Genomic DNA, 72,089 nt, shown 5'->3' with positions numbered 1-72,089 from the left:
CTAATCCCAATGCGCCGTTCTCTTCCCATAGTCCTGTATCAATCCCCAAACTAATCCCACTGCCCCGCTCTCTCCCCATAGTCCTGTATCAATGCCAAACTAATCTCACTGACCCCATCTCTCCCCACAGTCCTGTATAAATGCCCAAACTAATCCCACTGCCCCCCTCTTTCCCAATAGTCCTGTATCAATTCCCCAAACTAATCCCACTGCCCCGCTATCTCCCGATAATCCTCTATCTGTCCCAAAATAATCTCACTGCCCCACTCTCTCCCCATCGTCCTGTATCAACTCACAAACTAATCCCACTGCCTCGTTCTCTCCCCATAGTCCTGTATCAATCCCCAAACTAATCCCAACTGCCCCGCTCTCTTTCCACATTCCTGTATCAATTCCCCAAACTAATCCCACTGCCCCGCTATCTCGCGATAATCTTCTATCTGTCCCAAAATAACCTCACTGCCCCACTCTCTCCCCATCGTCCTGTATCAACCCCCAAACTAATCCCACTGCCTCTCTCTCTCAACACAGTCCTGTTTCAAACCCCAAACTAATCCCACTGCCCCGCTCTCTCCCCATAGTCCTGTATCAATCCCCAAACTAATCCGACTGCCCCGCTCTCTCCCCACAGTCCTGTATCAATCCCCAAACTAATCCCGCTGCCCCGCTCTCTCCCCATAGTCCTGTATCAATCCCCAAACTAATCCCACTGTCCCGCTCTCTCCCCATAGTCCTGTATCAATCCCCAAACTAATCCCACTGCCCCGATCTCTCCCCACATTCCTGTATCAATCCCCAAACTAATCCTACTGCCCCGCTCTCTCCCCATAGTCCTGTATCAATACCAAACTAATCTCACTGACGCCATCTCGCCCCATAGTCCTGTATCAATCCCGAACTAATCCCACTGCCCCGCTCTCTCCCCATAGTCCTGTGTCCATCTCCAAACTAATCCCACTGCCCCGCTCTCTCCCCATAATCCTGTATCAATCCCAAACTAATCCCACTGCCTCGCTCTCTCTCCATAGTCCTGTATCAATCCCAAACTAATCCCACTGCCCCGCTATCTCCCCATAAACCTGTATCTGTCCCAAAATATTCCCACTGCCCCACTCTCTCCCCATAGTCCTGTATCATCCCCCAAACTAATCCCACTGCCTCGCTCTCTCCCCATAGTCCTGTATCAATCCCCAAACTAATCCCACTGCCCCGCTCTCTCCCCATAGTCCTGTATCAAACCCCAAACTAATCCCACTGCCCCGCTCTCTCCCCACAGTCCTGTGTTAATCCCCAAACTAATCCCACTGCCCCGCTCTCTCCCCATAGTCCTGTATCAATCCCCAAACTAATCCCACTGCCCGCTCTATCCCCATAGCCCTGTATCAATCCCCAAACTAATCCCACTGCCCCGCTCTCTCCCTATAGTCCTGTATCAATGCCAAACTAATCTCACTGACCCGATCTCTCCCCACATTCCTGTATAAATGCCCAAATTAATCCCACTGCCCCGCTCTCTCCCAATAGTCCTGTATCAATTCCCCAAACTAATCCCACTGCCCCGCTATCTCCCGATAATCCTCTATCTTTCCCAAAATAATCTCACTGCCCCACTCTCTCCACATCGTCCTGTATCAACACCCAAACTAATCCCACTGCCTCGTTCTCTCCCCATAGTTCTGTATCAATCCCCAAACTAATCCCACTGCCCCGTTCTCTCCCCATAGTCCTGTATCAATCCCCAAACGAATCCCTCTTCCCCGATCTCTCTCCATAGTCCTGTATATATTCCCAAACTATTCCCACTTTCCCTCTCTCTCCCCAAAGTCCTGTATCAATCCCCAAACTAATCCTACTGCCCCGCTCTCTCCCCATAGTCCTGTATCAATACCAAACTAATCTCACTGACGCCATCTCGCCCCATAGTCCTGTATCAATCCCGAACTAATCCCACTGCCCCGCTCTCTCCCCATAGTCCTGTGTCCATCTCCAAACTAATCCCACTGCCCCGCTCTCTCCCCATAATCCTCTATCAATCCCAAACTAATCCCACTGCCTCGCTCTCTCTCCATAGTCCTGTATCAATCCCAAACTAATCCCACTGCCCCGCTATCTCCCCATAAACCTGTATCTGTCCCAAAATATTCCCACTGCCCCACTCTCTCCCCATTGTCCTGTATCAACCCCCAAACTAATCCCACTGCCTCGCTCTCTCCCCATAGTCCTGTATCAATCCCCAAACTAATCCCACTGCCCCGCTCTCTCCCCATAGTCCTGTATCAATCCCCAAACTAATCCCACTGCCCCGCTCTCTCTCCACATTCCTGTATCAATCCCCAAACTAATCCCACTGACCCGCTCTCTCCTCATAGCCCTGTATCAATCCCCAAACTAATCCCACTGCGCCGTTCTCTTCCCATAGTCCTGTATCAATCCCCAAACTAATCCCACTGCCCCGCTCTCTCCCCATAGTCCTGTATCAATGCCAAACTAATCTCACTGACCCGATCTCTCCCCACATTCCTGTATAAATGCCCAAATTAATCCCACTGCCCCGCTCTCTCCCAATAGTCCTGTATCAATTCCCCAAACTAATCCCACTGCCCCGCTATCTCCCGATAATCCTCTATCTTTCCCAAAATAATCTCACTGCCCCACTCTCTCCCCATCGTCCTGTCTCAACACCCAAACTAATCCCACTGCCTCGTTCTCTCCCCATAGTCCTGTATCAATCCCCAAACTAATCCCACTGCCCCGTTCTCTCCCCATAGTCCTGTATCAATCCCCAAACGAATCCCTCTTCCCCGATCTCTCTCCATAGTCCTGTATATATTCCCAAACTATTCCCACTTTCCCTCTCTCTCCCCAAAGTCCTGTATCAATCCCCAAACTAATCCCACTGCCCCGTTCTCTCCCCATAGTCCTGTATCAATCCCAAACTAATCCTACTATCCAGCTCTCTTCCCACAGACCGATATAAATCCACAAACTAATCCCACTGCCCCGCTCTCTCCCCATAGTCCTGTATCAATCCCCAAGCTAATCCCACTGCCCCGCTCTCTCCCCATAGTCCTGTATCAATCCCCAAACTAATCCCACTGCCCCGCTCTCTCCCCATAGTCCTGTATCAATCCCCAAACTAATCCCACTGCCCCGCTCTCTCTCCATAGTCCTGTATCAATCCCCAAACTAATCCCACTGCCCCGCTCTCTCCGCATAGCTCTGTACCAATCCCCAAACTAATCCCACTGCCTCGCTGTCTCCCCATAATCCTGTATCAATTCCAGAATCTATACAGGGAGACCGATAGAGACACACACACACACACACACTCTCTCTCTCTGACTCTCTCTCTCTCTCTCTCCAACTCTCTCTGTCTCCCTTTCTCTCTTTTTTTCTCTGTCTATCTGTGTCTCTGTTTTTTCTCTCTCTCTGACTCTCACTCTCAGTCTCTGCATGTAATTCTTTCTCTCTCTCTCTCTCTCTGGCTCTATCTGTCTCTCTCCGTCTGTCTCTTTCTCTATGTCTTTCTCTTTCTCTATCTCTGCGCCTCTCTCGCTCACTATTTCTGTCACTCTCACTCTCTTGTCTCTCTCTCTCTCTCTCTATTACTGTCTTCTCTCTCTCTCTCTGTCTCAATCTCTCTCTCTTTCTCTGTAACAGGTGTCCTGGTGTAAAATGGTCACCACGCATTTCATGTAAAATGGCTTCTCAATCTCACCCAAACTAATCCCACTGCCCCGCTCTCTCCCCATTGCCCTGTATCAATCCCCAAACTAATCCCACTGCCGTGCTCTCTTCCCATAGTCCTGTATCAATCCCCAGACTAATCCCACTGCCCCGCTCTCTCCCCATTGCCCTGTATCAATCCCCAAACCAATGCCACTGCCCTGCTCTCTCCCCATAGTCCTGTATCAATCCCCAAACTAATCCCACTGCCCCGCTCTCTCCCCATAGTCCTGTATCAATCCCAAACTGATCCCACTGCCCCGGTCTCTCCCCATAGTCCTGTATCAATCCCCAAACTAAACCCACTAACCCGCTCTCTCCCCATAGCCCTGTACCAATCCCCAAACTAATGCCACTGCCCTGCTCTCTCCCCATAGTACTGTATCAACCCCCAAACTAATCCCACTGCCCCGCTCTCTCCCCATTGCCCTGTATCAATCCCCAAACTATTCCTACTGCCCCACTCTCTCCACATAGCCCTGTATCAATCCCAAACTAATCCCACTGCCCCGCTCTCTCTCCAAAGTCCTGTATCAATTCCCCAAACTAAACCCACTGACCCGCTCTCTCCCCATAGCCCTGTATCAATCCCCAAACTAATCTCACTGCCCCGCTCTCTCCCCATAGTCCTGTATCAATGCCAAACTAATCTCACTGACCCCCTCTCTCCCCATAGTCCTGTATCAATCCCCAAACTAATCCCACTGCCAAGCTCTCTCCCCATAGTCCTGTATCAATCCCCAGACTAATCCCACTGCCCCGCTCTCACCATAGATCTGTATCAATCCACAAACTGATCCCACTGCCCCGTTCTCTCCCCATAGCCCTGTATCAATCCCCAAACTAATCCTACTGCTCCACTCTCTACCCATAGTCCTGTATCAATGCCAAACTAATCTTACTGACCCCATCTCTCCCCATAGTCCTGTATCAATCCCGAACTAATCGCACTGCCCCTCTCTCTCGCCATAGTCCTTTGTCCATCTCCAAACTAATTTCACTGCCCCGCTCTCTCTCCACATTCCTGTATCAATCCCCAAAATAATCCCACTGACCCGCTCTCTCCCCATAGCCCTGTATCAATCCCCAAACTAATCCCAATGCGCCGTTCTCTTCCCATAGTCCTGTATCAATCCCCAAACTAATCCCACTGCCCCGCTCTCTCCACATAGTCCTGTATCAATGCCAAACTAATCTCACTGACCCCATCTCTCCCCACAGTCCTGTATAAATGCCCAAACTAATCCCACTGCCCCCCTCTCTCCCAATAGTCCTGTATCAATTCCCCAAACTAATCCCACTGCCCCGCTATCTCCCGATAATCCTCTATCTGTCCCAAAATAATCTCACTGCCCCACTCTCTCCCCATCGTCCTGTATCAACTCACAAACTAATCCCACTGCCTCGTTCCTCCCCATAGTCCTGTATCAATCCCCAAACTAATCCCAACTGCCCCGCTCTCTTTCCACATTCCTGTATCAATTCCCCAAACTAATCCCACTGCCCCGCTATCTCGCGATAATCCTCTATCTGTCCCAAAATAACCTCACTGCCCCACTCTCTCCCCATCGTCCTGTATCAACCCCCAAACTAATCCCACTGCCTCTCTCTCTCAACACAGTCCTGTTTCAAACCCCAAACTAATCCCACTGCCCCGCTCTCTCCCCATAGTCCTGTATCAATCCCCAAACTAATCCGACTGCCCCGCTCACTCCCCACAGTCCTGTATCAATCCCCAAACTAATCCCGCTGCCCCGCTCTCTCCCCATAGTCCTGTATCAATCCCCAAACTAATCCCACTGTCCCGCTCTCTCCCCATAGTCCTGTATCAATCCCCAAACTAATCCCACTGCCCCGATCTCTCCCCACATTCCTGTATCAATCCCCAAGCTAATCCTACTGCCCCGCTCTCTCCCCATAGTCCTGTATCAATACCAAACTAATCTCACTGACGCCATCTCGCCCCATAGTCCTGTATCAATCCCGAACTTATCCCACTGCCCCGCTCTCTCCCCATAGTCCTGTGTCCATCTCCAAACTAATCCCACTGCCCCGCTCTCTCCCCATAATCCTGTATCAATCCCAAACTAATCCCACTGCCTCGCTCTCTCTCCATAGTCCTGTATCAATCCCAAACTAATCCCACTGCCCCGCTATCTCCCCATAAACCTGTATCTGTCCCAAAATATTCCCACTGCCCCACTCTCTCCCCATAGTCCTGTATCAACCCCCAAACTAATCCCACTGCCTCGCTCTCTCCCCATAGTCCTGTATCAATCCCCAAACTAATCCCACTGCCCCGCTCTCTCCCCATAGTCCTGTATCAATCCTCAAACTAATCCCACTGCCCCGCTCTCTCCCCACAGTCCTGTGTTAATCCCCAAACTAATCCCACTGCCCCGCTCTCTCCCCATAGTCCTGTATCAATCCCCAAACTAATCCCACTGCCCGCTCTCTCCCCATAGCCCTGTATCAATCCCCAAACTAATCGCACTGCCCCGCTCTCTCCCCATAGTCCTGTATCAATCCCCAAACTAATCCCACCACCACGCTCACTCCCCATAGTCCTGTATCAATCTCCAACCTATTCCCACTGCCCCGCTCTCTCCCCATAGTCCTGTATCAATCCCAAACTAATCCCACTGCCTCGCTCTCTCTCCATAGTCCTGTATAAATCCCAAACTAATCCCACTGCCCCGCTATCTCCCATTAATCCTGTATTTGTCCCAAAATAATCTCACTGCCCCACTCTCTCCCCATCGTCCTGTATCAAACCTCAAACTAATCCCACTGCCTCGCTCTCTCCCCCATAGTCCTGTATCAATCCCCAAACAAATCCCACTGCCCCGCTCTCTCCCCATAGTCCTGTATCAATTCCCCAAACTAATCCCACTGCCCCGCTATCTCCCGATAATCCTGTATCTGTCCCAAAATTATCTCACTGCCCCACTCTCTCCCCATGTCCTGTATCAACCCCCAAACTAATCCCATTGCCTCGCTCTCTCCCCATAGTTCTGTATCAATCCCCAAACGAATCCCTCTTCCCCGATCTCTCTCCATAGTCCTGTATATATTCCAAAGCTATTCCCACTGTCCCTCTCTCTCCCCAAAGTCCTGTATCAATCCCCAAACTAATCCCACTGCCCCGCTCTGTCCCGATAGTCCTGTATCAATCCCAAACTAATCCTACTATCCCGCTCTCTTCCCACAGACCGATATAAATCCACAAACTGATCCCACTGCCCCGCTCTCTCCCCATAGTCCTGTATCAATCCCCAAACTAATCCCACTGCCCCGCTCTCTGCCCATCGCCCTGTATCAATCCCCAAACTAATCCCACTGCCCCGCCATCTCCCAATAGTCCTGTATCAATGCCAAACTAATCTCACTGACCCCATCTCTCCCCATAGTCCTGTATCAATCCCGAACTAATCGCACTGCCCCTCTCTCTCCCCATAGTCCTGTATCCATCTCCAAACTAATCCCACTGCCCCGCTCTTTCCCCATAGTCCTGTATCTATCCCAAACTAATCCCACTGCTTCGCTCTCTCTCCATAGTCCTGTATCAATCCCAAACTCATCCCACTGCCCCGCTATCTCCCCATAATCCTGTATCTGTCCCAAAATAATACCACTGCCCCACTCTCTCCCCATAGTCCTGTATCAACCCCCAAACTAATCCCACTGCGCCGCTCTCTCCCCATAGTCCTGTATCAATCCCCAAACTAATCCCACTGCCCCGCTCTCTCCCCATAGTCCTGTATCAATCCCCAAACGAATCCCTCTTCCCCGATCTCTCTCCATAGTCCTGTATATATTCCCAAACTATTCCCACTTTCCCTCTCTCTCCCCATAGTCCTGTATCAATGCCAAACTAATCTCACTGACCCCATTGTCCCCATAGTCCTGCATCAATCCCGAACTAATCGCACTGCCCCTCTCTCTCCCCATAGTCCTGTGTCCATCTCCAAACTAATCCCACTGCCCCGCTCTCTCCCCATAGTCCTGTATCAATCCCCAAACTAATCCCACTGCTCCGCTCTCTCCCCATAGTCCTGTATCATTCTCCAAACTAATCCCACTGCCCCGCTCTCTCCCATAGTCCTGTATCAATCCCCAAACTAATCCCACTGCCCCGCTCTCTCCCCACAGTCCTGTGTCAATCCCCAAACTAATCCCACTGCCCAGCTCTCTCCCCATAGTCCTGTTTCAATCCCCAAACTAATCCCACTGCCCGTTCTCTCCCCATAGCCCTTTATCAATCCCCAAACTAATCGCCCTGCCCCGCTCTCTCCCCATAGTCCTGTATCAATCCCCAAACTAATCCCACTACTACGCTCTCTACCCATAGTCCTGTTTCAATCCCCAAACTAATCCCACTGCCTTGCTCTCTCCCCACAGTCCTGTATCAATCCCGAACTAATCCCACTTCCCCGCTCTCTCCCCATAGTCCTGTATCAATCTCCAACCTAATCCCACTGCCCCGCTCTCTCCCCATAGTCCTGTATCAATCCCAAATTAATCCCACTGCCCCGCTATCTCCCCATAATCCTGTCTCTGTCCCAAAATCATCTCACTTCCCCACTCTCTCCCCATCGTCCTGTATCAACCCCCAAACTAATCCCACTGCCTCGCTCTCTCCCCATAGTCCTGTATCAGTCCCCAAACTAATCCCACTGCCACGCTCTCTCCCCATAGTCCTGTATCAATCCCCAAACTAATCCCACTGCCCCGCTCTCTCCCCATAGTCCTGTATCAATTCCCCAAACTAATCCCACTGCCCTGCCATCTCCCGATAATCCTGTATCTGTCCCAAAATAATCTCACTGCCCCACTCTCTCCCCATCGTCCTGTATCAATCCCCAAACTAATCCCACTGCCCCGCTCTCTTTCCACATTCCTGTATCAATTCCCCAAACTAATCCCACTGCCCCGCTATCTCCCGATAATCCTCTATCTGTCCCAAACCAATTCCCCAAACTAATCCCCCTGCCCCGCTATCTCGCGATAAACCTCTATCTGTCCCAAAATAACCTCACTGCCCCACTCTCTCCCCATCGTCCTGTATCAACCCCCAAACTAATCCCACTGCCTCTCTCTCTCAACACAGTCCTGTTTCAAACCCCAAACTAATCCCACTGCCCCGCTCTCTCCCCATAGTCCTGTATCAATCCCCAAACTAATCCGACTGCCCCGCTCTCTCCCCACAGTCCTGTATCAATCCCCAAACTAATCCCGCTGCCCCGCTCTCTCCCCATAGTCCTGTATCAATCCCCAAACTAATCCCACTGTCCCGCTCTCTCCCCATAGTCCTGTATCAATCCCCAAACTAATCCCACTGCCCCGATCTCTCCCCACATTCCTGTATCAATCCCCAAACTAATCCTACTGCCCCGCTCTCTCCCCATAGTCCTGTATCAATACGAAACTAATCTCACTGACGCCATCTCTCCCCATAGTCCTGTATCAATCCCGAACTAATCCCACTGCCCCGCTCTCTCCCCATAGTCCTGTGTCCATCTCCAAACTAATCCCACTGCCCCGCTCTCTCCCCATAATCCTGTATCAATCCCAAACTAATCCCACTGCCTCGCTCTCTCTCCATAGTCCTGTATCAATCCCAAACTAATCCCACTGCCCCGCTATCTCCCCATAAACCTGTATCTGTCCCAAAATATTCCCACTGCCCCACTCTCTCCCCATAGTCCTGTATCAACCCCCAAACTAATCCCACTGCCTCGCTCTCTCCCCATAGTCCTGTATCAATCCCCAAACTAATCCCACTGCACCGCTCTCTCCCCATAGTCCTGTATCAATCCCCAAACTAATCCCACTGCCCCGCTCTCTCCCCACAGTCCTGTGTTAATCCCCAAACTAATCCCACTGCCCCGCTCTCTCCCCATAGTCCTGTATCAATCCCCAAACTAATCCCACTGCCCGCTCTCTCCCCATAGCCCTGTATCAATCCCCAAACTAATCGCACTGCCCCGCTCTCTCCCCATAGTCCTGTATCAATCCCCAAACTAATCCCACCACCACGCTCACTCCCCATAGTCCTGTATCAATCTCCAACCTATTCCCACTGCCCCGCTCTCTCCCAATAGTCCTGTATCAATCCCAAACTAATCCCACTGCCTCGCTCTCTCTCCATAGTCCTCTATAAATCCCAAACTAATCCCACTGCCCCGCTATCTCCCATTAATCCTGTATTTGTCCCAAAATAATCTCACTGCCCCACTCTCTCCCCATCGTCCTGTATCAACACTCAAACTAATCCCACTGCCTTGCTCTCTCCCCATAGACCTGTATCAATCCCCAAACAAATCCCACTGCCCCGCTCTCTCCCCATAGTCCTGTATCAATTCCCCAAACTAATCCCACTGCCCCGCTATCTCCCGATAATCCTGTATCTGTCCCAAAATGATCTCACTGCCCCACTCTCTCCCCATGTCCTGTATCAACCCCCAAACTAATCCCATTGCCTCGCTCTCTCCCCATAGTTCGGTATCAATCCCCAAACTAATCCCACTGCCTCGCTCTCTCCACATAGTCCTGTATCAATGGCAAAATAATCTCACTGACCCCCTCTATACCCATAGTCCTGTATCAATCCCGAACTAATCCCACTGCCTCGCTCTCTCTCCATAGTCTTGTATCAATCCCAAACTAATCCCACTGCCCTGCTATCTCCCCATAATCCTGTATCTGTCCCAAAATAATCCCACTGCCCCACTCTCTCCGCATAGTCCTGTGTCATCCCTCAAACTAATCTGACTGCCTCGTTCTCTCCCTATAGTCCTGTATCAATCCCCAAACTAATCCCACTGCCCCGCTCTCTCCCCAGAGTCCTGTATCAATCCCCAAACTAATCCCACTGCCCCGCTCTCTCCGCATAGCTCTGTACCAATCCCCAAACTAATCCCACTGCCTCGCTGTCTCCCCATAATCCTGTATCAATTCCAGAATCTATACAGGGAGACCGATAGAGACACACACACACACACACACTCTCTCTCTCTGACTCTCTCTCTCTCTCTCTCCAACTCTCTCTGTCTCCCTTTCTCTCTTTTTTTCTCTGTCTATCTGTGTCTCTGTTTTTTCTCTCTCTCTGACTCTCACTCTCAGTCTCTGCATGTAATTCTTTCTCTCTCTCTCTCTCTCTGGCTCTATCTGTCTCTCTCCGTCTGTCTCTTTCTCTATGTCTTTCTCTTTCTCCATCTCTGCGCCTCTCTCGCTCACTATTTCTGTCACTCTCACTCTCTTGTCTCTCTCTCTCTCTCTCTATTACTGTCTTCTCTCTCTCTCTCTGTCTCAATCTCTCTCTCTTTCTCTGTAACACGTGTCCTGGTGTAAAATGGTCACCACGCATTTCATGTAAAATGGCTTCTCAATCTCACCCAAACTAATCCCACTGCCCCGCTCTCTCCCCATTGCCCTGTATCAATCCCCAAACTAATCCCACTGCCGTGCTCTCTTCCCATAGTCCTGTATCAATCCCCAGACTAATCCCACTGCCCCGCTCTCTCCCCATTGCCCTGTATCAATCCCCAAACCAATGCCACTGCCCTGCTCTCTCCCCATAGTCCTGTATCAATCCCCAAACTAATCCCACTGCCCCGCTCTCTCCCCATAGTCCTGTATCAATCCCAAACTGATCCCACTGCCCCGGTCTCTCCCCATAGTCCTGTATCAATCCCCAAACTAAACCCACTAACCCGCTCTCTCCCCATAGCCCTGTACCAATCCCCAAACTAATGCCAGTGCCCTGCTCTCTCCCCATAGTACTGTATCAACCCCCAAACTAATCCCACTGCCCCGCTCTCTCCCCATTGCCCTGTATCAATCCCCAAACTATTCCTACTGCCCCACTCTCTCCACATAGCCCTGTATCAATCCCAAACTAATCCCACTGCCCCGCTCTCTCCCCAAAGTCCTGTATCAATTCCCCAAACTAAACCCACTGACCCGCTCTCTCCCCATAGCCCTGTATCAATCCCCAAACTAATCTCACTGCCCCGCTCTCTCCCCATAGTCCTGTATCAATGCCAAACTAATCTCACTGACCCCCTCTCTCCCCATAGTCCTGTATCAATCCCCAAACTAATCCCACTGCCAAGCTCTCTCCCCATAGTCCTGTATCAATCCCCAGACTAATCCCACTGCCCCGCTCTCACCATAGACCTGTATCAATCCACAAACTGATCCCACTGCCCCGTTCTCTCCCCATAGCCCTGTATCAATCCCCAAACTAATCCTACTGCTCCACTCTCTACCCATAGTCCTGTATCAATGCCAAACTAATCTTACTGACCCCATCTCTCCCCATAGTCCTGTATCAATCCCGAACTAATCGCACTGCCCCTCTCTCTCGCCATAGTCCTTTGTCCATCTCCAAACTAATTTCACTGCCCCGCTCTCTCTCCACATTCCTGTATCAATCCCCAAAATAATCCCACTGACCCGCTCTCTCCCCATAGCCCTGTATCAATCCCCAAACTAATCCCAATGCGCCGTTCTCTTCCCATAGTCCTGTATCAATCCCCAAACTAATCCCACTGCCCCGCTCTCTCCCCATAGTCCTGTATCAATGCCAAACTAATCTCACTGACCCCATCTCTCCCCACAGTCCTGTATAAATGCCCAAACTAATCCCACTGCCCCCCTCTCTCCCAATAGTCCTGTATCAATTCCCCAAACTAATCCCACTGCCCCGCTATCTCCCGATAATTCTCTATCTGTCCCAAAATAATCTCACTGCCCCACTCTCTCCCCATCGTCCTGTATCAACTCACAAACTAATCCCACTGCCTCGTTCTCTCCCCATAGTCCTGTATCAATCCCCAAACTAATCCCAACTGCCCCGCTCTCTTTCCACATTCCTGTATCAATTCCCCAAACTAATCCCACTGCCCCGCTATCTCGCGATAATCCTCTATCTGTCCCAAAATAACCTCACTGCCCCACTCTCTCCCCATCGTCCTGTATCAACCCCCAAACTAATCCCACTGCCTCTCTCTCTCAACACAGTCCTGTTTCAAACCCCAAACTAATCCCACTGCCCCGCTCTCTCCCCATAGTCCTGTATCAATCCCCAAACTAATCCGACTGCCCCGCTCTCTCCCCACAGTCCTGTATCAATCCCCAAACTAATCCCGCTGCCCCGCTCTCTCCCCATAGTCCTGTATCAATCCCCAAACTAATCCCACTGCCCCGATCTCTCCCCATATTCCTGTATCAATCCCCAAACTAATCCTACTGCCCCGCTCTCTACCCATAGTCCTGTATCAATACCAAACTAATCTCACTGACGCCATCTCGCCCCATAGTCCTGTATCAATCCCGAACTAATCCCACTGCCCCGCTCTCTCCCCATAGTCCTGTGTCCATCTCCAAACTAATCCCACTGCCCCGCTCTCTCCCCATAATCCTGTATCAATCCCAAACTAATCCCACTGCCTCGCTCTCTCTCCATAGTCCTGTATCAATCCCAAACTAATCCCACTGCCCCGCTATCTCCCCATAAACCTGTATCTGTCCCAAAATATTCCCACTGCCCCACTCTCTCCCCATAGTCCTGTATCAACCCCCAAACTAATCCCACTGCCTCGCTCTCTCCCCATAGTCCTGTATCAATCCCCAAACTAATCCCACTGCCCCGCTCTCTCCCCATAGTCCTGTATCAATCCCCAAACTAATCCCACTGCCCCGCTCTCTCCCCACAGTCCTGTGTTAATCCCCAAACTAATCCCACTGCCCCGCTCTCTCCCCATAGTCCTGTATCAATCCCCAAACTAATCCCACTGCCCGCTCTCTCCCCATAGCCCTGTATCAATCCCCAAACTAATCGCACTGCCCCGCTCTCTCCCCATAGTCCTGTATCAATCCCCAAACTAATCCCACCACCACGCTCACTCCCCATAGTCCTGTATCAATCTCCAACCTATTCCCACTGCCCCGCTCTCTCCCCATAGTCCTGTATCAATCCCAAACTAATCCCACTGCCTCGCTCTCTCTCCATAGTCCTGTATAAATCCCAAACTAATCCCACTGCCCCGCTATCTCCCATTAATCCTGTATTTGTCCCAAAATAATCTCACTGCCCCACTCTCTCCCCATCGTCCTGTATCAAACCTCAAACTAATCCCACTGCCTCGCTCTCTCCCCCATAGTCCTGTATCAATCCCCAAACAAATCCCACTGCCCCGCTCTCTCCCCATAGTCCTGTATCAATTCCCCAAACTAATCCCACTGCCCCGCTATCTCCCGATAATCCTGTATCTGTCCCAAAATTATCTCACTGCCCCACTCTCTCCCCATGTCCTGTATCAACCCCCAAACTAATCCCATTGCCTCGCTCTCTCCCCATAGTTCTGTATCAATCCCCAAACGAATCCCTCTTCCCCGATCTCTCTCCATAGTCCTGTATATATTCCAAAACTATTCCCACTGTCCCTCTCTCTCCCCAAAGTCCTGTATCAATCCCCAAACTAATCCCACTGCCCCGCTCTGTCCCGATAGTCCTGTATCAATCCCAAACTAATCCTACTATCCCGCTCTCTTCCCACAGACCGATATAAATCCACAAACTGATCCCACTGCCCCGCTCTCTCCCCATAGTCCTGTATCAATCCCCAAACTAATCCCACTGCCCCGCTCTCTGCCCATCGCCCTGTATCAATCCCCAAACTAATCCCACTGCCCCGCCATCTCCCCATAGTCCTGTATCAATGCCAAACTAATCTCACTGACCCCATCTCTCCCCATAGTCCTGTATCAATCCCGAACTAATCGCACTGCCCCTCTCTCTCCCCATAGTCCTGTATCCATCTCCAAACTAATCCCACTGCCCCGCTCTTTCCCCATAGTCCTGTATCTATCCCAAACTAATCCCACTGCTTCGCTCTCTCTCCATAGTCTTGTATCAATCCCAAACTCATCCCACTGCCCCGCTATCTCCCCATAATCCTGTATCTGTCCCAAAATAATACCACTGCCCCACTCTCTCCCCATAGTCCTGTATCAACCCCCAAACTAATCCCACTGCGCCGCTCTCTCCCCATAGTCCTGTATCAATCCCCAAACTAATCCCACTGCCCCGCTCTCTCCCCATAGTCCTGTATCAATCCCCAAACGAATCCCTCTTCCCCGATCTTTCTCCATAGTCCTGTATATATTCCCAAACTATTCCCACTTTCCCTCTCTCTCCCCATAGTCCTGTATCAATGCCAAACTAATCTCACTGACCCCATTGTCCCCATAGTCCTGCATCAATCCCGAACTAATCGCACTGCCCCTCTCTCTCCCCATAGTCCTGTGTCCATCTCCAAACTAATCCCACTGCCCCGCTCTCTCCCCATAGTCCTGTATCAATCCCCAAACTAATCCCACTGCTCCGCTCTCTCCCCATAGTCCTGTATCATTCTCCAAACTAATCCCACTGCCCCGCTCTCTCCCATAGTCCTGTATCAATCCCCAAACTAATCCCACTGCCCCGCTCTCTCCCCACAGTCCTGTGTCAATCCCCAAACTAATCCCACTGCCCAGCTCTCTCCCCATAGTCCTGTTTCAATCCCCAAACTAATCCCACTGCCCGCTCTCTCCCCATAGCCCTTTATCAATCCCCAAACTAATCGCCCTGCCCCGCACTCTCCCCATAGTCCTGTATCAATCCCCAAACTAATCCCACTACCACGCTCTCTACCCATAGTCCTGTTTCAATCCCCAAACTAATCCCACTGCCTTGCTCTCTCCCCACAGTCCTGTATCAATCCCGAACTAATCCCACTTCCCCGCTCTCTCCCCATAGTCCTGTATCAATCTCCAACCTAATCCCACTGCCCCGCTCTCTCCCCATAGTCCTGTATCAATCCCAAATTAATCCCACTGCCCCGCTATCTCCCCATAATCCTGTCTCTGTCCCAAAATCATCTCACTTCCCCACTCTCTCCCCATCGTCCTGTATCAACCCCCAAACTAATCCCACTGCCTCGCTCTCTCCCCATAGTCCTGTATCAGTCCCCAAACTAATCCCACTGCCACGCTCTCTCCCCATAGTCCTGTATCAATCCCCAAACTAATCCCACTGCCCCGCTCTCTCCCCATAGTCCTGTATCAATTCCCCAAACTAATCCCACTGCCCTGCCATCTCCCGATAATCCTGTATCTGTCCCAAAATAATCTCACTGCCCCACTCTCTCCCCATCGTCCTGTATCAACCCCCAAACGAATCCCACTGCCTCGCTCTCTCCCCATAGTTCGGTATCAATCCCCAAACTAATCCCACTGCCCCGCTCTCTCCCCAGAGTCCTGTATCAATCCCCAAACTAATCCCACTGCCCCGCTCTCTTTCCACATTCCTGTATCAATTCCCCAAACTAATCCCACTGCCCCGCTATCTCCCGATAATCCTCTATCTGTCCCAAACCAATTCCCCAAACTAATCCCCCTGCCCCGCTATCTCGCGATAATCCTCTATCTGTCCCAAAATAACCTCACTGCCCCACTCTCTCCCCATCGTCCTGTATCAACCCCCAAACTAATCCCACTGCCTCTCTCTCTCAACACAGTCCTGTTTCAAACCCCAAACTAATCCCACTGCCCCGCTCTCTCCCCATAGTCCTGTATCAATCCCCAAACTAATCCGACTGCCCCGCTCTCTCCCCACAGTCCTGTATCAATCCCCAAACTAATCCCGCTGCCCCGCTCTCTCCCCATAGTCCTGTATCAATCCCCAAACTAATCCCACTGTCCCGCTCTCTCCCCATAGTCCTGTATCAATCCCCAAACTAATCCCACTGCCCCGATCTCTCCCCACATTCCTGTATCAATCCCCAAACTAATCCTACTGCCCCGCTCTCTCCCCATAGTCCTGTATCAATACGAAACTAATCTCACTGACGCCATCTCTCCCCATAGTCCTGTATCAATCCCGAACTAATCCCACTGCCCCGCTCTCTCCCCATAGTCCTGTGTCCATCTCCAAACTAATCCCACTGCCCCGCTCTCTCCCCATAATCCTGTATCAATCCCAAACTAATCCCACTGCCTCGCTCTCTCTCCATAGTCCTGTATCAATCCCAAACTAATCCCACTGCCCCGCTATCTCCCCATAAACCTGTATCTGTCCCAAAATATTCCCACTGCCCCACTCTCTCCCCATAGTCCTGTATCAACCCCCAAACTAATCCCACTGCCTCGCTCTCTCCCCATAGTCCTGTATCAATCCCCAAACTAATCCCACTGCACCGCTCTCTCCCCATAGTCCTGTATCAATCCCCAAACTAATCCCACTGCCCCGCTCTCTCCCCACAGTCCTGTGTTAATCCCCAAACTAATCCCACTGCCCCGCTCTCTCCCCATAGTCCTGTATCAATCCCCAAACTAATCCCACTGCCCGCTCTCTCCCCATAGCTCTGTATCAATCCCCAAACTAATCGCACTGCCCCGCTCTCTCCCCATAGTCCTGTATCAATCCCCAAACTAATCCCACCACCACGCTCACTCCCCATAGTCCTGTATCAATCTCCAACCTATTCCCACTGCCCCGCTCTCTCCCAATAGTCCTGTATCAATCCCAAACTAATCCCACTGCCTCGCTCTCTCTCCATAGTCCTCTATAAATCCCAAACTAATCCCACTGCCCCGCTATCTCCCATTAATCCTGTATTTGTCCCAAAATAATCTCACTGCCCCACTCTCTCCCCATCGTCCTGTATCAACACCAAAACTAATCCCACTGCCTCGCTCTCTCCCCATAGACCTGTATCAATCCCCAAACAAATCCCACTGCCCCGCTCTCTCCCCATAGTCCTGTATCAATTCCCCAAACTAATCCCACTGCCCCGCTATCTCCCGATAATCCTGTATCTGTCCCAAAATGATCTCACTGCCCCACTCTCTCCCCATGTCCTGTATCAACCCCCAAACTAATCCCATTGCCTCGCTCTCTCCCCATAGTTCGGTATCAATCCCCAAACTAATCCCACTGCCTCGCTCTCTCCACATAGTCCTGTATCAATGCCAAAATAATCTCACTGACCCCCTCTATACCCATAGTCCTGTATCAATCCCGAACTAATCCCACTGCCTCGCTCTCTCTCCATAGTCTTGTATCAATCCCAAACTAATCCCACTGCCCTGCTATCTCCCCATAATCCTGTATCTGTCCCAAAATAATCCCACTGCCCCACTCTCTCCGCATAGTCCTGTGTCATCCCTCAAACTAATCTGACTGCCTCGTTCTCTCCCTATAGTCCTGTATCAATCCCCAAACTAATCCCACTGCCCCGCTCTCTCCCCATAGTCCTGTATCAATCCCCAAACTAATCCCACTGCCCCGCTCTCTCCCAACATTCCTGTATAAATCCCCAAACTAATCCTACTGCCCCGCTCTCTCCCCATAGTCCTGTATCAATGCCAAACTAATCTCACTTACGCCATCTCTCCCCATAGTCCTGTATCAATCCCGAACTAATCCCACTGCCCCGCTCTCTCCCCATAGTCCTGTTTCAATCTCCAAACTAATCCCACTGCCCCGCTCTCTCCCCATAGTTCTGTATCAATCCCAAACTAATCCCACTGCCTCGGTCTCTCTCCATAGTACTGTATCAATTCCAAACTAATCCCACTGCCCCGCTATCTCCCCATAATCCTGTATCTGTCCCAAAATAATCCCACTGCACCACTCTCTCCCTATAGTCCTGTATCATCCCCCAAACTAATCCCACTGCCTTGCTCTCTCAACACAGTCCTGTTTCAATCCCCAAACTAATCCCACTGCCCCGCTCTCTCCCCATAGTCCTGTATCAATCCCCAAACTAATCCCACTGCCCCGCGCTCTCCCCATAGTCCTGTATCAGTCCCCAAGCTAAACACACTGCCCCGCTCTCTCCCCACATTCCTATATCAATCCCCATACTAATCCTAATGCCCCGCTCTCTCCCCATAGTCCTGTATCACTGCCAAACTAATCTCACTGACGCGATCTCTCCCCATAGTCCTGTATCAATCCCGAACTAATCCCACTGCCCCGCTCTCTACCCATAGTCCTGTGTCCATCCACAAACTAATCCCACTTCCCCGATCTCTCCCCTTTGTCCTGTATCAATGCCAAACTAATCTCACTGACCCCCTCTCTCCACATAGTCCTGTATCAATCCCGAACTAATCCCACTTCCCCGCTCTCTCCCCATAGTCCTGTATCAATCTCCAACCTATTCCCACTGCCCCGCTCTCCCCCATAGTCCTGTATCAATCCCAAACTAATCCCACTGCCTCGCTCTCTCTCCATAGTCCTATATCAATCCCCAAACTAATCCCACTGCCCCGCTCTCTCCGCATAGTCCTCTATTAGTGCCAAACTAATCTCACTGACCCCCTCTATCCCCATAGTCCTGTATCAATCCCGAACTAATCCCACTGCCTCGCTCTCTCTCCATAGTCTTGCATCAATCCCAAACTAATCCCACTGCCCCGCTATCTCCCCATAATCCTGTATCTGTCCCAAAATAATCCCACTGCCCCACTCTCTCCCCATAGTCCTGTATCAACCCCCAAACTAATCTGAATGCCTTGCTCTCTCCCCATAGTCCGGTATCAAACCCAAACTAATCCCACTGCCCCGCTCTCTCCCCATAGTCCTGTATCAATCTCCAAACTAATCCCACTGCCCCGCTCTCTCCCAACATTCCTGTTTAAATCCCCAAACTAATCCTACTGCCCCGCTCTCTCCCCTTAGTCCTGTAGCAATGCCAAACTAATCTCACTGACGCCATCTCTCCCCATAGTCCTGTATCAATCCAGAACTAATCCCACTGCCCCGCTCTCTCCCCATAGTCCTGCATCAATCTCCAAACTAATCCCACTGCCCCGCTCTCTCCCCATAGTTCTGTATCAATTCCAAACTAATCCCACTGCCTCGGTCTCTCTCCATAGTCCTGTATCAATCCCCAAACTAAGCCCACTGCCACGCTCTCTCCCCATAGTCCTGTATCAATCCCCAAACTAATCCCACTGCCCCGCTCTCTCCCCATAGTCCTGTATCAATCCCCAAACTAATCCTATTGCCCCGCTCTCTCCCTATAGTCCTGTATCAATTCCCCAAACTAATCCCACTGACCCGCTCTCTCCCCGTAGCCCTGTATCAATCCCCAAACTAATCCCACTGCCCCGCTCTCTTCCCATAGTCCTGTATCAATCCCGAACTAATCCCACTGCCCCGCTCTCTCCACATAGTCCTGTATCAATCTCCAAACTAATCCCACTGCCCCGCTCTCTCCCCAAAGTCCTGTATCAATCCCAAACTAATCCCACTGCCTCGCTCTCTCTCCATAGTTCTTTACCAATGCCAAACTAATCCCACTGCCCCGCGATCTCCCCATAATCCTGTATCTGTCCCAAAATAATCCCACTGCCCCACTCTCTCCCCATAGTCCTGTATCAACACGCAAACTAATCTGACTGCCTCGATCTCTCCCCATAGTCCGGTATCAATCCCCAAACTAATCCCACTGCCCCGCTCTCTTCCCATAGTCCTGTATCAATCCCAAACTATTCCCACTGCCCCGCTATCTCCCCATAATCCTGTATCTGTCCCAAAATAATCTCACTGCCCCACTCTCTCCAAATCGTCCTGTATCAACCCCCAAACTAATCGCACTGCCCCGCTCGCTCCCCATAGTCCTGTATCAATCCCCAAACTAATCCCACTGCCTTGCTCTCTCCCCATAGTCCTGTATCAATCACCAAACTAATCCCACTGTTCCGATCTCTCCCCAATGTCCTGTATCAATGCCAAACTAATCTCACTGACCCCCTCTCTCCCCATAGTCCTGTATCAATCTCGAACTAATCCCACTGCCCCGCTCTCTCACCATAGTCCTGTATCAATCTCCAACCTAATCCCACTGCCCCGCTCTCTCCCCATAGTCCTGTATCAATCCCAAACTAATCCTACTGCCTCGCTCTCTCTCCATAGTCCTGTATCAATCCCAAATTAATCCCACTGCCCCGCTATCTCCCCATAATCCTGTATCTGTCCCAAAATAATCTCACTGCCCCACTCTCTCCCCATCATCGTGTATCAATCCCCAAACTAATCCCACTGCCACGCTCTCTCCCCATAGTCCTGTATCAATCCCCAAAGTAATTCCACTGCCCCGCTCTCTCCACATAGTCCGGTATCAATCCCCAAACTAATCCCACTGCCCCGCTCTCTCCTTATAGTCCTGCATCAATGCCCCAAACTAATCCCACTGACCCGCTTCTCCCCATAATCCTGTATCTGACCCAAAATAATCTCAATGCCCCAATCTCTCCCCATCGTCCTGTATCAACCCCCAAACTAATCCCACTGCCTCGCTCTCTCCCCATAGTCCTGTATCAATCCCCAGCTAATCCCACTGCCACGCTCTCTCCCCATAGTCCTGTATCAATCCCCAAACTAACCCTACTGCCCCGCTCTCTCCCCACATTCCTGTATCAATCCCCAAACTAATCCCACTGCCCCGCTCTCTCCCCATAGTCCTGTATCAATTCCCCAAACTAATCCCACTGCCCCGCTATCTCCCGATAATCCTCTATCTGTCCCAAAATAATCTCACTGCCCCACTCTGTCCCCATCGTCCTGTATCAACACCCAAACTATTCCCACTGCCTCGCTCTCTCCCCATAGTCCTGTATCAATCCCCAAACTAATCCCACTGACACGCTCTCTACCCATAGTCCTGTATCAATCCCAAACTAATCCCACTGCCCCGCTCTCTTCCCATAGTCCTGTATCAATCCCCAAACTAATCCCACTGCCTCGCTCTCTCCCCATAGTCCTGTATCAATGCCAAACTAATCTCACTGACCCCCTCTCTCCCCGTAGTCCTGTATCAATCGCCAAACTAATGCCACTGCCCTGCTCTCTCCCCATAGTCCTGTATCAATCCCCAAACTAATCCCACTGCCTCGCTCTCTCCCCATAGCCCTGTATCAATTCCCAAACTATTCTTACTGCCCCACTCTCTCCACATAGTCCTGTATCAATCCCAAACTAATCCCACTGCCCCGCTCTCTCCCCATAGTCCTGTATCAATTCCTCAAACTAATCCCACTGACCCGCTCTCTCCCCATAGCCCTGTATAAATCCCCAAACTAATCCCACTGCCCCGCTCTCTTCCCATAGTCCTCTATCAATCCCCAAACTAATCCCACTGCCCAGCTATCTCCCCATAGTCCTGTATCAATCCCAAACTGATCCCACTGCCCCGCTCTCTCCCCATAGTCCTGTATCAATGCCAAACTAATCTCACTGACCCCTCTCTCCCCATAGTCCTGTATCAATCCCGAACTAATCCTACTGCCCCGCTCTCTGCCCATAGTCCTGTATCAATCTCCAAACTAATCCCACTGCCCCGCTCTCTCCCCATAGTCCTGTATCAATCCCAAACTAATCCCACTGCCTCGCTCTCTCTCCATAGTCCTTTATCAATCCCAAACAAATCCCACTGCCCCGCTATCTCCCCATAATCCTCTATCTGTCCCAAAATAATCTCACTGCCCCACTCTGTCCCCATCGTCCTGTATCAACACCCAAACTAATCCCACTGCCTCGCTCTCTCCCCATAGTCCTGTATCAATCCCCAAACTAATCCCACTGACACGCTCTCTACCCATAGTCCTGTATCAATCCCAAACTAATCCCACTGCCCCGCTCTCTTCCCATAGTCCTGTATCAATCCCCAAACTAATCCCACTGGCTCGCTCTCTCCCCATAGTCCTGTATCAATGCCAAACTAATCTCACTGACCCCTTCTCTCCCCGTAGTCCTGTATCAATCCCCAAACTAATGCCACTGCCCTGCTCTCTCCCCATAGTCCTGTATCAATCCCCAAACTAATCCCACTGCCTCGCTCTCTCCCCATAGCCCTGTATCAATCCCCAAACTATTCTTACTGTCCCACTCTCTCCACATAGTCCTGTATCAATCCCAAACTAATCCCACTGCCCCGCTCTCTCCCCATAGTCCTGTATCAATGCCAAACTAATCTCACTGACCCCTCTCTCCCCATAGTCCTGTATCAATCCCGAACTAATCCCACTGCCCCGCTCTCTGCCCATAGTCCTGTATCAATCTCCAAACTAATCCCACTGCCCCGCTCTCTCCCCATAGTCCTGTATCAATCCCAAACTAATCCCAGTGCCTCGCTCTCTCTGCATAGTCCTTTATCAATCCCAAACTAATCCCACTGCCCCGCTATCTCCCCATAATCCTGTATCTGTCCCAAAATAATCCCACTGCCCCACTCACTCCCCATAGTCCTGTAACAACACCCAAACTAATCTGACTGCCTCGCTCTCTCCCCTCATTCCTGTATCAATCCCCAAACTAATCCCAATGCCCCGCTCTCTCCCCATAGTACTGTATCAATCCCAAACTGATCCCACTGCCCCGGCCTCTCCCCATAGTCCTGTATTAATCCCCAAACTAATCGCACTGCCCCGCTCTCTCCCCATAGCCCTGTATCAATCCCCAAACTAATCCCACTGTCCCGCTCTCTTCCCACAGTCCTGTATCAATCCCCAAACTAATCCCACTGCACCGCTCTCTACCCATAGTCGTGTATCAATCCCAAACTGATCCCAAAGCCCCGGTCTCTCCCCATATTCCTGTATCAATCCCCAAACTAATCCCACTGCCCCGCTCTCTCCCCATAGTCCTGTAAAATGCCAAACTAATCACACTGACCCCCTCTCTCCCCATAGTCCTGTATCAATGCCGAACTAATCCCACTGCCCCGCGCTCTCCCCATAGTCTTATATCAATCTCCAAACTAATCCCACTGCCCCACTCTCTCCCATTAGTCCTGTATCAATCCCAAACTAATCCCACTGCCTCGCCCTCTCTCCATAGTCCTGTATCAATCCCAAACTAATCCCACTGCCCCGCTATCTCCCCATAATCCTGTATCTGTCCGAAAATAATCCCACTGCCCCACTCTCTCCCCATTGTCCTGTATCAACCCCCAAACTAATCTGACTGCCTCGCTCTCTCCCCATAGTCCGGTATCAATCCCCAATATAATCCCACTTCCCCGCTCTCTTTCCAATAGTCCTGTATCAATCCCCAAACAAATCCCACTGCCCCGCTCTCTCCCCACATTCCTGTATCAATCCCCAAACTAATCCCACTGACCCGCTCTCTCCCCACAGCCCTGTATCAATCACAAACTAATCCCACTGCCCCGCTCTCTCTCCATAGTCCTGTATCAATCCCAAACTAATCCCACTTCCCCGCTATCTCCCCATAATCCTGTATCTGTCCCAAAATAATCCCACTGCACCACTCTCTCCCCATAGTCCTGTATCAACCCCCAAACTAATCTGACTGCCTCGCTCTCTCCCCACAGTCGAGTATCAATCCCCAAACTAATCCCACTTTCCCGCTCTCTCCCCATAGTCCTGTATCAATCCCCAAACTAATCCCACTGCCCCGCTCTCTCGCCACATTCCTGTATCAATCCCCAAACTAATCCTACTGCCCCGCTCTCTCCCCATAGTCCTGCATCAATGCCAAACTAATCTCACTGACCCCATCTCTCCCCATAGTCCTGTATCAATCCCGAACGAATCCCACTGCCCCGCTCTCTCCCCATAGTCCTTCATCAATCTCCAAACTAATACCACTGCCGCGCTCTCTCCCCATAATCCTGTATCAATCCCAAACTAATCCCACTACCTCGCTCTCTCCCCATAGTCCTGCATCAATGCCAAACTAATCTCACTGACCCCATCTCTCCCCATAGTCCTGTATCAATCCCCAAACTAATCCCACTGCCCCGCTCTCTCCCCATAGTCCTGTATCAATCCCCAAACTAATCCCACTGCCCCGCTGTCTCCCCACAGTCCTGTATCAATCCCCAAACTAATCCCACTGCCCCGCTCTCTCCCCATAGTCCTGTATCAATCCGCAAACTAATCCAACTGCCCGCTCTCTCCCCAAACTAATCGCACTGCTCCGCTCTCTCCCCATATTCCTTTATCAATCTCCAAACTAATCCCACTGCCCCGCTCTCTCCCCATAATCCTGTATCAATCCCAAACTGATCCCTCTGCCTCGCTCTCTCTCCATAGTCCTGTATCAATCCCAAACTAATCCCACTGCCCCGCTATCTCACCATAATCCTGTATCTGTCCCAAAATAATCTCACTGCCCCACTCTCTCCCCATAGTCCTGTATCAACCCCCAAACTAATCCCACTGCCTCGCTCTCTCCCCATAGTCCTTTATCAATCCCCAAACTAATCCAACTGCCCGCTCTCCCCCCATTGCCCTGTATCATTCCCCAAACTAATCGCACTGCCCCGCTCTCTCCCCATAGTCCTGTATCGATCCCCAAACTAATCCCACTACCACGCTCTCTCCCCATAGTCCTGTATCAATCCCCAAACTAATCCCACTGCCCAGCTATCTCCCCATAGTCCTGTTTCAATCCCAAACTGATCCCACTGCCCCGGTCTCTCCCCATAGTCCTGTATCAAACCCAAACTAATCCCACTGCCTCGCTCTCTCTCCATGGTCCTTTATCAATCCCAAACTAATCCCACTGCCCCGCTTTCTCCCCATAATCCTGTATCTGTCCCAAAATAATCCCACTGCCCCACTCTCTCCCCATAGTCCTGTATCAACCCCCAAACTAATCCCACTGCCCCGCTCTCTCCACATAGTCCTGTATCAATCCCCAAACTAATCCCACTGCCCAGCTATCTCCCCATAGTCCTGTATCAATCCCAAACTGATCCCACTGCCCCGGTCTCTCCCCATAGTCCTGTATCAAACCCAAACTAATCCCACTGCCTCGCTCTCTCTCCATGGTCCTTTATCAATCCCAAACTAATCCCACTGCCCCGCTTTCTCCCCATAATCCTGTATCTGTCCCAAAATAATCCCACTGCCCCACTCTCTCCCCATAGTCCTGTATCAACCCCCAAACTAATCCCACTGCCCCGCTCTCTCCACATAGTCCTGTATCAATCCCCAAACTAATCCCACTGCCCCGCTCTCTCCCCACAGTCATGTATCAATCCCCAAACTAATCCCACTGCCCCGCTCTCTCCCCATAGTCCTGTATCAATCCCCAAACTAATCGCACTGCCCGCTCTCTCCCCATCGCCTGTATCAATCCCCAAACTATTCGCTCTGCCCCGCTCTCTCCCCATTGTCCTGTATCAATCCCCAAACTAATCCCACTACCACGCTCTCTCCCCATAGTCCTGCATCAATCCCCAAACTAATCCCACTGCCTTGCTCTCTCCCCATAGTCCTGTATCAATACCCAAACTAATCCCACTGCCCCGATCTCTCCCCATTGTCCTGTATCAATGGCAAACTAATCTCACTGACCCCCTCTCTCCCCATAATCCTGTATCAATCCCGAACTAATCCCACTGCCCCACTCTCTCCCCATAGTCCTGTATCAATCTCCAACCTAATCCCACTGCCCCGCTCTCTCCCCATAGTCCTGTATCAATCTCCAACCAAATCCCACTGCCCCGCTCTCTCCCCATAGTCCTGTATCAATCTCCAACCTAATCCCACTGCCCCGCTCTCTCCCGATAGTCCTCTATCAATCCCCAAACTAATCCCAATGCCCCGCTCTCTCCCCATAGTACTGTATCAATCCCAAACTGATCCCACTGCCTCGGCCTCTCCCCATAGACCTGTATCAATCCCCAAACTAATCGCACTGCCCCGCTCTCTCCCCATAGCCCTGTATCAATCCCCAAACTAATCCCACTGTCCCGCTCTATTCCCACAGTCCTGTATCAATCCCCAAAACTAATCACACTGCACCGCTCTCTACCCATAGTCCTGTATCAATCACAAACTGATCCCAATGCCCCGGTCTCTCCCCATAGTCCTGTATCAATCCCCAAACTAATCCCACTGCCCCGCTCTCTCGCCATAGTCCTGTATCAATGCAAAACTAATCTCACTGACCCCATCTCTCCCCATAGTCCTGTATCAATCCCCAAACTAATGCCACTGCCCTGCTCTCTCCCCATAGACCTGTATCAATCCCCAAACTAATCCCACTGCCCCGCTCTCTCCACATAGCCCTGTATCAATCCCCAAACTATTCCTACTGCCCCACTCTCTCCACATAGCACTGTATCAATCCCAAACTAATTCAACTGCCCCGCGCTCTCCCCATAGTCCTGTATCAATTCCCCAAACTAATCCCATTGACCCGCTCTCTCTCCATAGCCCTGTATCAATTCCCAAACAAATCTCACTGCCCCGCTCTCTTCCCATAGTCCTGTATCAATCCCCAAACTAATCCCACTGCCCCGCTCTCTCCACATAGTCCTGTATCAATGCCAAACTAATCTCACAGACCCCCTCTCTCCCCATAGTCCTGTATCAATTCGCAAACTAATGCCACTGCCCTGCTCTCTCCACATAGTCCTGTTTCAATCCCAAACTAATCCCACTGCCCCGCTCTCTCCCCATAGTCCTGTATCAATTCCCCAAACTAATCCCACTGACCCGCTCTCTCCCCATAGCCCTGTATCAATCCCCAAACTAATCCCACTGCCCTGCTCTCTTCCCATAGTCCTCTATCAATCCCCAAACTAATCCCACTGCCCAGCTGTCTCCCCATAGTCCTGTATTAATCCCAAACTAATCCCACAGCCCCGCGCTCTCCCCATCGTCCTGTATCAATCTCCAAACTAATCCCACTGCCCCGCTCTCTCCCCATAGTCCTGTATCAATCCCAAACTAATCCCACTGCCTCGCTCTCTCTCCATAATCCTTTATCAATCCCAAACTAATCCCACTGCCCCGCTATCTCCCCATAATCCTGTATCTGTCCCAAAATAATCCCACTGCCCCACTCTCTCCCCAAAGTCCTGTATCAACCCCCAAACTAATACTACTGCCCCGCTCTCTCCCCATAGTCCTGTATCAATACCCAAACAGAATCCCACTGCCCCACTCTCTCCCCATAGTCCTGTAACAATCCCCAAACTAATCCCACTGCCCCGCTCTCTCCCCATACTCCTGTATCAATTCCTCAAACTCATCTCACTGCCCCACTCTCTCCCCATAGTCCTGTATCAATCCCAAACTAATTCCACTGCCCTGCTCTCTCCCCATAGTCCTGTATCAACTTTCCAAACTAATCCCACTGCCACGCTCTCTCCCCATCGCCCTGTATCAATCCCCAAACTAATCCCACTGCCCCGCTCTCTCCCCATAGCCCTGTACCAATCCCCAAACTAATCCCACTGCCCTGCTCTCTCCCCATAGTCCTGTATCAATTCCCCAAACTAATCCCACTGCCCCGCTCTCTCCCCATAGCCCTGCACCAATCACCCAAACTAATCCCACTGCCCTGCTCTCTCCCCATAGTCCTGTATCAGTCCCAAAACTAATGCCACTGCCCCGCTCTCTCCCCATAGTCCTGTATCAATCCCCAAACTAATCCAACTACCACGCTCTCTCCCCATAGTCCTGTATCAATCCCCAAGCTAATCCCACTGCCCCGCTCTCTCCCCATAGTCCTGTATCAATCCCCAAACTAATCCCACTGCCCCGCTCTCTCCTCATAGTCCTGTACCAATCCCCAAACTAATCCCACTGCCCCGCCCTCTCCCCATAGTCCTGTATCAGTCCCGAAACTAATCCCACAGCCCCGCTCTCACCCCATAGCTCTGTACCAATCCCCGAACTAATCCCACTGCCTCGATGTCTCCCCATAATCCTGTATCAATTCCAGAATCGATACAGGGAGACCGATAGAAATACACACACTCACACACACACTCTCTCTCTGACGCTCTCTCTCTCCAACTCTCTCTGTCTCCCTTTCTCTCTTTGTTTCTCTGTCCATCTGTGTCTTAGTTTTTTCTCTCTCTCTGACTCTCACTCTTTATCTCTGCATGTCTTTCTTTCTCTCTCTTTCTCTCTCTCTCTGGCTCTATCTGTCTCTCTCCGTCTGTCTCTTTCTCTATGTCTTTCTCTTTCTCCATCTCTGTGCCTCTCTCGCTCACTATTTCTGTCACTCTCACTCTCTTGTCTCTCTCTCTCTCTCTCTCTCTCTATTACTGTCTTCTCTCTCTCTCTCTGTCTCAATCTCTCTCTCTTTCTCTGTAACACGTGTCCTGGTGTAAAATCGTCACCACGCATTTCATGTAAAATGGCTGCTCAATCTCACCCAAACTAATCCCACTGCCTCGCTCTCTCCCCATAGCCCTGTATCAATCCCCAAACTATTCCCACTGCCCCACTCTCTCCACATAGCCCTGTATCAATCCCAAACTAATCCCACTGCCCCGCTCTCTACCCATAGTCCTGTATCAATCCCAAACTGATCCCAATGCCTCGGTCTCTCCCCACAGTCCTGTATCAATCCCCAAACTAATCCCACTGCCCGCTCTCTCCCCATAGTCCTGTATCAATGCCAAACTAATATCACTGTCCCCCTCTCTCCCCATAGTCCTGTATCAATCCCCAAACTAATGCCACTGTCCTGCTCTCTCCCCATAGTCCTGTATCAATCCTCAAACTAATCCCACTGCCCCACTCTCTCCCCATAACCCTATATCAATTCCCCAAACTATTCCTACTGCCCCACTCTCTCCACATAGCCCTGTATCAATCCCAAACTAATCCCACTGCCCCGCTCTCTCCCCAAAGTCCTGTATCAATTCCCCAAACTAAACCCACTGACCCGCTCTCTCCCCATAGCCCTGTATCAATCCCCAAACTAATCCCACTGCCCCGCTCTCTTCCCATAGTCCTGTATCAATCCCTAAACTAATCCCACTGATCCGCTCTCTCCCCATAGTCCTGCACCAATCCCAAACTGATCCCACTGCCCCGGTCTCTCCCCATAGTCCTTTATCAATCCCCAAACTAATCCCACTGCCCCGCTCTCTCCCCATAGCCCTGTATCAATCCCCAAACTAATCCCACTGACCCGCTCTCTCCCCATAGCCCTGTATCAATCCCCAAACTAATCCCACTGCCCCGCTCTCTTCCCATACTCCTCTATCAATCCCCAAACTAATCCCACTGCCCAGCTTTCTCCCCATAGTCCTGTATCAATCCCAAACTGATCCCACTGCCCCGGTCTCTCCCCATAGTCCTGTATCAAACCCAAACTAATCCCACTGCCTCGCTATCTCTCCATAGTCCTTTATCAATCCCAAACTAATCCCACTGCCCCGCTTTCTCCCCATAATCCTGTATCTGTCCCAAAATAATCCCACTGCCCCACTCTCTCCCCATAGTCCTGTATCAACCCCCAAACTAATCCCACTGCCCCGCTCTCTCCCCACAGTCATGTATCAATCCCCAAACTAATCCCACTGCCCCGCTCTCTCCCCATAGTCCTGTATCAATCCCCAAACTAATCGCACAGCCTGCTCTCTCCCCATCGCCTGTATCAATCCCCAAACTATTCGCACTGCCCCGCTCTCTCCCCATAGTCCTGTATCAATCCCCAAACTAATCCCACTACCACGCTCTCTCCCCATAGTCCTGCATCAATCCCCAAACTAATCCCACTGCCTTGCTCTCTCCCCATAGTCCTGTATCAATCCCCAAACTAATCCCACTGCCCCGATCTCTCCCCATTGTCCTGTATCAATGCCAAACTAATCTCACTGACCCCCCTCTCTCCCCATAGTCCTGTACCAATCCCCAAACTAATCCCACTGCCCCGCCCTCTCCCCATAGTCCTGTATCAGTCCCGAAACTAATCCCACAGCCCCGCTCTCACCCCATAGCTCTGTACCAATCCCCGAACTAATCCCACTGCCTCGCTGTCTCCCCATAATCCTGTATCAATTCCAGAATCGATACAGGGAGACCGATAGAAACACACACACTCACACACACACTCTCTCTCTGACGCTCTCTCTCTCCAACTCTCTCTGTCTCCCTTTCTCTCTTTGTTTCTCTGTCTATCTGTGTCTCAGTTTTTTCTCTCTCTCTGACTCTCACTCTTTATCTCTGCATGTCTTTCTTTCTCTCTCTTTCTCTCTCTCTCTGGCTCTATCTGTCTCTCTCCGTCTGTCTCTTTCTCCATGTCTTTCTCTTTCTCCATCTCTGTGCCTCTCTCGCTCACTATTTCTGTCACTCTCACTCTCTTGTCTCTCTCTCTCTCTCTCTCTCTCTATTACTGTCTTCTCTCTCTCTCTCTGTCTCAATCTCTCTCTCTTTCTCTGTAACACGTGTCCTGGTGTAAAATCGTCACCACGCATTTCATGTAAAATGGCTGCTCAATCTCACCCAAACTAATCCCACTGCCCCGCTCTCTCCCCATAGCCCTGTATCAATCCCCAAACTATTCCCACTGCCCCACTCTCTCCACATAGCCCTGTATCAATCCCAAACTAATCCCACTGCCCCGCTCTCTACCCATAGTCCTGTATCAATCCCAAACTGATCCCAATGCCTCGGTCTCTCCCCACAGTCCTGTATCAATCCCCAAACTAATCCCACTGCCCGCTCTCTCCCCATAGTCCTGTATCAATGCCAAACTAATATCACTGACCCCCTCTCTCCCCATAATCCTGTATCAATCCCCAAACTAATGCCACTGTCCTGCTCTCTCCCCATAGTCCTGTATCAATCCCCAAACTAATCCCACTGCCCCACTCTCTCCCCATAGCCCTATATCAATTCCCCAAACTATTCCTACTGCCCCACTCTCTCCACATAGCCCTGTCTCAATCCCAAACTAATCCCACTGCCCCGCTCTCTCCCCAAAGTCCTGTATCAATTCCCCAAACTAAACCCACTGACCGCTCTCTCCCCATAGCCCTGTATCAATCCCCAAACTAATCCCACTGCCCCGCTCTCTTCCCATACTCCTCTATCAATCCCCAAACTAATCCCACTGCCCAGCTTTCTCCTCATAGTCCTGTATCAATCCCAAACTGATCCCACTGCCCCGGTCTCTCCCCATAGTCCTTTATCAATCCCCAAACTAATCCCACTGCCCCGCTCTCTCCCCATAGCCCTGTATCAATCCCCAAACTAATCCCACTGACCCGCTCTCTCCCCATAGCCCTGTATCAATCCCCAAACTAATCCCACTGCCCCGCTCTCTTCCCATACTCCTCTATCAATCCCCAAACTAATCCCACTGCCCAGCTTTCTCCTCATAGTCCTGTATCAATCCCAAACTGATCCCACTGCCCCGGTCTCTCCCCATAGTCCTGTATCAAACCCAAACTAATCCCACTGCCTCGCTATCTCTCCATGGTCCTTTATCAATCCCAAACTAATCCCACTGCCCCGCTTTCTCCCCATAATCCTGTATCTGTCCCAAAATAATCCCACTGCCCCACTCTCTCCCCATAGTCCTGTATCAACCCCCAAACTAATCCCACTGCCCCGCTCTCTCCCCACAGTCATGTATCAATCCCCAAACTAATCCCACTGTCCCGCTCTCTCCCCATAGTCCTGTATCAATCCCCAAACTAATCGCACTGCCCGCTCTCTCCCCATCGCCTGTATCAATCCCCAAACTATTCGCACTGCCCCGCTCTCTCCCCATAGTCCTGTATCAATCCCCAAACTAATCCCACTACCACGCTCTCTCCCCATAGTCCTGCATCAATCCCCAAACTAATCCCACTGCCTTGCTCTCTCCCCATAGTCCTGTATCAATCCCAAACTGATCCCACTGCCCCGGCCTCTCCCCATAGTCCTGTACCAATCCCCAAACTAATCCCACTGCCCCGCCCTCTCCCCATAGTCCTGTATCAGTCCCGAAACTAATCCCACTGCCCCGCTCTCTCCCCATAGTCCTGTATCAATCTCCAACCTAATCCCACTGCCCCGCTCTCTCCCCATAGTCCTGTATCAATCTCCAACCTAATCCCACTGCCCCGCTCTCTCCCCATAGTCCTCTATCAATCCCCAAACTAATCCCAATGCCCCGCTCTCTCCCCATAGTACTGTATCAATCCCAAACTGATCCCACTGCCCCGGCCTCTCCCCATAGACCTGTATCAATCCCCAAACTAATCGCACTGCCCCGCTCTCTCCTCATAGCCCTGTATCAATCCCCAAACTAATCCCACTGTCCCGCTCTCTTCCCACAGTCCTGTATCAATCCCCAAAACTAATCCCACTGCACCGCTCTCTACCCATAGTCCTGTATCAATCCCAAACTGATCCCAATGCCCCGGTCTCTCCCCATAGTCCTGTATCAATCCCCAAACTAATCCCACTGCCCCGCTCTCTCGCCATAGTCTTGTATCAATGCAAAACTAATCTCACTGACCCCATCTCTCCCCATAGTCCTGTCTCAATCCCCAAACTAATGCCACTGCCCTGCTCTCTCCCCATAGTCCTGTATCAATCCCCAAACTAATCCCACTGCCCCGCTCTCTCCACATAGCCCTCTATCAATCCCCAAACTATTCCTACTGCCCCACTCTCTCCACATAGCCCTGTATCAATCCCAAACTAATTCAACTGCCCCGCTCTCTCCCCATAGTCCTGTATCAATTCCCCAAACTAATCCCATTGACCCGCTCTCTCTCCATAGCCCTGTATCAATCCCCAAACAAATCTCACTGCCCCGCTCTCTTCCCATAGTCCTGTATCAATCCCCAAACTAATCCCACTGCCCCGCTCTCTCCCTATAGTCCTGTATCAATCCCAAACTAATCTCTCTGCCCCGCGCTCTCCACATAGTCCTGTATCAATGCCAAACTAATCTCACAGACCCCCTCTCTCCCCATAGTCCTGTATCAATCCGCAAACTAATGCCACTGCCCTGCTCTCTCCACATAGTCCTGTTTCAATCCCAAACTAATCTCACTGACCCCCTCTCTCCCCATAGTCCTGTATCAATCTCCAAACTAATCCCACTGCCCCGCTCTCTCCCCATAGTCCTGTATCAATCCCAAACTAATCCCACTGCCTCGCTCTCTCTCCATAGTCATTTATCAATCCCAAACTAATCCCACTGCGTCGCTCTCTCTCCATAGTCCTTTATCAATCCCAAACTAATCCCTCTGCCCCGCTATCTCCCCATAATCCTGTATCTGTCCCAAAATAATCCCACTGCCCCACTCTCTCCCCATAGTCCTGTGTCAACCCCCAAACTAATCTGACTGCCTCGCTCTCTCCCCACATTCCTGTATCAATCCCCAAACTAATGCCACTGCCTTGCTCTCTCCCCATAGTCCTGTATCAATCCCCAAACTAATCCCACTGCCCGGCTCTCTCCACATAGCCCTGTATCAATCCCCAAACTATTCCGACTGCCCCACTCTCTCCACATAGCCCTGTGTCAATCCCAAACTAATTCAACTGCCCCGCTCTCTCCCCATAGTCCTGTATCAATTCCCCAAACTAATCCCACTGACCCGCTCTCTCCCCATAGCCCATATCAATCCCCAAACTAATCCCACTGCCCCGCTCTCTTCCCATAGACCTGTATCAATCCCCAAACTAATCCCACTGCCCCGCTCTCTCCCCATAGTCCTGTATCAATCCCAAACTGATCCCACTGCCCCGGTCTCTCCCCATAGTCCTGTATCAATCCCCAAACTAAACGCACTGCCCCGCTCTCTCCCCATAGACCTTTATCAATGCCAAACTAATGACACTGACCCCCTATCTCCCCATAGTCCTGTATCAATCCCGAACTAATCCCACAGCCCCGCGCTCTCCCCATCGTCCTGTATCAATCTCCAAACTAATCCCACTGCCCCGCTCTCTCCCCATAGTCATGTATCAATCCCAAACTAATCCCACTGCCCCGCTCTCTCTCCATAGTCCTTTATCAATCCCAAACTAATCCCACTGCCCCGCTATCTCCCCATAATCCTGTATCTGTCCCAAAATAATCCCACTGCCCCACTCTCTCCCCAAAGTCCTGTATCAACCCCCAAACTAATCCTACTGCCCCGCTCTCTCCCCATAGTCCTGTATCAATACCCAAACAAAATCCCACTGCCCCACTCTCTCCCCATAGTCCTGTAACAATCCCCAAACTAATCCCACTGCCCCGCTCTCTCCCCATACTCCTGTATCAATTCGTCAAACTAATCTCACTGCCCCACTCTCTCACCATAGTCCTGTATCAATCCCAAACTAATTCCACTGCCCTGCTCTCTCCCCATAGTCCTGTATCAACTTTCCAAACTAATCCCACTGCCACGCTCTCTCCCCATCGCCCTGTATCAATCCCCAAACTAATCCCACTGCCCCGCTCTCTCCCCATAGCCCTGTACCAATCCCCAAACTAATCCCACTGCCCTGCTCTCTCCCCATAGTCCTGTATCAATTCCCCAAACTAATCCCACTGCCCCGCTCTCTCCCCATAGCCCTGTACCAATCCCAAAACTAATCCCACTGCCCTGCTCTCTCCCCATAGTCCTGTATCAGTCCCAAAACTAATGCCACTGCTCCGCTCTCTCCCCATAGTCCTGTATCAATCCCCAAACTAATCCCACTACCACGCTCTCTCCCCATAGTCCTGTATCAATCCCCAAGCTAATCCCACTGCCCCGCTCTCTCCCCATAGTCCTGTATCAATCCCCAAACTAATCCCACTGCCCCGCTCTCTGCTCATAGTCCTGTACCAATCCCCAAACTAATCCCACTGCCCCGCCCTCTCCCCATAGTCCTGTATCAGTCCCGAAACTAATCCCACAGCCCCGCTCTCTCCCCATAGCTCTGTACCAATCCCCGAACTAATCCCACTGCCTCGCTGTCTCCCCATAATCCTGTATCAATTCCAGAATCGATACAGGGAGACCGATAGAGACACACACACTCACACACACACTCTCTCTCTGATGCTCTCTCTCTCCAACTCTCTCTGTCTCCCTTTCTCTCTTTGTTTCTCTGTCTATCTGTGTCTCAGTTTTTTCTCTCTCTCTGACTCTCACTCTTTATCTCTGCATGTCTTTCTTTCTCTCTCTCTCTCTCTCTCTCTGGCTCTATCTGTCTCTCTCCGTCTGTCTCTTTCTCTATGTCTTTCTCTTTCTCCATCTCTGTGCCTCTCTCGCTCACTATTTCTGTCACTCTCACTCTCTTGTCTCTCTCTCTCTCTCTCTCTATTACTGTCTTCTCTCTCTCTCTCTGTCTCAATCTCTCTCTCTTTCTCTGTAACAAGTGTCCTGGTGTAAAATCGTCACCACGCATTTCATGTAAAATGGCTGCTCAATCTCACCCAAACTAATCCCACTGCCCCGCTCTCTCCCCATAGCCCTGTATCAATCCCCAAACTATTCCCACTGCCCCACTCTCTCCACATAGCCCTGTATCAATCCCAAACTAATCCCACTGCCCCGCTCTCTACCCATAGTCCTGTATCAATCCCAAACTGATCCCAATGCCTCGGTCTCTCCCCACAGTCCTGTATCAATCCCCAAACTAATCCCACTGCCCGCTCTCTCCCCATAGTCCTGTATCAATGCCAAACTAATATCACTGACACCCTCTCTCCCCATAGTCCTGTATCAATCCGCAAACTAATGCCACTGTCCTGCTCTCTCCCCATAGTCCTGTATCAATCCCCAAACTAATCCCACTGCCCCGCTCTCTCCCCATAGCCCTATATCAATCCCCAAACTATTCCTACTGCCCCACTCTCTCCACATAGACCTGTATCAAACCCAAACTAATCCCACTGCCCCGCTCTCTCCCCAAAGTCCTGTATCAATTCCCCAAACTAAACCCACTGACCCGCTCTCTCCCCATAGCCCTGTCTCAATCCCCAAACTAATCCCACTGCCCCGCTCTCTTCCCATAGTCCTGTATCAATCCCTAAACTAATCCCACTGCCCCGCTCTCTCCCCATAGTCCTGTACCAATCCCAAACTGATCCCACTGCCCCGGTCTCTCCCCATAGTCCTTTATCAATCCCCAAACTTATTCCACTGCCCCACTCTCTCACCATAGTCCTGTATCAATGCCAAACTAATCTCACTGACCCCCTCTATCCCCATAGTCCTGTATCAATCCCGAACTAATCCCACTGACCCCTCTCTCCCCATAGTCCTGTATCAATCCCAAACAAATCCCACTGCCTCGCTCTCTCTCCTTAATCTTGTATCAATCCCAATCTAATCCCACTGCCCCGCTATCTCCCCATAATACTGTATCTGTCCCAAAATAATCCCACTGCCCGACTCTGTCCCCATAGTCCTGTATCAACCCCCAAATTAATCTGACTGCCTCGCTCTCTCCCCATAGTCCGCTATCAATCCCCAAACTAATCCCACTGCCCCGCTCTCTCCCCATAGTCCTGTATCAATGCCAAAATAATCTCACTGACCCCATCTCTCCCAATAGTCCTGTATCAATCCCGAACTAATCCCACTGCCCCGCTCTCTCCCCATAGTCCTGTATCAATCTCCAAACTAATCCCACTGCCCCGCTCTCTCCCCATAGTTCTGTATCAATCCCAAACTAATCCCACTGCCTCGGTCTCTCTCCATAATCCTGTATCTGTACCGAAATAATCCCACTGCCCCACTCTCTCCCCATAGTCCTGTATCAACCCCCAAACTAATCCCACTGCCTCGCTCTCTCAACACAGTCCTGTTTCAATCCCCAAACTAATCCCACTGCCCCGCTCTCTCCCCATAGTCCTGTATCAATCCCCAAACTAATCCCACTGCCCCGCTCTCTCCCCACAATCCTGTATCAATCCCCAAACTAATCCCACTGCCCCGCTCTCTCCCCATAGTCCTGTATCAATCCCGAACTAATCCCACTGCCCCGCTCTCTCCCCATAGTCCTGTTTCCATCTCCAAACTAATCCCACTGCCCCGCTCTCTCCTCATAGTCCTGTACCAATCCCCAAACTAATCCCACTGCCCCGCCCTCTCCCCATAGTCCTGTATCAGTCCCGAAACTAATCCCACAGCCCCGCTCTCTCCCCATAGCTCTGTACCAATCCCCGAACTAATCCCACTGCCTCGCTGTCTCCCCATAATCCTGTATCAATTCCAGAATCGATACAGGGAGACCGATAGAGACACACACACTCACACACACACTCTCTCTCTGACGCTCTCTCTCTCCAACTCTCTCTGTCTCCCTTTCTCTCTTTGTTTCTCTGTCTATCTGTGTCAGTTTTTTCTCTCTCTCTGACTCTCACTCTTTATCTCTGCATGTCTTTCTTTCTCTCTCTCTCTCTCTCTCTGGCTCTATCTGTCTCTCTCCGTCTGTCTCTTTCTCTATGTCTTTCTCTTTCTCCATCTCTGTGCCTCTCTCGCTCACTATTTCTGTCACTCTCACTCTCTTGTCTCTCTCTCTCTCTCTCTCTCTCTATTACTGTCTTCTCTCTCTCTCTCTGTCTCAATCTCTCTCTCTTTCTCTGTAACACGTGTCCTGGTGTAAAATCGTCACCACGCATTTCATGTAAAATGGCTGCTCAATCTCACCCAAACTAATCCCACTGCCCCGCTCTCTCCCCATAGCCCTATATCCATCCCCAAACTATTCCTACTGCCCCACTCTCTCCACATAGCCCTGTATCAAACCCAAACTAATCCCACTGCCCCGCTCTCTCCCCAAAGTCCTGTATCAATTCCCCAAACGAAACCCACTGACCCGCTCTCTCCCCATAGCCCTGTATCAATCCCCAAACTAATCCCACTGCCCCGCTCTCTCCCCACAATCCTGTATCAATCCCCAAACTAATCCCACTGCCCCGCTCTCTCCCCATAGTCCTGTATCAATCCCCAAACTAATCCCACAGTCCCGCTGTCTCCCCATAGTCCTGTATCAATCCCCAAACTGATCCCACTGCCCCGCTCTCTCCCCACATTCCTGTATCAATCCCCAAACTAATCCTACTGCCCCGCTCTCACCCCATAGTCCTGTATCAATACCAAACTAATCTCACTGACGCCATCTCTCCCCAAAGTCCTGTATCAATCCCGAACTAATCCCACTGCCCCGCTCTCTCCCCATAGTTCTGTATCAATCCCCAAACTAATCCCACTGCCCCGCTCTCTCCCCACAATCCTGTATCAATCCCCAAACTAATCCCACTGCCCCGCTCTCTCCCCATAGTCCTGTATCAATCCCCAAACTAATCCCACTGCCCCGCTATCTCCCCATAATCCTGTATCTGTCCCAAAATAATCCCACTGCCCCGCTCTCTCCTCATAGTCCTGTACCAATCCCCAAACTAATCCCACTGCCCCGCCCTCTCCCCATAGTCCTGTATCAGTCCCGAAACTAATCCCACAGCCCCGCTCTCTCCCCATAGCTCTGTACCAATCCCCGAACTAATCCCACTGCCTCGCTGTCTCCCCATAATCCTGTATCAATTCCAGAATCGATACAGGGAGACCGATAGAGACACACACACTCACACACACACTCTCTCTCTGACGCTCTCTCTCTCCAACTCTCTCTGTCTCCCTTTCTCTCTTTGTTTCTCTGTCTATCTGTGTCTCAGTTTTTTCTCTCTCTCTGACTCTCACTCTTTATCTCTGCATGTCTTTCTTTCTCTCTCTCTCTCTCTCTGTGGCTCTATCTGTCTCTCTCCCTCCGTCTCTTTCTCTATGTCTTTCTCTTTCTCCATCTCTGTGCCTCTCTCGCTCACTATTTCTGTCACTCTTACTCTCTTGTCTCTCTCTCTCTCTCTCTCTCTCTATTACTGTCTTCTCTCTCTCTCTCTGTCTCAATCTCTCTCTCTTTCTCTGTAACACGTGTCCTGGTGTAAAATCGTCACCACGCATTTCATGTAAAATGGCTGCTCAATCTCACCCAAACTAATCCCACTGCCCCGCTCTCTCCCCATAGCCCTGTATCAATCCCCAAACTATTCCCACTGCCCCACTCTCTCCACATAGCCCTGTATCAATCCCAAACTAATCCCACTGCCCCGCTCTCTACCCAAGTCCTGTATCAATCCCAAACTGATCCCAATGCCTCGGTCTCTCCCCACAGTCCTGTATCAATCCCCAAAAGGGAAGGTGGCTCAACCGTGGCTATCAAGGGAAATCAGGGATAGTATTAAAGCCAAGGAAGTGGCATACAAATTGGCCAGTAATAGCAGCGAACCTGGGGACTGGGAGAAATTTAGAACTCAGCAGAGGAGGACAAAGGGTTTGATTAGGGCAGGGAAAATGGAGTATGAGAAGAAGCTTGCAGGGAACATTAAGACGGATTGCAAAAGTTTCTATAGATATGTAAAGAGAAAAAGGTTAGTAAAGACAAATGTAGGTCCCCTGCAGTCAGAATAAGGGGAAGTCATAACGGGGAACAAAGAAATGGCGGACCAATTGAACAAGTACTTTGGTTCGGTATTCACGAAGGAGGACACTAACAACCTTCCGGTTATAAAAGGGGTCGGGGGGTCTAGTAAGGAGGAGGAACTGAGGGAAATCCTTATTAGCCGGGAAATTGTGTTGGGGAAATTGATGGGATTGAAGGCCGATAAATCCCCAGGGCCTGATGGACTGCATCCCAGAGTACTTAAGGAGGTGGCCTTGGAAATAGTGGATGCGTTGACAGTCATTTTCCAACATTCCATTGACTCTGGATCAGTTCCTATGGAGTGGAGGGTAGCCAATGTAACCCCACTTTTTAAAAAAGGAGGGAGAGAGAAAACAGGGAATTATAGACCGGTCAGCCTGACATCGGTAGTGGGTAAAATGATGGAATCAATTATTAAGGATGTCATAGCAGTGCATTTGGAAAGAGGTGACATGATAGGTCCAAGTCAGCATGGATTTGTGAAAGGGAAATCATGCTTGACAAATCTTCTGGAATTTTTTGAGGATGTTTCCAGTAGAGTGGATAAGGGAGAACCAGTTGATGTGGTATATTTGGACTTTCAGAAGGCGTTCGACAAGGTCCCACACAAGAGATTGATGTGCAAAGTTAGAGCACATGGGATTGGGGGTAGTGTACTGACATGGATTGAGAACTGGTTGTCAGACAGGAAGCAAAGAGTAGGAGTAAATGGGTACTTTTCAGAATGGCAGGCAGTGACTAGTGGGGTACCGCAAGGTTCTGTGCTGGGGCCCCAGCTGTTTACACTGTACATTAATGATTTAGATGAGGGGATTAAATGTAGTATCTCCAAATTTGCGGATGACACTAAGTTGGGTGGCAGTGTGAGCTGCGAGCAGGATGCTGTGAGGCTGCAGAGCGACTTGGATAGGTTAGGTGAGTGGGCAAATGCATGGCAGATGAAGTATAATGTGGATAAATGTGAGGTTATCCACTTTGGTGATAAAAACAGAGAGACAGACTATTATCTGAATGGTGACAGATTCGGAAAAGGGGAGGTGCAAAGAGACCTGGGTGTCATGGTACATCAGTCATTGAAGGTTGGCATGCAGGTGCAGCAGGCGGTTAAGAAAGCAAATGGCATGTTGGCCTTCATAGCAAGGGGATTTGAGTACAGGGGCAGGGAGGTGTTGCTACAGTTGTACAGTGCATTGGTGAGGCCACACCTGGAGTATTGTGTACAGTTTTGGTCTCCTAACCTGAGGAAGGACATTCTTGCTATTGAGGGAGTGCAGCGAAGGTTCACCAGACTGATTCCCGGGATGGCGGGACTGACCTATCAAGAAAGACTGGATCAACTGGGCTTGTATTCACTGGAGTTCAGAAGAATGAGAGGGGACCTCATAGAAACATATAAAATTCTGACGGGGTTAGACAGGTTAGATGCAGGAAGAATGTTCCCAATGTTGGGGAAGTCCAGAACCAGGGGTCACAGTCTAAGGATAAGGGGTAAGCCATTTAGGACCGAGATGCGGAGGAACTTCTTCACCCAGAGAGTGGTGAACCTGTGGAATTCTCTACCACAGAAAGTTGTTGAGGCCAATTCACTAAATATATTCAAAAAGGAGTTAGATGAGGTCCTTACTGCTAGGGGGATCAAGGGGTATGGCGAGAAAGCAGGAATGGGGTACTGAAGTTGAATGTTCAGCCATGAACTCATTGAATGGCGGTGCAGGCTAGAAGGGCCGAATGGCCTACTCCTGCACCTATTTTCTATGTCTATGTTTAATCCCACTGCCCGCTCTCTCCCCATAGCCCTGTATCAATCCCCAAACTAATCGCACTGCCCCGCTCTCTCCCCATGGTCCTGTATCAATCCCCAAACTAATCCCACCACCACGCTCTCTCCCCATAGTCCTGTATCAATCCCCAAACTAATCCCACTGCCTTGCTCTCTCCCCATAGTCCAGTATCAATCTCCAAACTAATCCCACAGCCCCGATCTCTCCCCATTGTCCTGTATCAAAGCCAAACTAATCTCACTGACCCCCTCTCTCCCCATAGTCCTGTATCAATCAACAACCTATTCCCACTGCCCCGCTCTCTCCCCATAGTCCTGTATCAATCCCAAACTAATCCCACTGCCTCGCTCTCTCTCCACAGTCCTGTATCAATCCCAAACTAATCCCACTGCCCCGCTATCTCCCATTAATCCTGTATCTTTCCCAATAAATCCCACTGCCCCGCTCTCACCCCATAGTCCTGTATCAATGCCAAAATTATCTCACTGACCCCCTCTATCCCCATAGTCATGTATCAATCTCCAAACTAATCCCACTGCCCCGATCTCTCCCCATTGTCCTGTATCAAAGCCAAACTAATCTCACTGACCCCCTCTCTCCACATAGTCCTGTATCAATCCCGAACTAATCCCACTTCCCCGCTCTCTCCCCATAGTCCTGTATCAATCAACAACCTATTCCCACTGCCCCGCTCTCTCCCCATAGTCCTGTATCAATCCCCAAACAAATCCCACTGCCCCGCTCTCTCCCCATAGTCCTGTATCAATTCCCCAAACTAATCCCACTGCCCCGCTATCTCCCGATAATCGTGTATCTGTCCCAAAATTATCTCACTGCCCCACTCTCTCCCCATCGTCCTGTATCAACCCCCAAACTAATCCCACTGCCTCGCTCTCTCCCCATAGTTCGGTATCAATCCCCAAACTAATCCCACTGCCCCGCTCTCACCCCATAGTCCTGTATCAATGCCAAAATTATCTCACTGACCCCCTCTATCCCCATAGTCCTGTATCAATCCCGAACTAATGCCACTGCCTCGCTCTCTCTCCATAGTCTTGTATCAATCCCAAACTAATCCCACTGCCCCGCTATCTCCCCATAATCCTGTATCTGTCCCAATATAATCCCAATGCCCCACTCTCTCCCCATAGTCCTGTATCAACCCCCAAACTAATCTGACTGCTTCGCTCTCTCCCTGTAGTCCGGTATCAATCCCCAAACTAATCCCACTGCCCCGCTCTCTCCCCATAGTCCTGTATCAATCCCCAAACTAATCCCACTGCCCCGCTCTCTCCCCATAGTCCTGTATCAATGCCAAACCAATCTCACTGACGCCATCTCTCCCCATAGTCCTGTATCAATCCCGAACTAATCCCACTGCCCCACTCTCTCCCCATAGGCCTGTATCAACCCCCAAACGAATCCCACTTCCTTGCTCTCTCAACACAGTCTTGTTTCAATCCCCAAACTCATCCCACTGCCCTGCTCTCCCCATAGTCCTGTATCAATCCCCAAACTAATCCCACTGCCCCGCTCTCTCCCCTTAGTTCTGTATCAATCCCAAACTAATCCCACTGCATCGGTCTCTCTCCATAGTCCTGTATCAATCCCAAACTAATCCCACTGCCCCGCTATCTCCCCATAATCCTGTATCTGTCCCAAAATAATCCCACTGCCCCACTCTCTCCCCATAGTCCTGTATCAACCCCCAAACTAATCCCACTGCCTTGCTCTCTCAACACAGTCTTGTTTCAATCCCCAAACTCATCCCACTGCCCCACTCTCTCCCCATAGTCCTGTATCAACCCCCAAACTAATCCCACTGCCTTGCTCTCTCAACACAGTCTTGTTTCAATCCCCAAACTCATCCCACTGCCCCTCTCTCCCCACAGTCCTGTATCAATCCCCAAACTAATCCCACTGCCCCGCTCTCTCCCCACAGTCCTGTATCAATCCCCAAACTAATCCCACTGCCCCGATCTCTCCCCATAGTCCTGTATCAATCTCCAAACTAATCCCACTGCCCCGCTCTCTCCCCATAGTTCTGTATCAATCCCAAACTAATCCCACTTCATCGGTTTCTCTCCATAGTCCTGTATCAATCCCAAACTAATCCCACTGCCCCGCTATCTCCCCATAATCCTGTATCTGTCCCAAAATAATCCCACTGCCCCACTCTCTCCCCATAGTCCTGTATCAACCCCCAAACTAATCCCACTGCCTTGCTCTCTCAACACAGTCCTGTTTCAATCCCCAAACTCATCCCACTGCCCCGCTCTCTCCCCATAGTCCTGTATCAATCCCCAAACTAATCCCACTGCCCCGCTCTCTCCCCATCGTCCTGCATCAATCCCCAAACTAATCCCACTGCCCCGCTCTCTCCCCATAGTCCTGTATCAATCCCCAAACTAATCCCACTTCCCCGCTCTCTCCCCATAGTCTTGTATCACTGCCAAACTAATCTCACTGACGCCATCTCTCCCCATAGTCCTGTATCAATCCCGAACTAATCCCACTGCCCCGCTCTCTCCCCATAGTCCTGTGTCCATCCCCAAACTAATCCCACTGCCCCGATCTCTCCCCATTGTCCTGTATCAATGCCAAACTAATCTCACTGACCCCCTCTCTCCACATAGTCCTGTATCAATCCCGAACTAATCCCACTTCCCCGCTCTCTCGCCATAGTCCTGTATCAATCTCCAACCTATTCCCACTGCCCCGCTCTCTCCCCATAGTCCTGTATCAATCCCAAACTAATCCCACTGCCTCGCTCTCTCTCCATTGTCCTGTAACAATCCCAAACTAATCCCACTGCCCCGCTATCTCCCCATAATCCTGTATCTGTCACAAAATAATCTCACTGCCCCACTCTCTCCCCATCGTCCTGTATCAACCCCCAAACTAATCCCACTGCCTCGCTCTCTCCCCATAGTCCTGTATCAATCCCCAAACTAATCCCACTGCCCCGCTCTCTCCCCATAGTCCTGTATCAATGCCAAACTAATCTCACTGACCCCCTCTCTACCCTTAGTCCTGTATCAATCCCGAACTAATCCCACTGCCTCGCTCTCTCTCCATAGTCTTGTATCAATCCCAAACTAATCCCACTGCCCCGCTATCTCCCCATAGTCCTGTGTCAATCAACAACCTATTCCCACTGCCCCCCTCTCTCCCCATAGTCCTGTGTCAATCCCGAACTAATCCCACTGCCCCGCTCTCTCCCCATAGTCCTGTATCAATCTCCAAACTAATCCCACTGCCCCGCTCTCACCCCATAGTCCTATATCAATCCCAAACTAATCCCACTGCCTCGCTCTCTCTCCATAGTCTTGTATCAATCCCAAACTAATCCCACTGCCCCGATATCTCCCCATAATCCTGTATCTGTCCCAAAATAATCCCACTGCCCCACTCTCTCCCCATCGTCCTGTATCAACCCCCAAACTAATCTGACTGCCCTGCTCTCTCCCCAAAGTCCGGTATCAATCCCCAAACTAATCCCACTGCCCCGCTCTCTCCCCATAGTCCTGTATCAATCCCAAAACTAATCCCACTGCCCCGCTCTCTCCCAACATTCCTGTTTAAATCCCCAAACTAATCCTACTGCCCCGCTCTCACCCCATAGTCCTGTATCAATGCCAAACTAATCTCACTGACGCCATCTCTCCCCATAGTCCTGTATCAATCTCCAAACTAATCCCACTGCCCCGCTCTCTCCCCATAGTTCTGTATCAATTCCAAACTAATCCCACTGCCTCTGTCTCTCTCCATAGTCCTGCATCAATCTCAAACTAATCCCACTGTCCCGCTATCTCCCCATAATCCTGCATCTGTGCCAAAATAATCCCACTGCCCCACTCTCTCCCCATAGACCTGTATCAATCCCCAAACTAATCACACTGCCCCGCTCTCTCCCCATAGTCCTGTATCAATCCCAAAACTAATCCCACTGCCCCGCTCTCTCCCCACAGTCCTGTGTCAATCCCCAAACTCATCCCAATGTCCCGCTCTCTCCCCATAGTCCTGAATCAATCCCCAAACTAATCCCACTGCCCGCTCTCTCCCCACAGTCCTGTGTCAATCCCCAAACTCATCCCAATGCCCCGCTCTCTCCCCATAGTCCTGAATCAATCCCCAAACTCATCCTAATGCCCCGCTCTCTCCCCATAGTCCTGTATCAATCCCCTAACTAATCGCACTGCCCCGCTCTATCCCCATAGTCCTGTATCAATCCCCAAACTAATCCCACTACCACGCTCTCTCCCGATAGACCTGTATCAATCCCCAAACTAATCCCACTGCCTTGCTCTCTCCCCATAGTCCTGTATCAATCCCCAAACTAATCCCACTGCCCCGATCTCTCGTCATTGTTCAGTATCAATGCCAAACTAATCTCACTGACCCCCTCTCTCCCCATCGTCCTGTAGCAATCCCGAACTAATCCCACTTCCCCGCTCTCTCCCCATAGTCCTGTATCAATCTCCAACCTAATCCCACTGCCCCGCTCTCTCTCCATAGTCCTGTATCAATCCCAAAATAATCCCACTGCCCCGCTATCACCCGATAATCCTGTATCTGTCCCAAAATAATCTCACTGCCCCACTCTCTCCCCATCGTCCTGTATCAAACCCCAAAATAATCCCACTGCCTCGCTCTCTCCCCATAGTTCGGTATCAATCCCCAAACTAATCCCATGCCCCGCTCTCTCCCCAGAGTCCTGTATCAATCCCCAAACTAATCCCTCTGCCCCGCTCTCTCCCCACATTCCTGTATCAATCCCCAAACTAATCCCACTGACCCGCTCTCTCCCGATAGCCCTTTATCAATCCCCAAACTAATCCCACTGCGCCATTCTCTTCCTATAGTCCTCTATCAATCCCCAAACTAATCCCACTGCCCCGCTCTATCCCCATAGTACTGCATCAATCCCAAACTGATCCCACTGCGCCGGTCTCTCCCCATAGTCCTGTATCAATCCCCAAACTCATCGCACTGCCCCGCTCTCTCCCCATAGCCCTGCATCAATCCCCAAACTATTCCCAATGCCCCACTGTCTCCACATAGCCCTCTATCAATCCCAAACTAATCACACTGCCCCGCTCTCTCCCCATAGTCCTGTATCAATTCCCCAAACTAATCCCACTGACCCGCTCTCTCCCCATAGCCCTGTATCAATCCCCAAACTAATCCCACTGCCCCGCTCTCTTACCATAGTCCTGTATCAATCCCTAAACTAATCACACTGCCCCGATCTCTCCCCATAGCCCTGTGTCAATCCCCAAACTATTCCTACTGCCCCACTCGCTACACATAGCCCTGTATCAATCCCAAACTAATCCCACTGCCCCGCTCTCTCCCCACATTCCTGTATCAATCCCCAAACTAATCACACTGCCCCGCTCTCTCCCCATAGCCCTGCATCAATCCCCAAAACTAATCCCACTGCACCGCTCTCTACCCATAGTCCTGTATCAATCACAAACTGATCCCAATGCCACGGTCTCTCCCCATAGTCCTGTATCAATCCCCAAACTAATCCCACTGCCCCGCTCTCTCGCCATAGTCCTGTATCAATGCAAAACTAATCTCACTGACCCCATCTCTCCCCATAGTCCTGTATCAATCCCCAAACTAATGCCACTGCCCTGCTCTCTCCCCATAGACCTGTGTCAATCCCCAAACTAATCCCACTGCCCCGCTCTCTCCACATAGCCCTGTATCAATCCCCAAACTATTCCTACTGCCCCACTCTCTCCACATAGCCCTGTATCAATCCCAAACTAATTCAACTGCCCCGCTCTCTCCCCATAGTCCTGTATCAATTCCCCAAACTAATCCCATTGACCCGCTCTCTCTCCATAGCCCTGTATCAATCCCCAAACAAATCTCACTGCCCCGCTCTCTTCCCATAGTCCTGTATCAATTCCCAAACTAATCCCACTGCCCCGCTCTCTCCCTATAGCCCTGTATCAATCCCAAACTAATCTCACTGCCCCGCTCTCTCCACATAGTCCTGTATCAATGCCAAACTAATCTCACAGACCCCCTCTCTCCACATAGTCCTGTATCAATTCGCAAACTAATGCCACTGCCCTGCTCTCTCCACATAGTCCTGTTTCAATCCCAAACTAATCCCACTGTCCCGCTCTCTCCCCATAGTCCTGTATCAATTCCCCAAACTAATCCCACTGACCCGCTCTCTCCCCATAGCCCTGTATCAATCCCCAAACTAATCCCACTGCCCTGCTCTCTTCCCATAGTCCTCTATCAATCCCCAAACTAATCCCACTGCCCAGCTGTCTCCCCATAGTCCTGTATTAATCCCAAACTAATCCCACTGTCCCGGTCTCTCCCAGTAGTCCTGTATCAATCCCCAAACTAATCGCACTGCCCCGCTCTCTCCCCATCGTCCTGTATCAATGCCAAACTAATCTCACTGACCCCCTCTCTCCCCATAGTCCTGTATCAATCTCCAAACTAATCCCACTGCCCCGCTCTCTCCCCATAGTCCTGTATCAATCCCAAACTAATCCCACTGCCTCGCTCTCTCTCCATAGTCATTTATCAATCCCAAACTAATCCCACTGCGTCGCTCTCTCTCCATAGTCCTTTATCAATCCCAAACTAATCCCACTGCCCCGCTATCTCCCCATAATCCTGTATCTGTCCCAAAATAATCCCACTGCCCCACTCTCTCCCCATAGTCCTGTATCAACCCCCACACTAATCTGACTGCCTCGCTCTCTCCCCACATTCCTGTATCAATCCCCAAACTAATGCCACTGCCCTGCTCTCTCCCCATAGTCCTGTATCAATCCCCAAACTAATCCCACTGCCCGGCTCTCTCCACATAGCCCTGTATCAATCCCCAAACTATTCCGACTGCCCCACTCTCTCCACATAGCCCTGTATCAATCCCAAACTAATTCAACTGCCCCGCTCTCTCCCCATAGTCCTCTATCAATTCCCCAAACTAATCCCACTGACCCGCTCTCTCCCCATAGCCCTGTATCAATCCCCAAACTAATCCCACTGCCCCGCTCTCTTCCCATAGACCTGTATCAATCCCCAAACTAATCCCACTGCCCCGCTCTCTCCCCATAGTTCTGTATCAATCCAAAACTGATCCCACTGCCCCGGTCTCTCCCCATAGTCCTGTATCAATCCCCAAACTAAACGCGCTGCCCCGCTCTCTACCCATAGTCCTGTATCAATGCCAAACTAATCTCACTGACCCCCTATCTCCCCATAGTCCTGTATCAATCCCGAACTAATCCCACAGCCCCGCGCTCTCCCCATCGTCCTGTATCAATCTCCAAACTAATCCCACTGCCCCGCTCTCTCCCCATAGTCCTGTATCAATCCGAAACTAATCCCACTGCCTCGCTCTCTCTCCATAGTCCTTTATCAATCCCAAACTAATACCACTGCCCCGCTATCTCCCCATAATCCTGTATCTGTCCCAAAATAATCCCACTGCCCCACTCTCTCCCCAAAGTCCTGTATCAACCCCCAAACTAATCCTACTGCCCCGCTCTCTCCCCATAGTCCTGAATCAATACCCAAACAAAATCCCACTGCCCCACTCTCTCCCCATAGTCCTGTAACAATCCCCAAACTAATCCCACTGCCCCGCTCTCTCCCCATACTCCTGTATCAATTCCTCAAACTAATCTCACTGCCCCACTCTCTCCCCATAGTCCTGTATCAATCCCAAACTAATTCCACTGCCCTGCTCTCTCCCCATAGTCCTGTATCAACTTTCCAAACTAATCCCACTGCCACGCTCTCTCCCCATCGCCCTGTATCAATCCCCAAACTAATCCCACTGCCCGCTCTCTCCCCATAGCCCTGTACCAATCCCCAAACTAATCCCACTGCCCTGCTCTCTCCCCATAGTCCTGTATCAATTCCCCAAACTAATCCCACTGCCCCGCTCTCTCCCCATAGCCCTGTACCAATCCCCAAACTAATCCCACTGCCCTGCTCTCTCCCCGTAGTCCTGTATCAGTCCCAAAACTAATGCCACTGCCCCGCTCTCTCCCCATAGTCCTGTATCAATCCCCAAACTAATCCCACTACCACGCTCTCTCCCCATAGTCCTGTATCAATCCCCAAGCTAATCCCACTGCCCCGCTCTCTCCCCATAGTCCTGTATCAATCCCCAAACTAATCCCACTGCCCCGCTCTCTCCTCATAGTCCTGTACCAATCCCCAAACTAATCCCACTGCCCCGCCCTCACCCCATAGTCCTGTATCAGTCCCGAAACTAATCCCACAGCCCCGCTCTCATCCCATAGCTCTGTACAATCCCCGAACTAATCCCACTGCCTCGCTGTCTCCCCATAATCCTGTATCAATTCCAGAATCGATACAGGGAGACCGATAGAAACACACACACTCACACACACACTCTCTCTCTGATGCTCTCTCTCTCCAACTCTCTCTGTCTCCCTTTCTCTCTTTGTTTCTCTGTCTATCTGTGTCTCAGTTTTTTCTCTCTCTCTGACTCTCACTCTTTATCTCTGCATGTCTTTCTTTCTCTCTCTCTCTCTCTCTCTGGCTCTATCTGTCTCTCTCCGTCTGTCTCTTTCTCTATGTCTTTCTCTTTCTCCATCTCTGTGCCTCTCTCGCTCACTATTTCTGTCACTCTCACTCTCTTGTCTCTCTCTCTCTCTCTCTCTCTATTACTGTCTTCTCTCTCTCTCTCTGTCTCAATCTCTCTCTCTTTCTCTGTAACACGTGTCCTGGTGTAAAATCGTCACCACGCATTTCATGTAAAATGGCTGCTCAATCTCACCCAAACTAATCCCACTGCCCCGCTCTCTCCCCATAGCCCTGTATCAATCCCCAAACTATTCCCACTGCCCCACTCTCTACACATAGCCCTGTATCAATCCCAAACTAATCCCACTGCCCCGCTCTCTACCCATAGTCCTGTATCAATCCCAAACTGATCCCAATGCCTCGGGCTCTCCCCACAGTCCTGTATCAATCCCCAAACTAATCCCACTGCCCGCTCTCTCCCCATAGTCCTGTATCAATGCCAAACTAATATCACTGACCCCCTCTCTGTCCCCATAGTCCTGTATCAATCCCCAAACTAATGCCACTGTCCTGCTCTCTCCCAATAGTCCTGTATCAATCCCCAAACTAATCCCACTGCCCCGCTCTCTCCCCATAGCCCTATATCAATCCCCAAACTATTCCTACTGCCCCACTCTCTCCACATAGCCCTGTATCAATCCCAAACTAATCCCACTGCCCCGCTCTCTCCCCAAAGTCCTGTATCAATTCCCCAAACTAAACCCACTGACCCGCTCTCTCCCCATAGCCCTGTATCAATCCCCAAACTAATCCCACTGCCCCGCTCTCTTCCCATAGTCCTGTATCAATCCCTAAACTAATCCCACTGCCCCGCTCTCTCCCCATAGTCCTGTACCAATCCCAAACTGATCCCACTGCCCTGGTCTCTCCCCATAGTCCTTTATCAATCCCCAAACTAATCCCACTGCCCCGCTCTCTCCCCATAGCCCTGTATCAATCCCCAAACTAATCCCACTGACCCGCTCTCTCCCCATAGCCCTGTATCAATCCCCAAACTAATCCCACTGCCCCGCTCTCTTCCCATAGTCCTCTATCAATCCCCAAACTAATCCCACTGCCCAGTTATCTCCCCATAGTCCTGTATCAATCCAAAACTGATCCCACTGCCCCGGTCTCTCCCCATAGTCCTGTATCAAACCCAAACTAATCCCACTGCCTCGCTATCTCTCCATAGTCCTTTATCAATCCCAAACTAATCCCACTGCCCCGCTTTCTCCCCATAATCCTGTATCTGTCCCAAAATAATCCCACTGCCCCACTCTCTCCCCATAGTCCTGTATCAACCCCCAAACTAATCCCACCGCCCCGCTCTCTCCCCATAGTCCTGTATCAATCCCCAAACTAATCCCACTGCCCCGCTCTCTCCCAACAGTCACGTATCAATCCCCAAACTAATCCCACTGCCCCGCTCTCTCCCTATAGCCCTGTATCAATCCCCAAACTAATCGCACTGCCCGCACTCTCCCCATCGCCTGTATCAATCCCCAAACTATTCGCACTGCCCCGCTCTCTCCCATTGTCGTGTATCATTCCCCAAACTAATCCCACTACCACGCTCTCTCCCCATAGTCCTGCATCAATCCCCAAACTAATCCCACTGCCTTGCTCTCTCCCCATAGTCCTGTATCAATCCCCAAACTAATCCCACTGCCCCGATCTCTCCCCATTGTCCTGTATCAATGCCAAACTAATCTCACTGACCCCCCTCTCTCCCCATAATCCTGTATCAATCCCGAACTAATCCCACTGCCCCACTCTCTCCCCATAGTCCTGTATCAATCTCCAACCTAATCCCACTGCCCCGCTCTCTCCCCATAGTCCTGTATCAATCTCCAACCTAATCCCACGGCCCCGCTCTCTCCCCATAGTCCTGTATCAATCTCCAACCTAATCCCACTGCCCCGCTCTCTCCCCATAGTCCTCTATCAATCCCCAAACTAATCCCAATGCCCCGCTCTCTCCCCATAGTACTGTATCAATCCCAAACTGATCCCACTGCCCCGGCCTCTCCCCATCGACCTGTATCAATCCCCAAACTAATCGCACTGCCCCGCTCTCTACCCATAGCCCTGTATCAATCCCCAAACTAATCCCACTGTCCCGCTCTCTTCCCACAGTCCTGTATCAATCCCCAAAACTAATCCCACTGCACCGCTCTCTACCCATAGTCCTGTATCAATCCCAAACTGATCCCAATGCCCCGGTCTCTCCCCATAGTCCTGTATCAATCCCCAAACTAATCCCACTGCCCCGCTCTCTCGCCATAGTCCTGTATCAATGCAAAACTAATCTCACTGACCCCATCTCTCCCCATAGTCCTGTATCAATCCCCAAACTAATGCCACTGCCCTGCTCTCTCCCCATAGTCCTGTATCAATCCCCAAACTAATCCCACTGCCCCGCTCTCTCCACGTAGCCCTGTATCAATCCCCAAACTATTCCTATTGCCCCACTCTCTCCACATAGCCCTGTATCAATCCCAAACTAATTCAACTGCCCCGCTCTCTCCCCATAGTCCTGTATCAATTCCCCAAACTAATCCCATTGACCCGCTCTCTCTCCATAGCCCTGTATCAATCCCCAAACAATTCTCACTGCCCCGCTCTCTTCCCATAGTCCTGTATCAATCCCAAACTAATCTCTCTGCCCCGCTCTCTCCACATAGTCCTGTATCAATGCCAAACTAATCTCACAGACCCCCTCTCTCCCCATAGTCCTGTATCAATCCGCAAACTAATGCCACTGCCCTGTTCTCTCCACATAGTCCTGTTTCAATCCCAAACTATTCCCACTGCCCCGCTCTCTCCCCATAGTCCTGTATCAATTCCCCAAACTAATCCCACTGACCCGCTCTCTCCCCATAGCCCTGTATCAATCCCCAAACTAATCCCACTGCCCTGCTCTCTTCCCATAGTCCTCTATCAATCCCCAAACTAATCCCACTGCCCAGCTGTCTCCCCATAGTCCTGTATTAATCCCAAACTGATCCCACTGCCCCGGTCTCTCCCAGTAGTCCTGTATCAATCCCCAAACTAATCGCACTGCCCCGCTCTCTCCCCATCGTCCTGTATCAATGCCAAACTAATCTCACTGACCCCCTCTCTCCCCATAGTCCTGTATCAATCTCCAAACTAATCCCACTGCCCCGCTCTCTCCCCATAGTCCTGTATCAATCCCAAACTAATCCCACTGCCTCGCTCTCTCTCCATAGTCATTTACCAATCCCAAACTAATCCCACTGCGTCGCTCTCTCTCCATAGTCCTTTATCAATCCCAAACTAATCCCACTGCCCCGCTATCTCCCCATAATCCTGTATCTGTCCCAAAATAATCCCACTGCCCCACTCTCTCCCCATAGTCCTGTATCAAACCCCAAACTAATCTGACTGCCTCGCTCTCTCCCCACATTCCTGTATCAATCCACAAACTAATGCCACTGCCCTGCTCTCTACCCATAGTCCTGTATCAATCTCCAAACTAATCCCACTGCCCGGCTCTCTGCACATAGCCCTGTATCAATCCCCAAACTATTCCGACTGCCCCACTCTCTCCACATAGCCCTGTGTCAATCCCAAACTAATTCAACTGCCCCGCTCTCTCCCCATAGTCCTCTATCAATTCCCCAAACTAATCCCACTGACCCGCTCTCTCCCCATAGCCCATATCAATCCCCAAACTAATCCCACTGCCCCGCTCTCTTCCCATAGACCTGTATCAATCCCCAAACTAATCCCACTGCCCCGCTCTCTCCCCATAGTCCTGTATCAATCCCCAACTGATCCCACTGCCCCGGTCTCTCCCCATAGTCCTGTATCAATCCCCAAACTAAACGCACTGCCCCGCTCTCTCCCCATAGTCCTGTATCAATGCCAAACAAATGACACTAACCCCCTATCTCCCCATAGTCCTGTATCAATCCCGAACTAATCCCACAGCCCCGCGCTCTCCCCATCGTCCTGTATCAATCTCCAAACTAATCCCACTGCCCCACTCTCTCCCCATAGTCCTGTATCAATCCCAATCTAATCCCACTGCCTCGCTCTCTCTCCATAGTCCTTTATCAAACCCCAAACTAATCCCACTGCCCCGCTATCTCCCCATAATCCTGTATCTGTCCCAAAATAATCCCACTGCCCCACTCTCTCCCCAAAGTCCTGTATCAACCCCCAAACTAATCCTACTGCCCCGCTCTCTCCCCATAGTCCTGTATCAATACCCAAACAAAATCCCACTGCCCCACTCTCTCCCCATAGTTCTGTAACAATCCCCAAACTAATCACACTGCCCCGCTCTCTCCACATAACTCCTGTATCAATTCCTCAAACTAATCTCACTGCCCCACTCTCTCCCCATAGTCCTGTATCAATCCCAAACTAATTCCACTGCCCTGCTCTCTCCCCATAGTCCTGTATCAACTTTCCAAACTAATCGCACTGCCACGCTCTCTCCCCATCGCCCTGTATCAATCCCCAAACTAATCCCACTGCCCCGCTCTCTCCCCATAGCCCTGTACCAATCCCCAAACTAATCCCACTGCCCTGCTCTCTCCCCATAGTCCTGTATCAATTCCCCAAACTAATCCCACTGCCCCGCTCTCTCCCCATAGCCCTGTACCAATCCCCAAACTAATCCCACTGCCCTGCTCTCTCCCCATAGTCCTGTATCAGTCCCAAAATTAATGCCACTGCCCCGCTCTCTCCCCATAGTCCTGTATCAATCCCCAAACTAATCCCACTACCACGCTCTCTCCCCATAGTCCTGTATCAATCCCCAAGCTAATCCCACTGCCCCGCTCTCTCCCCATAGTCCTGTATCAATCCCCAAACTAATCCCACTGCCCCGCTCTCTCCTCATAGTCCTGTACCAATCCCCAAACTAATCCCACTGCCCCGCCCTCTCCCCATAGTCCTGTATCAGTCCCGAAACTAATCCCACAGCCCCGCTCTCTCCCCATAGCTCTGTACCAATCCCCGAACTAATCCCACTGCCTCGCTGTCTCCCCATAATCCTGTATCAATTCCAGAATCGATACAGGGAGACCGATAGAGACACACACACTCACACACACACTCTCTCTCTGACGCTCTCTCTCTCCAACTCTCTCTGTCTCCCTTTCTCTCTTTGTTTCTCTGTCTATCTGTGTCTCAGTTTTTTCTCTCTCTCTGACTCTCACTCTTTATCTCTGCATGTCTTTCTTTATCTCTCTCTCTCTCTCTCTGGCTCTATCTATCTCTCTCCGTCTGTCTCTTTCTCTATGTCTTTCTCGTTCTCCATCTCTGTGCCTCTCTCGCTCACTATTTCTGTCACTCTCACTCTCTTGTCTCTCTCTCTCTCTCTCTCTCTCTATTACTGTCTTCTCTCTCTCTCTCTGTCTCAATCTCTCTCTCTTTCTCTGTAACACGTGTCCTGGTGTAAAATCGTCACCACGCATTTCATGTAAAATGGCTGCTCAATCTCACTCAAACTAATCCCACTGCCCCGCTCTCTCCCCATAGCCCTGTATCAATCCCCAAACTATTCCCACTGCCCCACTCTCTCCACATAGCCCTGTATCAATCCCAAACTAATCCCACTGCCCCGCTCTCTACCCATAGTCCTGTATCAATCCCAAACTGATCCCAATGCCTCGATCTCTCCCCACAGTCCTGTATCAATCCCCAAACTAATCCCACTGCCCGCTCTCTCGCCATAGTCCTGTATCAATGCCAAACTAATATCACTGACACCCTCTCTCCCCATAGTCCTGTATCAATCCCCAAACTAATGCCACTGTCCTGCTCTCTCCCCATAGTCCTGTATCAATCCCCAAACTAATCCCACTGCCCCGCTCTCTCCCCATAGCCCTATATCAATCCCCAAACTATTCCTACTGCCCCACTCTCTCCACATAGCCCTGTATCAAACCCAAACTAATCCCACTGCCCCGCTCTCTCCCCAAAGTCCTGTATCAATTCCCCAAACTACACCCACTGACCCGCTCTCTCCCCATAGCCCTGTATCAATCCCCAAACTAATCCCACTGCCCCGCTCTCTTCCCATAGTCCTGTATCAATCCCTAAACTAATCCCACTGCACCACTCTCTCACCATAGTCCTGTACCAATCCCAAACTGATCCCACTGCCCCGGTCTCTCCCCATAGTCCTTTATCAATCCCCAAACTAATTCCACTGCCCCACTCTCTCCCCATAGTCCTGTATCAATGCCAAACTAATCTCACTGACCCCCTCTATCCCCATAGTCCTGTATCAATCCCGAACTAATCCCACTGACCCGCTCTCTCCACATACTCCTGTATCAAATCCTCAAACTAATCTCACTGCCCCACTCTCTACCCATAGTCCTGTATCAATCCCAAACTAATTCCACTGCCCTGCTCTCTCCCCATAGTCCTGTATCAACTTTCCAAACTAATCGCACTGCCACGCTCTCTCCCCATCGCCCTGTATCAATCCCCAAACTAATCCCACTGCCCCGCTCTCTCCCCATAGCCCTGTACCAATCCCCAAACTAATCCCACTGCCCTGCTCTCTCCCCATAGTCCTGTATCAATTCCCCAAACTAATCCCACTGCCCCGCTCTCTCCCCATAGCCCTGTACCAATCCCCAAACTAATCCCACTGCGCTGCTCTCTCCCCATAGTCCTGTATCAGTCCCAAAACTAATGCCACTGCCCCGCTCTCTCCCCATAGTCCTGTATCAATCCCCAAACTAATCCCACTACCACGCTCTCTCCCCATAGTCCTGTATCAATCCCCAAGCTAATCCCACTGCCCCGCTCTCTCCCCATAGTCCTGTATCAATCCCCAAACTAATCCCACTGCCCCGCTCTCTCCTCATAGTCCTGTACCAATCCCCAAACTAATCCCACTGCCCCGCCCTCTCCCCATCGTCCTGTATCAGTCCCGAAACTAATCCCACAGCCCCGCTCTCTCCCCATAGCTCTGTACCAATCCCCGAACTAATCCCACTGCCTCGCTGTCTCCCCATAATCCTGTATCAATTCCAGAATCGATACAGGGAGACCGATAGAGACACACACACTCACACACACACTCTCTCTCTGACGCTCTCTCTCTCCAACTCTCTCTGTCTCCCTTTCTCTCTTTGTTTCTCTGTCTATCTGTGTCTCAGTTTTTTCTCTCTCTCTGACTCTCACTCTTTATCTCTGCATGTCTTTCTTTATCTCTCTCTCTCTCTCTCTCTCTGGCTCTATCTATCTCTCTCCGTCTGTCTCTTTCTCTATGTCTTTCTCTTTCTCCATCTCTGTGCCTCTCTCGCTCACTATTTCTGTCACTCTCACTCTCTTGTCTCTCTCTCTCTCTCTCTCTCTCTCTATTACTGTCTTCTCTCTCTCTCTCTGTCTCAATCTCTCTCTCTTTCTCTGTAACACGTGTCCTGGTGTAAAATCGTCACCACGCATTTCATGTAAAATGGCTGCTCAATCTCACCCAAACTAATCCCACTGCCCCGCTCTCTCCCCATAGCCCTGTATCAATCCCCAAACTATTCCCACTGCCCCACTCTCTCCACATAGCCCTGTATCAATCCCAAACTAATCCCACTGCCCCGCTCTCTACCCAAGTCCTGTATCAATCCCAAACTGATCCCAATGCCTCGGTCTCTCCCCACAGTCCTGTATCAATCCCCAAACTAATCCCACTGCCCGCTCTCTCGCCATAGTCCTGTATCAATGCCAAACTAATATCACTGACACCCTCTCTCCCCATAGTCCTGTATCAATCCCCAAACTAATGCCACTGTCCTGCTCTCTCCCCATAGTCCTGTATCAATCCCCAAACTAATCCCACTGCCCCGCTCTCTCCCCATAGCCCTATATCAATCCCCAAACTATTCCTACTGCCCCACTCTCTCCACATAGCCCTGTATCAAACCCAAACTAATCCCACTGTCCCGCTCTCTCCCCAAAGTCCTGTATCAATTCCCCAAACTAAACCCACTGACCCGCTCTCTCCCCATAGCCCTGTATCAATCCCCAAACTAAACCCACTGCCCCGCTCTCTTCCCATAGTCCTGTATCAATCCCTAAACTAATCCCACTGCCCCGATCTCTCACCATAGTCCTGTACCAATCCCAAAGTGATCCCACTGACCCGGTCTCTCCCCATAGTCCTTTATCAATCCCCAAACTAATTCCACTGCCCCACTCTCTCCCCATAGTCCTGTATCAATGCCAAACTAATCTCACTGACCCCCTCTATCCCCATAGTCCTGTATCAATCCCGAACTAATCCCACTGACCCGCTCTCTCCCCATAGTCCTGTATCAATCCCAAACTAATCCCACTGCCCCGCTATCTCCCCATAATACTGTATCTGTCCCAAAATAATCCCACTGCCCGACTCTCTCCCCATAGTCCTGTATCAACCCCCAAATAAATCTGACTGCCTCGCCCTCTCCCCATAGTCCGCTATCAATCCCCAAACTAATCCCACTGCCCCGCTCTCTCCCTACATTCCTGTATCAATCCCCAAACTAATCCCACTGCCCCGCTCTCACCCATAGTCCTGTATCAATGCCAAACTAATCTCACTGACCCCATCTCTCCCAATAGTCCTGTATCAATCCCGAACTAATCCCACTGCCCCGCTCTCTCCCCATAGTCCTGTATCAATCTCCAAACTAATCCCACTGCCCCGCTCTCTCCCCATAGTTCTGTATCAATCCCAAACTAATCCCACTGCCTCGGTCTCTCTCCATAGTCCTGTATCAATCCCAAACTAATCCCACTGCCTCGCTATCTCCCCATAATCCTGTATCTGTACCGAAATAATCCCACTGCCCCACTCTCTCCCCATAGTCCTGTATCAAACCCCAAACTAATCCCACTGCCTCGCTCTCTCAACACAGTCCTGTTTCAATCCCCAAACTAATCCCACTGCCCCGCTCTCTCCCCATAGTCCTGTATCAATCCCCAAACTAATCCCACTGCCCCGCTCTCTCCCCACAATCCTGTATCAATCCCCAAACTAATCCCACTGTCCCGCTCTCTCCCCATAGTCCTGTATCAATCCCCAAACTAATCCCACTGTCCCGCTGTCTCCCCATAGTCCTGTATCAATCCCCAAACTGATCCCACTGCCCCGCTCTCTCTCCACATTCCTGTATCAATCCCCAAACTAATCCTACTGCCCCGCTCTCACCCCATAGTCCTGTATCAATACCAAACTAATCTCACTGACGCCATCTCTCCCCAAAGTCCTGTATCAATCCCGAACTAATCCCACTGCCCCGCTCTCTCCCCATCGTCCTGTGTCCATCTCCAAACTAATCCCACTGCACCGCTCTCTCCCCATAGTCCTGTATCAATCCCAAACTAATCCCACTGCCTCGCTCTCTCTCCATAGAACTGTATCAATCCCAAACTAATCCCACTGCCCCGCTATCTCCCCATAATCCTGTATCTGTCCCAAAATAATCCCACTGCCCCGCTCTCTCCTCATAGTCCTGTACCAATCCCCAAACTAATCCCACTGCCCCGCCCTCTCCCCATAGTCCTGTATCAGTCCCGAAACTAATCCCACAGCCCCGCTCTCTCCCCATAGCTCTGTACCAATCCCCGAACTAATCCCACTGCCTCGCTGTCTCTCCATAATCCTGTATCAATTCCAGAATCGATACAGGGATACCGATAGAGACACACACACTCACACACACACTCTCTCTCTGACGCTCTCTCTCTCCAACTCTCTCTGTCTCCCTTTCTCTCTTTGTTTCTCTGTCTATCTGTGTCTCAGTTTTTTCTCTCTCTCTGACTCTCACTCTTTATATCTGCATGTCTTTCTTTATCTCTCTCTCTCTCTCTCTGGCTCTATCTATCTCTCTCCGTCTGTCTCTTTCTCTATGTCTTTCTCTTTCTCCATCTCTGTGCCTCTCTCGCTCACTATTTCTGTCACTCTCACTCTCTTGTCTCTCTCTCTCTCTCTCTCTCTATTACTGTCTTCTCTCTCTCTCTCTGTCTCAATCTCTCTCTCTTTCTCTGTAACACGTGTCCTGGTGTAAAATCGTCACCACGCATTTCATGTAAAATGGCTGCTCAATCTCACCCAAACTAATCCCACTGCCCCGCTCTCTCCCCATAGCCCTGTATCAATCCCCAAACTATTCCCCTGCCCCACTCTCTCCACATAGCCCTGTATCAATCGCAAACTAATCCCACTGCCCCGCTCTCTACCCATAGTCCTGTATCAATGCCAAACTAATATCACTGACCCCCTCTCTCCCCATAGTCCTGTATCAATCCCCAAACTAATGCCACTGTCCTGCTCTCTCCCCATAGTCCTGTATCAATCCCCAAACTAATCCGACTGCCCCGCTCTCTCCCCATAGCCCTATATCAATCCCCAAACTATTCCTACTGCCCCACTTTCTCCACATAGCCCTGTATCAAACCCAAACTAATCCCACTGCCCCGCTCTCTCCCCAAAGTCCTGTATCAATTCCCCAAACTAAACCCACTGACCCGCTCTCTCCCCATAGCTCTGTATCAATCCCCAAACTAATCCCACTGCCCCGCTCTCTTCCCATAGTCCTGTATCAATCCCTAAACTAATCCCACTGCCCCGCTCTCTCCACATAGTCCTGTACCAATCCCAAACTGATCCCACTGCCCCGGTCTCTCCCCATATCCTTCATCAATCCCCAAACTAATTCCACTGCCCCACTCTCTCCCCATAGTCCTGTATCAATGCCAAACTAATCTCACTGACCCCCTCTATCCCCATAGTCCTGTATCAATCCCGATCTAATCCCACTGACCCGCTCTCACCCCATAGTCCTGTATCAATCCCAAACAAATCCCACTGCCTCGCTCTCTCTCCTTAGTCTTGTATCAATCTCAAACTAATCCCACTGCCCCGCTATCTCCCCATAATACTGTATCTGTCCCAAAATAATCCCACTGCCCGACTCTCTCCCCATAGTCCTGTATCAACCCCCAAATTAATCTGACTGCCTCGCTCTCTCCCCATAGTCCGCTATCAATCCCCAAACTAATCCCACTGCCCCGCTCTCTCCCCATAGTCCTGTATCAATGCCAAACTAATCTCACTGACCCCATCTCTCCCAATAGTCCTGTATCAATCCCGAACTAATCCCACTGCCCCACTCTCTCCCCATAGTCCTGTATCAATCTCCAAACTAATCCCACTGCCCCGCTCTCTCCCCATAGTTCTGTATCAATCCCAAACTAATCCCACTGCCTCGGTCTCTCTCCATAGTCCTGTATCAATCCCAGACTAATCCCACTGCCCCGCTATCTCCCCATAATCCTGTATCTGTACCAAAATAATCCCACTGCCCCACTCTCTCCCCATAGTCCTGTATCAACCCCCAAACTAATCCCACTGCCTCGCTCTCTCAACACAGTCCTGTTTCAATCCCCAAACTAATCCCACTGCCCCGCTCTCTCCCCATAGTCCTGTTTCAATCCCCAAACTAATCCCACTGCCCCGCTCTCTCCCCATAGTCCTGTATCAATCCCCAAACTAATCCCACTGCCCCGCTCTCTCCCCATAGTCCTGTATCAATCCCCAAACTAATCCCACTGTCCCGCTGTCTCCCCATAGTCCTGTATAAAATCCCCAAACTGATCCCACTGCCCCGCTCTCTCCCCACATTCCTGTATCAATCCCCAAACTAATCCTACTGCCCCGCTCTCACCCCATAGTCCTGTATCAATACCAAACTAATCTCACTGACGCCATCTCTCCCCAAAGTCCTGTATCAATCCCGAACTAATCCCATTGCCCCGCTCTCTCCCCATAGTCCTGTGTCCATCTCCAAACTAATCCCATTGCCCCGCTCTCTCCCCATAGTCCTGTATCAATCCCAAACTAATCCCACTGCCTCGCTCTCTCTCCATAGACCTGTATCAATCCCAAACTAATCCCACTGCCCCGCTATCTCCCCATAATCCTGTATCTGTCCCAAACTAATCCCACTGCCTCGCTCTCTCCCCATAGTCCTGTATCAATCCCCAAACTAATCCCACTACCCCGCTCTCTATCCATAGTCCTGTATCAATCCCCAAACTAATCCCACTGCCCCGCTCTCTCCCCACAGTCCTGTGTTAATCCCCAAACTAATCCCACTGCCCCGCTCTCTCCCCATAGTCCTGTTTCAATCCCCAAACTAATCCCACTGCCCGCTCTCTCCCCATAGCCCTGTATCAATCCCCAAACTAATCGCACTGCCCCGCTCTCTCCCCATAGTCCTGTATCAATCGCCAAACTAATCCCAACCACCACGCTCTCTCCCCATAGTCCTGTATCAATCCCCAAACTAATCCCACTGCCTTGCTCTCTCCCCATAGTCCAGTATCAATCCCCAAACTAATCCCACTGCCCCGATCTCTCCCCATTGTCCTGTATCAAAGCCAAACTAATCTCACTGACCCCCTCTCTCCACATAGTCCTGTATCAATCCCGAACTAATCCCACTTCCCCGCTCTCCCCCCATAGTCCTGTATCAATCAACAACCTATTCCCACTGCCCCGCTCTCTCCCCATAGTCCTGTATCAATCCCAAACTAATCCCACTGCCTCGCTCTCTCTCCACAGTCCTGTATCAATCCCAAACTAATCCCACTGCCCCGCTATCTCCCATTAATCCTGTATCTGTCCCAAAATAATCTCACTGCCCCACTCTCTCCCCATCGTCCTGTATCAACCCCCAAACTAATCCCACTGCCTCGCTCTCTCCCCATAGTCCTGTATCAATCCCCAAACAAATCCCACTGCCCCGCTCTCTCCCCATCGTCCTGTATCAATTCCCCAAACTGATCCCACTGCCCCGCTATCTCCCGATAATCGTGTATCTGTCCCAAAATTATCTCACTGCCCCACTCTCTCCCCATCGTCCTGTATCAACCCCCAAACTAATCCCACTGCCCCGCTCTCACCCCATAGTCCTGTATCAATGCCAAAATTATCTCACTGACCCCCTCTATCCCCATAGTCCTGTATCAATCCCGAACTAATCCCACTGCCTCGCTTTCTCTCCATAGTCTTGTATCAATCCCAAACTAATCCTACTGCCCCGCTATCTCCCCATAATCCTGTATCTGTCCCAATATAATCCCACTGCCCCACTCTCTCCCCATAGTCCTGTATCAACCCCCAAACTAATCTGACTGCTTCGCTCTCTCCCTGTAGTCCGGTATCAATCCCCAAACTAATCCCACTGCCCCGCTCTCTCCCCATAGTCCTGTATCAATCCCCAAACTAATCCCACTGCCCCGCTCTCTCCCAACATTCCTGTGTCAATCCCCAAACTAATCCTACTGCCCCGCTCTCTCCCCATAGTCCTGTATCAATGCCAAACCAATCTCACTGACGCCATCTCTCCCCATAGTCCTGTATCAATCCCGAACTAATCCCACTGCCCCACTCTCTCCCCATAGTCCTGTATCAACCTCCAAACTAATCCCACTGCCTTGCTCTCTCAACACAGTCTTGTTTCAATCCCCAAACTCATCCCACTGCCCCGCTCTCCCCATTGTCCTGTATCAATCCCCAAACTAATCCCACTGCCCCGCTCTCTCCCCATAGTTCTGTATCAATCCCAAACTAATCCCACTGCATCGGTCTCTCTCCATAGTCCTGTATCAATCCCAAACTAATCCCACTGCCCCGCTATCTCCCCATAATCCTGTATCTGTCCCAAAATAATCCCACTGCCCCACTCTCTCCCCATAGTCCTTTATCAACCCCCAAACTAATCCCACTGCCTTGCTCTCTCAACACAGTCTTGTTTCAATCCCCAAACTCATCCCACTGCCCCACTCTCTCCCCATAGTCCTGTATCAACCCCCAAACTAATCCCACTGCCTTGCTCTCTCAACACAGTCTTGTTTCAATCCCCAAACTCATCCCACTGCCCCTCTCTCCCCACAGTCCTGTATCAATCCCCAAACTAATCCCACTGCCCCGCTCTCTCCCCACATTCCTGTATCAATCCCCAAACTAATCCTACTGCCCCGCTCTCACCCCATAGTCCTGTATCAATACCAAACTAATCTCACTGACGCCATCTCTCCCCAAAGTCCTGTATCAATCCCGAACTAATCCCACTGCCCCGCTCTCTCCCCATCGTCCTGTGTCCATCTCCAAACTAATCCCACTGCACCGCTCTCTCCCCATAGTCCTGTATCAATCCCAAACTAATCCCACTGCCTCGCTCTCTCTCCATAGAACTGTATCAATCCCAAACTAATCCCACTGCCCCGCTATCTCCCCATAATCCTGTATCTGTCCCAAAATAATCCCACTGCCCCGCTCTCTCCTCATAGTCCTGCACCAATCCCCAAACTAATCCCACTGCCCCGCCCTCTCCCCATAGTCCTGTATCAGTCCCGAAACTAATCCCACAGCCCCGCTCTCTCCCCATAGCTCTGTACCAATCCCCGAACTAATCCCACTGCCTCGCTGTCTCCCCATAATCCTGTATCAATTCCAGAATCGATACAGGGAGACCGATAGAGACACACACACTCACACACACACTATCTCTCTGACGCTCTCTCTCTCCAACTCTCTCTGTCTCCCTTTCTCTCTTTGTTTCTCTGTCTATCTGTGTCTCAGTTTTTTCTCTCTCTCTGACTCTCACTCTTTATCTCTGCATGTCTTTCTTTCTCTCTCTCTCTCTCTCTCTGGCTCTATCTGTCTCTCTCCGTCTGTCTCTTTCTCTATGTCTTTCTCTTTCTCCATCTCTGTGCCTCTCTCGCTCACTATTTCTGTCACTCTCACTCTCTTCTCTCTTCTCTCTCTCTCTCTCTCTATTACTGTCTTCTCTCTCTCTCTCTGTCTCAATCTCTCTCTCTTTCTCTGTAACACGTGTCCTAGTGTAAAATCGTCACCACGCATTTCATGTAAAATGGCTGCTCAATCTCACCCAAACTAATCCCACTGCCCCGCTCTCTCCCCATAGCCCTGTATCAATCCCCAAACTATTCCCACTGCCCCACTCTCTCCACATAGCCCTGTATCAATCCCAAACTAATCCCACTGCCCCGCTCTCTACCCATAGTCCTGTATCAATCTCAAACTGATCCCAATGCCTCGGTCTCTCCCCACAGTCCTGTATCAATCCCCAAACTAATCCCACTGCCCGCTCTCTCCCCATAGTCCTGTATCAATGCCAAACTAATATCACTGACCCCCTCTCTCCCCATAGTCCTGTATCAATCCCCAAACTAATGCCACTGTCCTGCTCTCTCCCCATAGTCCTGTATCAATCCCCAAACTAATCCGACTGCCCCGCTCTCTCCCCATAGCCCTATATCAATCCCCAAACTATTCCTACTGCCCCACTTTCTCCACATAGCCCTGTATCAAACCCAAACTAATATCACTGCCCCGCTCTCTCCCCAAAGTCCTGTATCAATTCCCCAAACTAAACCCACTGACCCGCTCTCTCCCCATAGCCCTGTATCAATCCCCAAACTAATCCCACTGCCCCGCTCTCTTCCCATAGTCCTGTATCAATCCCTAAACTAATCCCACTGCCCCGCTCTCTCCACATAGTCCTGTACCAATCCCAAACTGATCCCACTGCCCCGGTCTCTCCCCATATCCTTCATCAATCCCCAAACTAATTCCACTGCCCCACTCTCTCCCCATAGTCCTGTATCAATGCCAAACTAATCTCACTGACCCCCTCTATCCCCATAGTCCTGTATCAATCAACAACCTATTCCCACTGCCCCGCTCTCTCCCCATAGTCCTGTATCAATCCCAAACTAATCCCACTGCCTCGCTCTCTCTCCACAGTCCTGTATCAATCCCAAACTAATCCCACTGCCCCGCTATCTCCCATTAATCCTGTATCTGTCCCAAAATAATCTCACTGCCCCACTCTCTCCCCATCGTCCTGTATCAACCCCCAAACTAATCCCACTGCCTCGCTCTCTCCCCATAGTCCTGTATCAATCCCCAAACAAATCCCACTGCCCCGCTCTCTCCCCATAGTCCTGTATCAATTCCCCAAACTAATCCCACTGCCCCGCTATCTCCCGATAATCGTGTATCTGTCCCAAAATTATCTCACTGCCCCACTCTCTCCCCATCGTCCTGTATCAACCCCCAAACTAATCCCACTGCCCCGCTCTCACCCCATAGTCCTGTATCAATGCCAAAATTATCTCACTGACCCCCTCTATCCCCATAGTCCTGTATCAATCCCGAACTAATCCCACTGCCTCGCTCTCTCTCCATAGTCTTGTATCAATCCCAAACTAATCCTACTGCCCCGCTATCTCCCCATAATCCTGTATCTGTCCCAATATAATCCCACTGCCCCACTCTCTCCCCATAGTCCTGTATCAACCCCCAAACTAATCTGACTGCTTCGCTCTCTCCCTGTAGTCCGGTATCAATCCCCAAACTAATCCCACTGCCCCGCTCTCTCCCCATAGTCCTGTATCAATCCCCAAACTAATCCCACTGCCCCGCTCTCTCCCAACATTCCTGTGTCAATCCCCAAACTAATCCTACTGCCCCGCTCTCTCCCCATAGTCCTGTATCAATGCCAAACCAATCTCACTGACGCCATCTCTCCCCATAGTCCTGTATCAATCCCGAACTAATCCCACTGCCCCACTCTCTCCCCATAGTCCTGTATCAACCTCCAAACTAATCCCACTGCCTTGCTCTCTCAACACAGTCTTGTTTCAATCCCCAAACTCATCCCACTGCCCCGCTCTCCCCATTGTCCTGTATCAATCCCCAAACTAATCCCACTGCCCCGCTCTCTCCCCATAGTTCTGTATCAATCCCAAACTAATCCCACTGCATCGGTCTCTCTCCATAGTCCTGTATCAATCCCAAACTAATCCCACTGCCCCGCTATCTCCCCATAATCCTGTATCTGTCCCAAAATAATCCCACTGCCCCACTCTCTCCCCATAGTCCTTTATCAACCCCCAAACTAATCCCACTGCCTTGCTCTCTCAACACAGTCTTGTTTCAATCCCCAAACTCATCCCACTGCCCCACTCTCTCCCCATAGTCCTGTATCAACCCCCAAACTAATCCCACTGCCTTGCTCTCTCAACACAGTCTTGTTTCAATCCCCAAACTCATCCCACTGCCCCTCTCTCCCCACAGTCCTGTATCAATCCCCAAACTAATCCCACTGCCCCGCTCTCTCCCCACAGTCCTGTATCAATCCCCAAACTAATCCCACTGCCCCGCTCTCTCCCCATAGTCCTGTATCAATCTCCAAACTAATCCCACTGCCCCGCTCTCTCCCCATAGTTCTGTATCAATCCCAAACTAATCCCACTGCATCGGTCTCTCTCCATAGTCCTGTATCAATCCCAAACTAATCCCACTGCCCCGCTACCTCCCCATAATCCTGTATCTGTCCCAAAATAATCCCACTGCCCCACTCTCTCCCCATAGTCCTGTATCAACCCCCAAACTAATCCCACTGCCTTGCTCTCTCAACACAGTCCTGTTTCAATCCCCAAACTCATCCCACTGCCCCGCTCTCTCCCCATAGTCCTGTATCAATCCCCAAACTAATCCCACTGCCCTGCTCTCTCCCCATAGTCCTGTATCAATCCCCAAACTAATCCCACTGCCCCGCTCTCTCCCCATAGTCCTGTATCAATCCCCAAACTAATCCCACTGCCATGCTCTCTCCCCATAGTCTTGTATCACTGCCAAAATAATCTCACTGACGCCATCTCTCCCCATAGTCCTGTATCAATCCCGAACTAATCCCACTGCCCCGCTCTTTCCCCATAGTCCTGTGTCCATCCCCAAACTAATCCCACTGCCCCGATCTCTCCCCATTGTCCTGTATCAATGCCAAACTAATCTCACTGACCCCCTCTCTCCACATAGTCCTGTATCAATCCCGAACTAATCCCACTTCCCCGCTCTCTCCCCATAGTCCTGTATCAATCTCCAACCTATTCCCACTGCCCCGCTCTCTCCCCATAGTCCTGTATTAGTCCCAAACTAATCCCACTGCCTCGCTCTCTCTCCATTGTCCTGTATCAATCCCAAACTAATCCCACTGCCCCGCTATCTCCCCATAATCCTGTATCTGTCCCAAAATAATCTCACTGCCCCACTCTCTCCCCATCGTCCTGTATCAACCCCCAAACTAATCCCACTGCCTCGCTCTCTCCCCATAGTCCTGTATCAATCCCCAAACAAATCCCACTGCCCCGCTCTCTCCCCATAGTCCTGTATCAATGCCAAACTAATCTCACTGACCCCCTCTCTCCCCATAGTCCTGTATCAATCCCGAACTAATCCCACTGCCTCGCTCTCTCTCCATAGTCTTGTATCAATCCCAAACTAATCCCACTGCCCCGCTATCTCCCCATAATCCTGTATCTGTCCCAAAATAATCCCACTGCCCCACTCTCTCCCCATAGTCCTGTATCAACCCCCAAACTAATCTGACTGCCCTGCTCTCTCCCCATAGTCCGGTATCAATCCCCAAACTAATCCCACTGCCCCGCTCTCTCCCCATAGTCCTGTATCAATCCCCAAACTAATCCCACTGCCCCGCTCTCTCCCAACATTCCTGTTTAAATCCCCAAACTAATCCTACTGCCCCGCTCTCTCCCCATAGTCCTGTATCAATGCCAAACTAATCTCACTGACGCCATCTCTCCCCATAGTCCTGTATCAATCTCCAAACTAATCCCACTGCCTTGCTCTCTCCCCATAGTCCTGTATCAATCCCAAACTAATCCCACTGCCTCGCTCTCGCTCGATAGTCCTGCATCAATCCCAAACTAATCCCACTGCCCCGCTATCTCCCCATAATCCTGTATCTGTCACAAAATAATCCCACTGCCCCACACTCTCCCCATAGTCCTGTATCAATCTCCAAACTAATCCCACTGCCTTGCTCTCTCCCCATAGTCCTGTATCAATCCCCAAACTAATCCCACTGCCCCGATCTCTCCCCATTGTTCTGTATCAATGCCAAACTAATCTCACTGACCCCCTCTCTCCCCATAGTCCTGTAGCAATCCCGAACTAATCCCACTTCCCCGCTCTCTCCCCATAGTCCTGTATCAATCCCAAACTAATCCCACTGCCTCGCTCTCTCTCCATAGTCCTGTATCAATCCCAAACTAATCCCACTGCCCCGCTATCTCACGATAATCCTGTATCTGTCCCAAAATAATCTCACTGCCCCACTCTCTCCCCATCGTCCTGTTTCAACCCCCAAACTAATCCCACTGCCTCGCTCTCTCCCCATAGTTCGGTATCAATCCCCAAACTAATCCCATGCCCCGCTCTCTCCCCAGAGTCCTGTATCAATCCCCAAACTAATCCCACTGCCCCGCTCTCTCCCCATAGTACTGCATCAATCCCAAACTGATCCCACTGCGCCGGTCTCTCCCCATAGTCCTGTATCAATCCCCAAATTCATCGCACTGCCCCGCTCTCTCCCCATAGCCCTGCATCAATCCCCAAACTATTCCCAATGCCCCACAGTCTCCACATAGCCCTGTATCAATCCCAAACTAATCACACTGCCCTGCTCTCTCCCCATAGTCTTGTATCAATTCCCCAAACTAATCCCACTGACCCGCTCTCTCCCCATAGCCCAGTATCAATCCCCAAACTAATCCCACTGCCCCGCTCTCTTCCCATCGTCCTGTATCAATCCCCAAACTAATCCCACTGCCTCGCTCTCTCTCCATAGTCCTGTATCAATCCCAAACTAATCCCACTGCCCCGCTATCTCACGATAATCCTGTATCTGTCCCAAAATAATTTCACTGCCCCACTCTCTCCCCATCGTCCTGTATCAACCCCCAAACTAATCCCACTGCCTCGCTCTCTCCCCATAGTTCGGTATCAATCCCCAAACTAATCCCATGCCCCGCTCTCTCCCCATAGTCCTGTATCAATCCCCAAACTAATCCCACTGTCCCGCTGTCTCCCCATAGTCCTGTATAAAATCCCCAAACTGATCCCACTGCCCCGCTCTCTCCCCACATTCCTGTATCAATCCCCAAACTAATCCTACTGCCCCGCTCTCACCCCATAGTCCTGTATCAATACCAAACTAATCTCACTGACGCCATCTCTCCCCAAGGTCCTGTATCAATCCCGAACTAATCCCACTGCCCCGCTCTCTCCCCATAGTCCTGTGTCCATCTCCAAACTAATCCCACTGCCCCGCTCTCTCCCCATAGTCCTGTATCAATCCCAAACTAATCCCACTGCCTCGCTCTCTCTCCATAGACCTGTATCAATCCCAAACTAATCCCACTGCCCCGCTATCTCCCCATAATCCTGTATCTGTCCCAAACTAATCCCACTGCCTCGCTCTCTCCCCATAGTCCTGTATCAATCCCCAAACTAATCCCACTACCCCGCTCTCTATCCATAGTCCTGTATCAATCCCCAAACTAATCCCACTGCCCCGCTCTCTCCCCACAGTCCTGTTTTAATCCCCAAACTAATCCCACTGCCCCGCTCTCTCCCCATAGTCCTGTTTCAATCCCCAAACTAATCCCACTGCCCGCTCTCTCCCCATAGCCCTGTATCAATCCCCAAACTAATCGCACTGCCCCGCTCTCTCCCCATAGTCCTGTATCAATCCCCAAACTAATCCCAACCACCACGCTCTCTCCCCATAGTCCTGTATCAATCCCCAAACTAATCCCACTGCCTTGCTCTCTCCCCATAGTCCAGTATCAATCCCCAAACTAATCCCACTGCCCCGATCTCTCCCCATTGTCCTGTATCAAAGCCAAACTAATCTCACTGACCCCCTCTCTCCACATAGTCCTGTATCAATCCCGAACTAATCCCACTTCCCCGCTCTCCCCCCATAGTCCTGTATCAATCAACAACCTATTCCCACTGCCCCGCTCTCTCCCCATAGTCCTGTATCAATCCCAAACTAATCCCACTGCCTCGCTCTCTCTCCACAGTCCTGTATCAATCCCAAACTAATCCCACTGCCCCGCTATCTCCCATTAATCCTGTATCTGTCCCAAAATAATCTCACTGCCCCACTCTCTCCCCATCGTCCTGTATCAACCCCCAAACTAATCCCACTGCCTCGCTCTCTCCCCATAGTCCTGTATCAATCCCCAAACAAATCCCACTGCCCCGCTCTCTCCCCATAGTCCTGTATCAATTCCCCAAACTAATCCCACTGCCCCGCTATCTCCCGATAATCGTGTATCTGTCCCAAAATTATCTCACTGCCCCACTCTCTCCCCATCGTCCTGTATCAACCCCCAAACTAATCCCACTGCCCCGCTCTCACCCCATAGTCCTGTATCAATGCCAAAATTATCTCACTGACCCCCTCTATCCCCATAGTCCTGTATCAATCCCGAACTAATCCCACTGCCTCGCTCTCTCTCCATAGTCTTGTATCAATCCCAAACTAATCCTACTGCCCCGCTATCTCCCCATAATCCTGTATCTGTCCCAATATAATCCCACTGCCCCACTCTCTCCCCATCGTCCTGTATCAATCCCCAAACTAATCCCACTGCCCCGCTCTCTCCCCATAGTCCTGTATCAATCCCCAAACTAATCCCACTGCCCCGCTCTCTCCCAACATTCCTGTATCAATCCCCAAACTAATCCTACTGCCCCGCTCTCTCCCCATAGTCCTGTATCAATGCCAAACCAATCTCACTGACGCCATCTCTCCCCATAGTCCTGTATCAATCCCGAACTAATCCCACTGCCCCACTCTCTCCCCAT

Source organism: Pristiophorus japonicus, unplaced genomic scaffold (assembly GCF_044704955.1).
Source record: "Pristiophorus japonicus isolate sPriJap1 unplaced genomic scaffold, sPriJap1.hap1 HAP1_SCAFFOLD_117, whole genome shotgun sequence".
In the NCBI taxonomy this organism is placed as follows: Eukaryota; Metazoa; Chordata; class Chondrichthyes; family Pristiophoridae; genus Pristiophorus; species Pristiophorus japonicus.
The sequence above is the reverse complement of the archived record's forward strand: the minus strand, read 5'-3'. Positions refer to the sequence as shown.